This window comes from Girardinichthys multiradiatus, chromosome 10, assembly GCF_021462225.1.
Source record: "Girardinichthys multiradiatus isolate DD_20200921_A chromosome 10, DD_fGirMul_XY1, whole genome shotgun sequence".
Taxonomy (NCBI): Eukaryota; Metazoa; Chordata; class Actinopteri; order Cyprinodontiformes; family Goodeidae; genus Girardinichthys; species Girardinichthys multiradiatus.
In genome coordinates, this window is record NC_061803.1 from 880990 (window position 1) to 940000 (window position 59011).

The 59011-nt window shown below is 42.2% G+C and overlaps 1 protein-coding gene across 1 annotated transcript; it reads left to right on the forward strand.

The window, feature by feature from the left end:
- The first annotated feature begins 15667 nt into the window (after positions 1-15667).
- Positions 15668-45799, forward strand: LOC124874877 (heparan sulfate glucosamine 3-O-sulfotransferase 6-like). The gene is made up of 2 exons (XM_047376481.1): positions 15668-16413; positions 44373-45799. The coding sequence occupies exons 1-2, from the start codon at positions 15959-15961 to the stop codon at positions 44989-44991; spliced, it is 1074 nt and encodes a 357-aa protein (XP_047232437.1). The 5' UTR covers positions 15668-15958; the 3' UTR covers positions 44992-45799.
- The last annotated feature ends 13212 nt before the right edge of the window (positions 45800-59011 follow it).

The following is a 59011-nucleotide window of genomic DNA, read 5'->3' on the forward strand; positions in this document are numbered from 1 at the left end:
GTTCTGTAGGTTCTGACGTCAGCATTAACATGGAAAGTTAAGTGGAGAAAGGTGATATCTTCAGTGAGAGTTTACATACAACCATGTATCTGCATGCATACAGAAAAACTGCAGCAAATTAGGCACCAAGCATGATGATTATTTTCCAGTTTTAACCCACCCTCTAAAAACACACTTACTGCTTTCACCACAGGTTAGTTTTGCAGCCAATTTTCTTGTCAATCATCTGTTGGTGGTTTCAGAGCCAGAAGGATGTCATTTACATGAACAGTGTGAAAATGTTGAAGCGTCACTATCAAATTTCTCTTCTGCAAACCAGCTTCAGGTTTTCAGATGAATGTCTCCTGTCCATGCTGCAGAGAGGCCAGCCTTGCTTTGTGGTTGTTAAGGTTGGGTACATTTTCTCTCGGTGTTGTCTTGGCAGCTCAAACCCTCAACTTCTGAACATTGGTTCAGGTTTCAACCCGAGCAGCCTCACTGTACGGCATTTACTAGTGTAGAAACTGACACTGGAACCTTGGCTGAGCCCAGAACCTTGGCCCAGTTCTGCCTGTCATACTGCAAAGAGCAGCTTTAAGAGATGTGCACAAAGCAAAACCATGTAAGGAGAAGGTTAGCATTAGGTAACACAGCTGAACATTAAAGACTTACATACTAAATGTTTTTGTTAAACTGGGTTTTCCTCATGTTCTGATTCTAGCTGTGTTCCAAACACAGATCTGGTCGCATTAATATGACAGATTATATTTATCTGCTGTAGTTGCTCAAGCCCTCATGCAATTAAGCTAAATGCTACATTCACCATGGTAACCAACATGTAGAGACAATGCTAACAGTTAGCCACTGACATATATCTTTACTTATTAAAGGTTCAACTACATTTGCTGATTGGTAGCTCTACAAAAGTAAAAAGATTATCAATTTTGCCCCATTTTACCTCATATGTTCAGTGGTGGAGGGGTTTGAGTGCTCAAATGATCCTAGAGGCTATGTTGTCTGGGGTCTAAATGCCCCTGGTAGGGTCTCCCAAGGCAAACAGGCTCTAGGTGATGGGTCAGACAAAGAGCGGTTCAAGAACCCCTCATGATGACTACAAAATCGAGGCAGGTGACGTCGCCCGGTACGGCGGAGCCGGGCTCTCACCATGGAGCCAGGCCTGGGGTCGGGACTCGCTGGAGAGCGCCTGGTGGCTGGGTTGCTCCTCGCGGGACCCGGCCGGGCCAAGCCTGAACGAGAGACGCGAGACCATCCCCCAGTAGGCCCACCACCTGCAGGGGGAACCGTGAGGGACCAGTGCAAAGAGGATTGGGCGGCGGACGAAGGTGGAGACCTCAGCGGCCCGATCCCCGGATGCTTAGGCTGGCTCTAGGGACGTGGAATGTCACCTCGCTGGGGGGGAAGGAGCCTGAGTTTGTGCAGGAGGTCGAGAGATATCGACTAGAAATAGTCGGGCTCGCCTCCACGCACAGCGTGGGCTCTGGAACCCATCTCCTCGAGAGGGGCTGGACTCTCTTCTACTCTGGAGTGGCCCACGGGGAGAGGCGGCGGGCTGGGGTAGGTTTGCTTGTTGCCCCCAGCTCAGCCGTCTCGTGTTGGGGTTTACCCCAGTGGATGAGAGGGTCGCACCCCTGCGCCTTCGGGTTGGGGAGAGGTCTCTGACTATCATTTTGGCCTACGGGCCGGGCGGTAGTACGGAGTACCCGGCCTTCTTGGCGTCCCTGTCAGGGTTGCTGGATAGTGCCCCTCCCGGGGACTCCATTATTCTGCTGGGGGACTTCAACGCCCACGTGGGAAACGACAGTGACACCTGGAGAGGCGTGATCGGGAGGAATGGCCTCCCCGATCTGAATCCGAGTGGTGTTTTGTTATTGGACTTCTGTGCTAGTCACGGATTGTCCATAATTAATACCATGTTCAAACATAAGGGTGTCCATCAGTGCACTTGGCACCAGGACACCCTAGGCAGGAGGTCAATGATCGACTTTGTTGTCGTATCATCAGACCTTCGGCTGCATGTTTTGGACACTCGGGTGAAGAGAGGGGCTGAGCTGTCCACTGATAACCACCTGGTGGTTAGTTGGATCCGCTGGAGGAGGAGAAAGCCTGACAGACTTGGCAGGCCCAAGCGTATAGTGAGGGTCTGCTGGGAACGCCTGGCGGAGCCCTTGGCCAGGGATGTATTCAACTCCCACCTCCGGGAGAGCTTTGACCAGATTACGAGGGATGTCTGAGACATAGAGTCCGACTGGACCATGTTCTCCGTATCTATTGTCGATGCTGTCACCCGTAGCTGCGGCCGTAAGGTCTGCGGTGCTTGTCGCGGCGGCAATCCCAGAACCCGGTGGTGGACATCGGCAGTAAGGGATGCTGTCAAGCTGAAGAAGGAGTCCTATTGGCTGTGGTTGGCTTGTGGGACTCCTGAGGTGGCTGACGGGTACCGTGGGGCCAAGCGTGCCGCTGCCCAGGCTGTGGCAGAGGCAAAAACTCGGACCTGGGAGGAGTTCGGTGAGGCCATGGAGAAGGACTACCGGTTGGACCCGAAGCGATTCTTGCAAACCGTCGGGCGCCTCAGGAGGGGGAAGCAGTGCTTCGCCAACACTGTTTATAGTGGGGGTGGAGAGCTGCTTACCTCGACTGAGGACATTATCGGGCGGTGGAAGGAGTACTTTGAGGATCTCCTCAATCCTGTCATCACGCATTCCCTGGTGGAAACAGAGGCTGGTGACTCTTTCATCACCCAGGCTGAAGTCACCGAGGTGGTTAAAAAGCTCCACGGTGGCAGGGCTTCGGGGTTGGATGAGAACCGCCCTGAGTATCTTAAGTCTTTGGATGTTGTGGTGCTGTCATGGTTGACTGGGGTGGTGGTCCCCCTTCATAAGAAACAGAGGCTGGTGACTCGGGGCTGGACTCTTTCATCACCCAGGCTGAAGTCACCGAGGTGGTTAAAAAGCTCCACGGTGGCAAGGCTTCGGGGGTGGATGAGATCCGCCCTGAGTACCTCAAGTCTCTGGATGTTGTGGGGCTGCCATGGTTGACACGCCTCTTCAACATTGCGTGGCGGTCGGGGACAGTGCCTCTGGACTGGCAGACTGGGGTGGTGGTCCCCCTTCATAAGAAGGGTGACTGGAGGGTGTGTTCCAACTACAGGGGGATCACACTCCTCAGCCTCCCTGGTAAGGCCTACGCCAGGGTATTGGAGAGGAGAGTCCGACCGATAGTCAAACCTCGGCTTCAGGAGGAGCAGTGTGGTTTTCGTCCCGGCCGTGGAACACTGGACCAGCTCTATACCCTCTACAGGGTACTCGAGGGTTCATGGGAGTTTGCCCAACCGGTCCACATGTGTTTTGTGGACCTGGAGAAGGCATTCGACTGTGTCCCTCTTGATGCCCTGTGGGGGGTGCTCCAGGAGTATGGAATCGGGAGCCCTTTATTAGGGGCCATCCGGTCTCTGTACAAGCGGAGCAGGAGTTTGGTCCGCATTGCCGGCACTAAGTCGGACCTGTTCCCGGTGCATGTTGGACTCCGGCAGGGCTGCCCTTTGTCACCGGTCCTGTTCATAACGTTTATGGACAGGATTTCTAGACGCAGCCAAGGGCTGGAGGGGGTCTGGTTTGGGGACCAGTGGATTTTGTCTCTTCTCTTTGCGGATGACGTGGTCCTGCTGGCCCCCTCTAGCCAAGACCTACAGCATGCGCTGGGGCGGTTTGCAGCCGAGTGTGAAGTGGCTGGGATGAAGATCAGCTCCTCCAAATCCGAGGCCATGGTTCTCGACCGGAAAAGGGTGGCTTGTCCTCTTCAGGTTGGAGGGGAGTTCCTGCCTCAAGTGGAGGAGTTTAAGTATCTCGGGGTCTTGTTGACGAGTGAGGGAAGAATGGAGCGGGAGATCGACAGACGGATCGGTGCAGCTGCCACAGTAATGGGGGCGCTGTGCCGGTCCGTTGTGGTGAAGAGAGAGCTGAGCCGAAAAGCGAAGCTCTCGATTTACCGGTTGGTCTACGTTCCTACCCTCACCTATGGCCATGAACTTTGGATCATGACCGAACGAACGAGCTTCCTCCATAGGGTGGCCGGGCACTCCTTTAGAGATAGGGTGAGGAGCTCGGCCATCTGGGAGGGGCTCGGCGTAGAGCTGCTGCTTCTCCAAATCGAGAGGAGCCAGTTGAGGTGGCTCGGGCATCTATACCGGATGCCTCCTGGACGCCTTCCTCGGGAGGTGTTCCAGGCACGTCCCACCGGGAGGAGGCCCAGGACACGCTGGAGGGACTATGTCTCTCAGCTGGCCTGGGAACGCCTTGGCCTCCCCCCGGAGGAGCTGGAGGAGGTGTCTGGGGAGAGGGACGTCTGGGTGTCTCTGCTGAGTCTGCTGCCCCCGCAACCCGGTCCCGGATAAGCAAAAGACGACGAAACGAAACGAAATGTTCAGTACTTTAAAGAAATGTGTGCTGAGGAAATGAGTTCGTTAGCATTTGTTTATTTCTGTGATTAAAAGCGTGGGTTCAGATGTTAGCCACTAGCTAGCTAGCTAGCTGTATACAAGGTCGACGTGAGTCGTTATGCATCCGGTGTTTCTCTATAAAATATTCTGTCAGCATACTGACAAAAGGCTTCTGTATAAAATCTTCATTTAAGACTGTATGAAAAGAGTACAGAGAAAGTCCCAGAATTATTCATACCCCTGGCAGATTTGAGTTAATGTGACCACCATGTTTCTTCGGACTGGAAGTAATATTGACCCTACAAAGGCCCACCAGAGTCCAGACTTGGAGATAAAGATTTGGATGATCATCAACATCATCAAAGTGAAATCATCTACAAATACCAGAGGAAACATGCAGAAAGCTGCTCAGTGATTAGGAGGGTTTGACTGCTGTGATAATAGAGACATTTCCACTGATTACTGAGAAGAGTATACATGAGTTTTTACATGCAAAAACTAAGGACTATTACTGTTTTTATTTACTTTAATTGTGTTATTGTGAATATCTTCACATTTTTGCTCATGGTTCTCATTCTTTGAGACTCATACCGGCCCAAGATTGCTTACAACCCCTGGTTATCAACTGGAGGAATGAAATGTGTCATGAAGATTACTGCTTTAGGTTTGCTGTAGATAAACACAACACTTCCTGTCTTGTCTTTTTGATGACCTTCCAGTAAACACAAAGCATCAGTCTGAACCACAAACAGGTTTACTGACCTGTCAGGCTGCTCTGAACTGAGTTTGTGGTTTATTAAAAGCGTCTTCTTGGCAATTTGTCCCGAGCTACCAGATAAGAACATCAGCTGAAAATTATCTCCTGATCACAATTATTGTCCTCTATGTGACTCATATCCATTAGGTGACATTTTGGTTTTGGCTCAGAAAATGAAAGAAGCAGCTGAAAAGAATCATTTTGTAAAGACACAATGCAACCAGGGGACATCGTTTCTCCCCAATAAATCTAAGGTAAAAGGTCAACCTAACAAGGTTGCACAAACACTCCATTAACCCGAGTGCCCCGAGACATTTGGGGGCCGAGTTAAAGCTTGATTCAATACCAGAGGAATGTGAGCACGGCTACAGGCAGGCTCTTTATACAGTAAACGACCTGCATATATTGTTATAAAGGAAAGGTATTCAGAGGGCAGCCACATCATTATTCAGTGTTCCATTTCCTCCCCTGGTTTTACAGGTGAATCTTACATTAAATGCAAACCACAAGAAGACTGAATTAAACCAAACCAGCAAATTTCCTGTAAGTTTGTTTAGGTCTGCAACCAACACTGATTAGACTTTCTTTATGTTATTTTAGAAAAACTCTGGATAAACCTTTGTTCTGCAATTTTCCTAAACCAAACAGTTTGCCTGATTATTTTGGAAAAGAAAACCTTTATTTTTTGTATTTTATGTGGATTTTAGCTCCCAAGCTCCAGATCAGATTAAAGATAATTGTGCAAAATTGTTCCATCTTTCTTCAGGTCTCCCAAGCCAAAACACAGGTGGGTGACATCACAGCCATTAGGGCATATTAGAGATGATTTCTGAGCCAAAACATACACACAGACATGCAGCAACTAGCAGATAATTGCAATGGGAAAGTCAAGTGTTGTTGTGAAGCTGGAGCTTGATTTATATGTTTGCTAATAAGAGAAGCTTCCTAGGACAGCTTTCCAACATCTGGTTCAGGTGTTTTACCTGGTTCAACCTCACCTGGCTTTAAATTGAAAGCTAGGGTTCTCTGCGTCTCAGAGAAATTTGTACGTATAACTGAACTCTTTGGTTCTTCAGTTTTTCTCAAACAAAGTGCTACTAAAGCCATGTTGTACTGTAGCCTGTACCCTTTAGGTCCAATAAAACACTTGGCAACCTCCTTACTGGACCTTTGGGAGGGGCATTTGAGTCACGATTGAATGAACTAAATGTGTTCTGCAATTTTAATGTCCTGTTGCTCCAAACATCATCAGTATCACTGTTTTCTGCTGGTCTGTGTCTCCATGTCCGAGGTAGCCCAGGCTTTATGAAGAAATATCACCTCAAAGCAGATGTGATCATGTGATATCGTCATTGTTATCAACTCCAAAGATTATATCCTTATCATTTTTCCATTTCCTTGGAAACTCGTCTTTAAACTCTATAGAAGAAATGAAGAGTACCTGTTTCCATGGAGGAAATATGCAGGAAGAAAACTGATCTTGAAAGTTAGACCGGTAATTGTCTTTATGTAGACATCTTTTCAACTCCCACTTCTCCAGATGAAAGAAACATTTTTTCTAAGTCTGTTCAAAGAAAATCTACTGGGCTGACAGTCCCCTATAGACTGGAACCAACAGAACCCCTTTTCATTTGTTCTTGGAACATAGAGCTGGATATAAAACACCACCAACATGCACCACCTGTTCATTCAGTGTTCAGGCATTGGTCACCTGAAGCACAAAAAGCTATAAATTTGTCTGAATATGTAAAAACTATTTTAGTGAGTGTTTCATTGCCTGCTCCAGCTGGGCTAATACAGTGCACAGAGAAATTAAGTCATGCAGCGGCTGCAAAAGCCATCAACTCAGCTAACCAGTCCATGAATGGAACCAGAATAACCCAGCATACGGGCTGAATTATGGTCCATCCTCTGGACACAAAGCAAATCTCCACCATCCATCTTGATGTCCTGACACATGCTGTAGCGCTTGACAATTACAGTACCTAATCTACTGGGTCTGTTCTGTGCCCCTGGTGTCAGCAGCATGTCTCAGATTGTTGTAGACCCAACATGTGTTCCTATACATCATATGTAGAGAACCTGAGCACTGAAGAGAGCAAGACCTGACTTTTCAGATGTGAGTCCAGAAAACTGAAGCTGAGGGCAATTTGGATGCAGGTTGACTGTGTTGTTAAATGTACGCAGTCGTGACCAAAGAGAAAGATGTCTGGATCTAAAGGTTTAGACATGAAGTTGACCAACAGAGGGAGAAGCGGTTCAGATAAGAAGTTCTGAAAACCTAGAACACCTGTGGTGGTTTTCTAAATATGGCAATGTTTTTTTACATATATATATATATATATTTTTTTTTTTTTTTGCAGCACTAGAGGCCTTTATTTTTCATTTTTTAATAGCAGGTAGAGGGCAAAGAGAGGGAAAGACATTCGGCAAAGGTTGCAGGGTCCGGGACTCAAACCCGGGACAGCTGCACGGAGGACTATAGCCTCTGCCCATGGTCGCACGCTTAACCCCTACACCACCAGTACCACACCCTAATTATAGCAGTGTTAACAATACTGGGAGACTCAAGTAATATACGTTAAAACCTCAGACACCACAGTTTGGTGCTCCTGGCTATTGAAGTGAGTGTCTGAGGCCTTCAGAGAGAAGACTGGAGCAACATCTGAGTCTGGACAGGGATTTAAAGAGGTCTCAGAAGTATCTGAAATCAGCCGTTCTACTGTGGGAAATAACAACTGTCAACATGTTCAGGTCTGTGCAAGCAAATTCTCCCTGAAAGCAGATCGCAGGATGCTAAAGGAAGCCTCTAAAACCCTAAAATGTCCTTATAGGACCTACAGCAGGTTCTAGTATGTCATTTCTAATGGGATAGATGGATGGCAAAATAAACTCATTAATGCCGTGTCTTCCTAATATTTGTTCATCTCCAAGGGTTACGGATAGCATGGTGTCTGTCAGCTGCAGGTTTCAGCCTTTATCTGCACACCCATCTTCATAGCAACCGTTCTCTTTTTTAAGTCTCTCTGGCTGTAAACATGGAGTCAGAGCGGGCAGAAGTTTATCTTCAGTTTAAGCACAGATAACAGACAATCACACAAGCTTGCTGGCTTCAAAGCAGTGGATCTCGCTGAACCACAGCAGGGTACACTCCAAACTATTTCGTTCAGTGATTTCTTTGGGCTGTAGCGGCAGATTTGTGATGTGCTTTGTGTCTGCGTGGTGGTTGTAGTTAAAGAGGCTATGTTTGATTCTGCTTCATCGGGTCGGGTTCGGGCTTGTAGAGGTGACAGCCTGAACTTTCAGAGGCCCTGATGCTCTTTACCCCACAGATATGAACAGCTTAAAGGCACAAGTATTCATACCCCTGACTCAATATGCTACAGGGACAAACGTCTGGGTGTTTTATTGGGATTTTATGTGACAGACCAACACAGAGTAGGTCATACAGTATCTGTGAAGTGGGAGGAAAATGATTTATAATTTTTAATTGTTTTTACAAATAAAAATCTGAAAATTGTGGTGTGGAGATAAATACAGGCCCGTTTACTCTGACACGTCTAATTAAAATCCAGTACAGATAATTCCCTCAGAAGACATGCAGTCAGTAACCAGAGTCCAGCTGAGTGTAATTACATCTGATTCTAACTGCAGCTGTTCTGTTTCTGGTCTCAGAGGTTTTTTAGAGAACATTAGAAAACAACCAGCATCATGAAGACCAAGGAACACAGCAGACAGGTCAGGGAGAAAGTTCTGGTTCAGTTACAGCAGGGTTAGGTTCAACAACAACATCCCAAGCTTTGAACATCTCCCATAGCTCTGATCAACCCATCAACTGAACATGGAGAGAGGATGGACCAACTGCAGACCTACAAAGACATGGACATCCACCTGAATTGACAGGCTGGGCAAGGAGAGCATTAATCTAAGAAACAGCAAGGGGCCCATGATAACTCTGGAAGAGCTGCAGAGATATGTCCACAGGAAAACCTAAATTTGGACTCCACCAATCAGTTCACTGTGGAAGAGTTGCTAGAAGAAAACCCAAAGACGTTACAGCAAACCTATGGAAGAAGCTGCTCTGCTCAGGTGAGAACAATTTTGAGCTTTTTGGTCCACATCAAACCACTAGCTACCTCTGCACATTAGATGAACACAGCATCCACACAGTGAAACACGGTGGTGGCAGCATCATGTTGTGGAGATGCTTTTTCACATTCCAGCAAAACAACAACCTTAAATATACAGCCAGAGCATCAATGGAATGGTCTAGACCTAAGCAGATACATTTGTTAGAATGGCCTAGTCAAAGTAGAGGACTAACTCCAGCAGAGAATCTGCATCAAAACTAGATGTTCTCTATCTATCCTGACTGAGGTGGAGCTGTTTTGATGGAAGAATGGGCAAAAATGTCAGTTTGTAGATGTTCAAAGCTGGTAGAAACAAACCCCAGAAGACCAGCAGCTGGACCTGGTGCTGGACCTGCACCTTGTAGAACCCATCGGGTTCTACAGGGTTCTGACTCAGAAGGGCTGAATACAAATGCATGCTACAAATCTTAAGATTTTTATTTATAAAAAATATTAAAAACTATCAAACATTTTTCTTCCAGTGCACAGCTGTTGCGATCTGTCACATAAAATCCTTGCAAACACGCTGAAGTCTGTGAAATAATGTGAAAATGTTCCATGGGTGTGAAAACTTGTGCTGGGCTCTGTCTAAACATCAGTATTATAAACCACTGTGGTGTTCATCATGTCAGGCTTCAAACATTTCATTGTCCTCAACAGGATTTTAGCAAAAAAAAGAAGTGACCAGAATGATTACAGAGCAGCTTTCACCACACGGATGAGATCATGGCTGTAGATCACATAGATCTGCAAATCCTCTCCTCACCATGCAGTAAATTGCTCCGTAGCTGCAGCGTGCAATCCAAGCATCCAAGATCTCCAGCTAAACATTTGGGATTCATTTAAAGGACATCTGAAGGTCTGCTGAAACAGCTTGCAGACACACAATAAAAAGGACTCGTGTAACTTGGGAGTTGGGTGGAGATGCTGTCCTGTGGTTGTTGGTACATCTTGGAGGGAGGTCTTCTTATTTTGGATGAAAGGTGTCAGATAAGCTATCAGAGATGCTGACTGTTTACTGCTGCTGGGTGAAAAGACTTCAAACGTCCCATCTTCTGTGTTTATAAAGCTGTTTTTGACAATTTAACAGACATCTACATGAAAATGTCTTCAATCTTTACCTTTTTCAGGTTTAAATGTTGTCCTTCAGCCTCATTTAGGTCATGAAGCAACAGAGCGTCTGATGTCACACCATTAGATTTTATCTCCAAGTTGTTGTTTTTTTTAATCTCAGCACTACATGACACACCTGATGGTTTATCTCATCCTGTTTTGATACTCATCATCTTTTACTCCTCATCATGGTGTCATCAGATCTCAGCAGAATATTCTGGACCCATTTTTTATGCCAACATTGCTTCCTTCAAACAGCAGAACATTCTTTTTAAACTGTAGGCAACGGCCACTGTTTTGTTTTTGGAGTCTGAATATGAAATGGTATCACGTTGAGTTTTATTGCTCCTGTCATTTTTTCCAGCTTGAAGCTGGTAAATAGCTTCTCCTGTTGGCCTTTGGTTTCCTCCGTGTCACACAGTCACACATGTGTAGGCATGTTTGCCACTTAACATGCCTTCTTCTGTGAGCAGGAGCTCATAGCCACACCCATGTGATAATGTACAGTGCTCCGTGGCCTATACTTACCCAGCTCACCGCAGAGCTCTGCCCTGCAGTTAGGCCGAGAATGTGGCCCCGTGACTGGCTTTCTCACAACACGCAGGCTGCCCCCCGTGCACAGATGTGGAGACTCAACAGGCAGCTGGGATCTGCTTGTGTGGAGGGCTTTCTTGGTGACATCTTCAGTAAAAAGGATAAATTCCTGCAGTGTTTTTTGCAGAGAATGCAAGTGGCTACCACTGAAAGAGTTTAGCTTGCTTTAGGACTTTTTCTCGTTGCATGTGTGGTTGCAAGGGAATGGAGTACGAAGAAGCAAAAACCGATGAAGCTACCCCATAAACTGTCCCAGACTAACCATTCTACACAGATATATTATCAGAAATATTATTTTACATGAAACAGTGTGAAACAGCCACCAGACAAATGAATGAATCCATATATGTGCACATGAAAATATACTTAAATAAACCCACATTGTTTTAGTTCACTGTGTCAGGGTAGACAATCGGGCGATGATGGAATATTACCCATGATGCATAGCTGACATTCAATGAAAAGGATGATAAGCTACTTCATGTTAAGGCACCAAACAGGAAAGATTGAAACAGTTATAAATATTAAAAGTTTTGTTATGCCAACAAAAGTTTTTCCCCTTATTATTGAGAAGCGCATAAATAATTTTTTATATGCAAATTTCAAAGAAATCTAAATTAAAAAGATTAAATATTTGTTTTTCAAAACTGATTCTGTTGTTTTAGGGGGCAGCCTGTGAGATGTTTGTCTCATTTCCCAAAATACATTAAAATCTAAATTTACTAGTGGTATGAATACTTTTGATCTTAATTGTACATACCCACAGGTCCAAAATCCAGCGGGCTAAACGGGTCAGCCTCTATCGCTCCCAAACCCAGGACATTCACACAATGCAGTAGAGGATCCCACCTCCACCCAGCAGCTGCCAGACCGCCATCGTCCCAAAATCCCTGCGAAACCAAGGGACACGACTCCATCTGAATGCCTCAACCATCACCTATTAGCAACTCTGCATGGAGCGAATCGGCCGCCCCCCAAAGTCCATGCCCTGCAAGAGCATCCCAAACACCGGCACCACAGAACCAGATGGCCTGTCCCCACCAGTACCTGGGGTGCTTGTTCCTGCTGAACTGTATCTTAGCCTCGCCTGACCAAAGCACCAAGTAGATGTAGATAGTCTTTAATGTTTGTCAAAGAGATAATGGTGACCCAGAGCTGGAGCTCTTTCCTGAATTTCTCTAAATGTGGAGAATATTGTACTTCTCATCCTTCTCAGGGCACGTGGCAGCTAGATGAACACAGGTCCTAGCCCAGCCTTGTTCTCCACATTTCCAGTTATTTTATTTAGTGCTGTAGAAAAGGGTAGTGGGTAGCTGTTTTCTTGTTTGCAGCAGTCATGTTTTTGGACTCTGGGAGGAAGCAAAACACCATGAGAGAACCCAGGAGTCCACTAGGAGAACATGGAAACTCCACAGAGAAAGGCCCCAGGCTAGGTCTCAAACCCAGGACCTGCTGCAGTGGAAGACACTGTTCCATCTTGCAGCTCCTCAGCTCCTTGACATATTTCTGTACATATTTATTTGTCCCAGGCTCAGTGGAGGACACGTTCCATCAAGGTGATTTAGCATGCATGTTCTCCTCGTCAGCTTCTCATGTGTAATATATTCACCCTAAACCGTCACCATACCAGCATAATGCTCGCTATTATTCTGAGGGACAACAGGGACAACGCCCTCCTGGACAGGTTGAGAGGTCTGGTGTATTAAATTTGAGCTGCAGTAGAGAAGGGATTAGCTTTAGTCAAAGGGACAAAAACAGGAAGTCGTTTAGCAGGAAGCTGACTTTGAAGCAAGTGAAAATATTTTTCATATTTTTTTTTAAAAACTCCCTGGTCTTATAACAATAGAGTCTCTGGAACAGAAATGGATCTCATCTTCTCATCACAGATGTCTGCCTTCCCACACCCACAGACTGCCGGGAGTGGGTGGAAATGACGTCCAGGTACAGATGTGTGACAGTACTGAAAAAACTTTAATACTTGAACATAAAATTTGAATCATTTTGTTTTCAGATGCATTCTTGTTTTAACCGTGGTTGAATTTGAACTGATGTGTCTGGATGAAGCCGTAGAAAAACAAACTTACAATCAGAGGCAAAAGAAAATATTTTGTCCCAACTTTTTGGGCAGCAGGTTATACGAACAGTGAAGAACAGTAAATCATGCTTCCATCCATGCTGCTGATGCATGACTTCTGCAAACTAAACATCAGAAAAAAGATGCTCTGGAAATCATTCGTTAGCCTATCTTTTCCTGATCAGTGAATGAAGTACAGACAAAGTCTAACAAGTAGCTCAATCTGTTAGCCATCTTGTTTCTCTCCTCATCCTTCTTCAGTTCTGAACATGGTTGGAAGTAACAGGCTGATAAATTGTAGTCTGAACAATCACACTATTGGGGCCCTTAGGATCACCCAGAAGGCCATTAAGGTCACTAATGGGGCAATTAGGACATGGGAGTCACTGGTCCTACCCTCTATTAGCTCAATGTTTGGGTCATTGTTGCCTGATGATCCAAACATGTCTCTAATGATGCCATGTGAGATGTTTTGGTCCCATGTCCGAAGGTGTGAGTTGCGGATAAACGCCTGTGGAGACGAGTCAGGGCTGCAGAGCAGGTTTTGGGGTTGGTGAGGAAAGAACTCAGTTAAAGCTCATTTCTGTCTGTTTGCTTTGTGCCTCTGCAGTTTCTAACCTCAGCAACAAGCCCAGAGAGTGTGTTGAAACAGGTATAAACCAGGCCAGAGTAAGGAAAGACAGATGTCCGGCTACAAGCATACTGGTGCAGTTGGAAACAAGGAGAAACGAGTCGACACATCAGGAAACACGACGCTGCTTCTTTATAAACGTCCAGATTTATTGGGTCTTCTGACTGTTCTACGGATTTCTCCGCTTTGGACTACACATATAAACAGCATGAAGCAACATTATTGACCGCGTTGACAGCACAGCCGCACGTCTCTGATTGTTTTTCAGCATCACAACAGATCAATGTTGAGGAGAGCAGCTAAATGATGTCTTCTCGGTTTGCAGACTCTTTGAATTGACATACTGCCATGCTTGAGGAGCCATGGGTCGATAGATATGGTTCAGATACATCATCCTTATGGACCTGCTGCCATGTAGAGCTTCAGTAGTATTTCAGCATGAGGTCAAGGTGCCAATACTGTATGAGTTACCCTGTAGAACATAATGGGCTTGAGGAAACTCAGAACCACAGTTCCTGAACCTGGAGGATTTACTGAGGTGCCCATATCCCCTGAATACAGGAAACTAAATACCTACAAAGACCATCATATTAAACAACATCGGTTTTATATAAATGAATAAACATTTAGGAGGCTCCTGGTTCTGGTGCAGTTCTATTGATCCTCACGTTGAAGTCAGAACCCCACTGTTAACAGTACATTAGTGTTGCTGGATAAAGTGCAGTTGAGCTGCAACTTTAAAGCCTAAAGGTCAAAAACGAAGCTACAACCTTATCTTCAACATGTTGATCAGGCATGACCTTTGGCCAGGATCAGGCTTCTTCTGGTGCTGTGTGTTTCTAGGTCCGTATCCGAATCTTCTCCGAGTCAGTTCCCTCGTGTGATGTCATTAGATGCAGGGGAATGTAGGAAAGCCTGCAGAACATTGCTTTAAATAACTGACTCTAACTATAGCTACTATTTACCTCCGGCTGCAGCTGCTTGGTCCATTCAGGTCTGGATGTGTACTGTAATATTTTAAAGGTTAAAACTGATCATGAATTAGTTTTGAAAGCCTTACTGAGTTTAAACTAGCAGGACAGACATACATCTAAATAAATAGAGGCTTCTGGGTCATAAACAACGCCGGGCCACAGTAATCTCAGAAATAATAATCTGCAATATCAAAAAATAATTAAGCTCAATCTAATGTCATGATGAAGGCCTTCTGGAGGCGAGTTTACAGAGTGTCCATATTGCTACACTTTGAAACCGCCCCATGCTTTATGATCGCATCATCGTTAAAGATGAAGGACTCTTTTTAAATTTCTTCATCACTGTCTGTTTATTTCTTCGAGCTTTTCTTTTTCTCCTTTGAGTTGCCGGGGAAACGACCTTAACATGTAAACCTTCATGACAACAGAACCAGCAGATCACAGGACAAGGAGAAAGCAAAGAGAGACGAGTCTTGACACCTGTTTGGCCTGGTGTCAGGAGGGATGGGGGTGGGTTTGGGTCATCACCAGGAGGCTGTGTGGTCAGGCTGGTCAGCAGACAGCAGGTGATGACCTCTAGATGGTCACAGAGGAAACATAAAGCTCAATTCAATAAGCTTTCTAAATATACATAAAGCTGAAGAGTGGAAGTTAGAGCGGAAATGAGAAGAAATTACCTCTCTGGTCTACAATCAAAGACAAATATCCCTCCTCAATCATTTTCCAAACCTTCTCTCCCTTCCAGCGCATTAAAAGCGCATTAAATACAATTAAACTAACTACCGTATTCCTCTGAAATTACTCTAATAATCATTTGACATGAGAGGTTTTCCCTCTCTTTTCACTTGAGACTGGAGTACATTAGCCCGATAATAATTATTTTCTCGGTTATTTCAGTGCGCCGTGGCGTGGGCTGGGGATAAAAGGGGCGTGAGTGTGATAAACAGGGCGTGGATGTGGGTTTCCTATAGAACCGCAGCAAGTGGAGCAGCGGGAACCTGTGGAGGATTTACTGAGATACTAACATGCTGTCTTTTATTTTTGGGACTTGAAGAAAACAAACCAAACCGATGGATGTCTGGAGCTCTGCCACGATGCACAGTGCGCAGCTTTGGCGCAAATTATTCCTCTGGAATATCCCTGTGAAATGTTTCCGGTTCTAACGCGAGGAACTGGTAAACACGGTGATATGAAGTCCCTTTTTGTGCCATGTTTCCTACACCGTGTCCTCCTGCTCCGGATCGCGACCCATGGGATGTAGTAAATGGAGCGCTGCGTTCAACTTTGGACACCTGAAAGCGCAGTCCAAGCTGTCCGTCTTCTTTACCATGGTCCTTCTCTTCACTTACCTCCTCTACTGTCTCAACGGATACTGCGACTCTCTGCCCAGGCCCGTCTACGAACACCAGCCCGTCACCGGCAATGATGGTGCAGAAGGCGAGCAGTTTCTCGGTGCGCACAACGCGTCCCCGGTGTCGCTCGTCCGGAAGCAGCTGTCGGACTCACCAAACGTCCATCCTTCCAACATCTCCATCGCCAATAATTTCGGCAGCAAAAAGTTCCCCCAGGCCATCATCATCGGGGTGAAGAAGGGCGGCACTCGGGCTCTACTGGAGTTCCTGCGCGTCCATCCGGACGTGAGAGCCGTGGGCGCAGAGCCGCACTTCTTCGACCGCTTCTACGACAGGGGGCTGGAATGGTACAGGTAAAACTGGTGCTTTACTGACGTTAACCTGCTCCACATTGTAAGATAGCATTCATCTGGAAACTTTAAGCTTTAACTACACGGAGCCTGGCAAAAGTATTTACACCCCTTGGATTTTTTCACCTGGGTTCATGGAAAACGTTGAGAGAAAAACTAACTGCACGTCATGAAGTTCACTGAAGAGAAAAAGAAACCAGAAATAACTCAGAAAAAGCCCAGTGTCGTATTATAAGAAGTAATTCAATTCAATTCAGTTTTATTTATATAGCGCCAATTCACAACATGTGGTCTCAAGGTTCTTCACAACAGTCAGGTTCATACATTCCTATTAATCCTAATCATTGAACAGTTCAGTCAGATTCAGTTATTTATTCAAACTGGATAAAAAGTTTTTTCTATCTAAGGAAACCCAGCAGATTGCATCCAGTCAGTGACTTGCAGCATTCACTCCTCCTGGATGAGCATGTAGAGACAGTGGACAGTCACTGGTGTTGACTTTGCAGCAATCCCTCATACTGAGCATGCATGTAGCGACAGTGGAGAGGAAAAACTCCCTTTTAACAGTAAGAAACCTCCAGCAGAACCAGAACCAGGCTCAGTGTGAGCGGCCATCTGCCACGACCGACTGGGAGTTTGAGAGAACAGAGCAGAGACACAAAGAGAACAAAGAAGCACTGATCCAGGAGTACTTTCTATGGGAAGGAAAAGTAAATGTTAATGGATGTAGCTCCTTTAGTCGTTTCATCTAGAAAGAAAGAACAGATAAACTCTGATCCAGTTTTCAAGGTTAGAGTCTGAAAGAGAGAACATAGAGTTAGTCACAGTAGAAGCTCAGTCAGTAGCCATGTCTAGGAGAGAGAAAGGGTTAAACACTAAAAGACAGGGCCATGTGGATCATCTGTAGAAGGTGAGCATTAAGTTGTTGCCAGCAGAAGCTCAGACGATTCCCCTCTCCAGAAAGGTGTCACATGGAGACACAGAGTCAGGCCAGGTGTAGCTTCTAGGAAGAGAAAAGAGAGAACAAAGTTAAAAGCTGAAATAACAGCAAATAATGCAAAATTGGAGAGTAGTGTGAGAATGTAGTGAAGAGGGTGAAAGTGGTCATTATGTCCTCCAGCAGCCTAAGCCTATAGCAGCATAACTACACAGATAGTTTCAGTTCAGATTATTTAGTTAAACGGCGCTTATTTACAACAATGGCGTCTCAAGAAACCTCACAAAGGGTCCCACTGATGGTCATTGTTCTACTAAAAACCACAAGGATTGGGATACCTCTCTCTGTCAGACTGATTATAACCATTGGAAAAGAGAAGGGGTCATACAGGTAGCAGAAATGGAGGGTGTGTTTGGACCCCAACCATAACTGAGCCGGTTTAGGCTAAAACTGACTCTCCCTTACTCCATCCAACAGGGAGGAAAGAAGACGGAGGTAAAAAATAAGGAAGATAGCTCAGGATAACCTAAGCAACTCTAACTATAAGCTTTATCAAAAAGGAAAGTTTTAAGCCTAGTCTTAAAAGTAGACAGGGTGTCTGCCTCACGGACTAAAACTGGGAGCTGGTTCCACAGGAGAGGAGCCTGATAACTAAAGGATCTGCCTCCCATTCTACTTCTAGAGACTCTAGGAACCACCAGTAAACCTGCAGTCTGAGAACAAAGTGCTCTGTTAGGAACATATGGACCAATCAGATCTCTGATGTATGATGGAGCTAGATCATTAAGGGCTTTATAAGTGAGGAGGAGAATTTTAAATTCTATTCTGGATTTAACAGGGAGCCAATGAAGGGAAGCTAAAATAGGAGAAATATGATCTCTCTTTTTAATTTTCATCAGAACTCTTGCTGCAGCATTTTTGAATCAGCTGAAGGCTTTTAACTGCATTTTGTGGACATCCTGATAGTAAAGAATTACAATAGTCCAGCCTTGAAGTAACAAATGCATGGACTAGTTTTTCAGCGTCACTCCTGGACAGGATATTTCTAATTTTGGCAATGTTCCGGAGATGAAAGAAGGAAATCCTAGAAACCTGTTTAATATGGGATTTAAATGACATGTCCTGGTCAAAAATAACTTTATTACCAGAGGTCAATTTAATGCCATCCAGGTTAAATGATTGACTAAGCAGTTTCTTTTTTAAAGACTCCGGTCCAAAGATGACAACTTCTGTTTTGTCTGAATTTAGAAGCAGAAAATTTAAAGTCATCCAAGTTTTTATGTCTTCAAGACATGCTTGTAGTCTATCTAACTGGTTGGGTTCATCAGGATTTATGGATAAGTAAAGCTGAGTATCATCAGCGTAACAGTGAAATTTTATCCCATGCTGCCTGATAATTTGACCTATTAGAAGCATATATATAGTAAAGAGAATTGGCCCAAGTACTGAACCTTGTGGTACTCCACAATTAACCCTGGAGTTTAAAGATGATTTATCATTTACATGAACAAACGGGAATCTGTCAGACAGATAAGATTTAAACCAGCCTAGCGCTGTTCCCCTGATCCCTACAGCATATTCCAGCCTTTCTAAGAGAATATTATGGTCGACTGGATCAAATGCAGCACTGAGATCTAACAGAACCAGAACAGACACAAGTCCATTATCTGAGGCCATAAGAATATCATTAGTGACTTTCAGCAGAGCTGTTTCAGTGCTATGATGAGCTCTGAAACCTGACTGAAACTCTTCAAACAGGTCATTGCTGTATGAATGTTCACACATTTGATTAGCAACTATTTTCTCAAGAATTTTAGATAAGAATGGAAGATTGGATATAGGTTTGTAATTTTTCAAGTCATCTCGATCAAGCGAAGGTTTCTTAAGTAAAGGTTTAATTACAGCTACCTTAAAAGCCTGTGGTTCTGATCCATTTACTAAAGATAGATTAATCATATCTAAAATGGGGCTGGTAATCAGAGGGAACACTTCCTTAAATAATTTGGTTGGGATTGGGTCCAACATACAAGTTGAAGGTTTAGATGAAGCTAATATTTCTGATAACTCAGGAAGCTCCACAGGATCAAAACAGTCCAAACACAAATCAGGTTATGCAGTTATTTCCAATGTTGTCTCACTTGCTGAGGATGAAGTAATCATCTTCAGGAGTATGTCAAAGATTTTATTTTTAATAGAATCAATTTTATTTAAGAAGAATCCCATAAAGTCATGACTGCTAAGAGCTAAGGGAATGGATGGCTCAACAGAGCTATGACTCTGTGTAAGTTTAGCAACTGTACTAAAGAGAAACCTAGGATTATTCTTGTTCTCTTCTATTAATGATGAGAAATAAGCTGTTCTAGCTTGGTGAAGTGTCTTTTTATACAACAGTAGGCTATTTTTCCAGATTAAGTAGGAACCCTCTAGGTGTGTAGAGCGCCATTTTCTCTCCAATTTTCTAACATTGTGCTTTAAAGTACGCAGCTCTGAATTAAACCAAGGAGCTAGCCTCCTATGAATGATTACCTTCTTTTTCAAGGGGGCTGCATTGTCTAATGCATCACGCAATGATGAAGAAACACTATGAACAAAAGAATCAATTTGTGAAGGGGCAGAAACAGAATTATTTTTCTGTGATAATGAGGACATTAAAAGTGGAACAAATTCTTTAAAGGTTGTTACAGCATCGTCTGATAATGATCTACTATAATAAAAATTTCTTTAAGGTGTGGAGTACTCGGTTAAATTAAACTCAAAAGTTATTAAGAAATGGTCAGACAGGACAGGGTTATGAGAAAATATTGTTATGTCTTTACACTCAATGCCATATGTCAGCACAAGGTCCAGAGAATGAAGACAAAGGTGGGTAGGTTTGTTAATGTTTTGAGCAAAGCCAATTGAGTCTAATATAGCATTAAAGACTATATTTAGGCTATGACTTTCAGCGTCTACATGAATGTTAAAATCCCCCACTATAATAACTTTATCTGTATTTAACACTAAATCAGATAAAAGGTCTGAAAATTGATCTAAAAATTGAGAGTAAGGACCTGGTGGACGGTACAAAACAACAAACAGAAGTGGTTTTAGTGCTTTGCAATTTGGATGAGGAAAACTAAGGATTAAATATTCAAAAGTGTTGTAGCTATTGATTGGTCTGAGACTAATCAATAAATCAGACTGAAAGATGGTTGTTACTCCTCCTCCTCGCCCGGTATTTCGAGGAATGTGAAAATTTAAATAATTAGTAGGAGTTGACTCATTTATAGTAACATAATCCTCTTGCAGCAGCCAGGTTTCTGTGAGGCAAAATAAATCAATCTGATTGTCACAAATCAAGTCACTAACTAACAATGTCTTTGAAGAGAGAGATCTTATGTTCAGTAAGCCACATTTAATTGTTTTATTTTTCTTTTTAGTCTGAGTTGTGTTTATTTTTATGAGATCTTTTAGATTATTTTTTAATCTATTCAATTTTGGCCGTGGGCGAGACACTGTCTTAATAGGGTAATGGGTGGGTAGCAGTACAGAAGCTGCAGAGAGGAGTGTTAAACTACGACCCTGCTTCCTGGTCTGAACCCTGGGTTGTCAGAGTTTTGGAGAACTAATAAATTCGGCCAGATTCCTAGAAAGAAGACCTGCTCCATCCAAAGTGGGATGGGTGCCGTCTCTCCGGATCAGACCAGGTTTTCCCCAAAATGTTCGCCAGTTATCAATGTAGCCCACATCGTTTTCTAGACACCATCTAGACAGCCAGCGGTTGAATGACAGCATGCGGCTAAACATGTCGTTACTGGTCCGATCAGGGAGGGGACCAGAGAAAATTACCGACATTGTTTTAGCAAACTTACACAGCGAAGCAACACTAACTTTGGTGACTTCCGATTGACGTAACCGGGTGTCATTACCGCCAGCGTGAATAACAATCTTACTGTATTTACGCTTATCCTTAGCCAGCAGTTTCAGGTAGGATTTGATGTCGCCCGTTCTGGCCCCAGGCAGACATTTGACTATGGTCGCTGGTGTCTCTAGTGCCACGTTTCTGACTATGGAGCTGCCAATTGCCAGAGTTGGCTTCTCAGCGGGTGTGTCACTGAGCGGGGAAAATCTGTTAGAAACGCAGACGGGTTGGTGGTGACCTGTGGGCTGGGATCTAGGACTATGCTTTCTATGTACCGTCACCCAGCCAACCTGAGGTCCCGGCTGCACGGGCTCTGCTGGAGGACTGCTACGGGGAGCTACCCTCGGTGGCTCCGCGCTGGCTAAGGGGCCTCGGCTATCTGCTGGTTTTTCAACAGCGTGGAGCCGGGCCTCCAAATCCGACACCCTCGCCTCCAAAGCTACAAAAATGCTACATTTATTACACGTCCCATTATCACTAAATGAGGCAGAGGAGTAACTGAACATCTGACACAGAGAGCAGGAGAGAGGAGGAGACTTAGAGAGAGAAACAGTAGAACAGGTAGCCATGATGGAGCTAACGCTAAGCTAGCGACCCCTTAACACTACTAGAAAATCCGTGTAAAACACGGAGAGTCCCCAAACGTTAAATACAGCAACAGAAAGTAAGTGTTTTAACGTGCTTATGTATTAGAACAAGTAAGAGATATCACAGTAGAGAGAAATCAGATCAAACGAGAGAGCTTCACACACTAAACAATTCACCAACAGCAAAAACAGGAAGTGACGTTACCCAGAGCAACAGAGCATCCAATCAGTCCAGTTGCCAGAGTAATATATCATTTGTTTTTTAAATGAAATATTAACCTGATAAATAAATGTGCTTCAGGTATTAACCAGACAAGTTCAATCAGACAATTATTGACTAAGTTTCAGACTATAAAGGTTTCCCCCAGTATGTGCACACCTCAACTTGGTTTCTTTTGCACAAACTGAACAGATGATCTCCATCTCATCTGATTGAGCTTAAGTTATTCTGCAAAGAAGAGCAGAGAAAAGTCTGTAGATGTTCAAAGCTGGCCCTGCAGCCAGAGGTGGTTCTACTGACCCAGATGGGCTGAATAGAAAATTCATGCAATGCTTTTTCAGATTTCTATTTTTTCATAAATTTAAAGCTATGTATACAGGTCCTTCTCAAAATATTAGCATATTATGATAAAGTTCCTTATTTTCCATAATGTAATGATGAAAATTTAACATTCATATATTTTAGATTCATTGCACACTAACTGAAATATTTCAGGTCTTTTATTGTCTTAATACGGATGATTTTGGCATACAGCTCATGAAAACCCAAAATTCCTATCTCACAAAATTAGCATATTTCATCCGACCAATAAAAGAAAAGTGTTTTTAATACAAAAAACGTCAACCTTCAAATAATAATGTACAGTTATGCACTCAATACTTGGTCGGGAATCCTTTTGCAGAAATGACTGCTTCAATGCGGCGTGGCATGGAGGCAATCAGCCTGTGGCACTGCTGAGGTCTTATGGAGGCCCAGGATGCTTCGATAGCGGCCTTTAGCTCATCCAGAGTGTTGGGTCTTGAGTCTCTCAACGTTCTCTTCACAATATCCCACAGATTCTCTATGGGGTTCAGGTCAGGAGAGTTGGCAGGCCAATTGAGCACAGTGATACCATGGTCAGTAAACCATTTACCAGTGGTTTTGGCACTGTGAGCAGGTGCCAGGTCGTGCTGAAAAATGAAATCTTCATCTCCATAAAGCTTTTCAGCAGATGGAAGCATGAAGTGCTCCAAAATCTCCTGATAGCTAGCTGCATTGACCCTGCCCTTGATAAAACACAGTGGACCAACACCAGCAGCTGACACGGCACCCCAGACCATCACTGACTGTGGGTACTTGACACTGGACTTCTGGCATTTTGGCATTTCCTTCTCCCCAGTCTTCCTCCAGACTCTGGCACCTTGATTTCTGAATGACATGCAGAATTTGCTTTAATCTGAAAAAAGTACTTTGGACCACTGAGCAACAGTCCAGTGCTGCTTCTCTGTAGCCCAGGTCAGGCGCTTCTGCTGCTGTTTCTGGTTCAAAAGTGGCTTGACCTGGGGATTGCGGCACCTGTAGCCCATTTCCTGCACACGCCTGTGCACGGTGGCTCTGGATGTTTCTACTCCAGACTCAGTCCACTGCTTCCGCAGGTCCCCCAAGGTCTGGAATCGGCCCTTCTCCACAATCTTCCTCAGGGTCCGGTCACCTCTTCTCGTTGTGCAGCGTTTTCTGCCACACCTTTTCCTTCCCACAGACTTCCCACTGAGGTGCCTTGATACAGCACTCTGGGAACAGCCTATTCGTTCAGAAATTTCTTTCTGTGTCTTACCCTCTTGCTTGAGGGTGTCAATAGTGGCCTTCTGGACAGCAGTCAGGTCGGCAGTCTTACCCATGATTGGGGTTTTGAGTGATGAACCAGGCTGGGAGTTTTGAAGGTCTCAGGAATCTTTTGCAGGTGTTTAGAGTTAACTCGTTGATTCAGATGATTAGGTTCATAGCTCGTTTAGAGACCCTTTTAATGATATGCTAATTTTGTGAGATAGGAATTTTGGGTTTTCATGAGCTGTATGCCAAAATCATCCGTATTAAGACAATAAAAGACCTGAAATATTTCAGTTAGTGTGCAATGAATCTAAAATATATGAATGTTAAATTTTCATCATGACATTATGGAAAATAATGAACTTTATCACAATATGCTAATATTTTGAGAAGGACCTGTAATTTCCCACTTCAAGCTTATTGGCCACTTCAATGAAAATCAAACTAACCTGGAAAATGTGAAAAAGTTCCAGGTTTAATCCAATTACTCTTTATAGACTACATTTGCCTTAATAAGCTAATATATAATAAACTGAATGTTAAACACACATACACTCCAAACATGTCCAAACAATTTTTTTAACATCATTACTAAAAGTTTAAATTTGAAGTTGTATTTTCTGTCCTTCAGACTGAAATGAATTTAAATGTTTAGTATCCTCTGGTTTATTTCATTATTTCAGCTTGAAACACATCCTCTTCTGATTAGTTCTTATGGAGGTACCACCCTGCTCTGGCTCTATAATCAGAACCTTCTCTTCATTAATGTGGGTCTGAAGCGGTTCGGTGCTCCACTGAGCGCGTCCAAGGATGTCTTCAGTCCCCTACCAATAAACTGCTGCTCATTGAGCTGCACACACGGCCTCCCTAGCAGGCCTACCAAGAGCCATCTTCACTGTTTCACGGAGGGTGGAGGGGTTTCTGGTCTGGATGAGGATGGTGTAATGTGAAGCCGATTGAGATATTGGTCCCAATTGATCAAAATATTGGGGTTTTACATTCAATCTAGAGATTTCAGGCAGATAATATTAATGATGCATCCAAGGGTGTCAGCAGATCAGTGACCTTTACACTCATATTTTCTCTGCTTTCAGTTAATAAACTTTGACCTTTGTTCTTTGTAAATACAACCAAGACACCAACTGTCCTGTTCGTTCTTTGCTGAAGGTATATAATGAAACTAATCTTCTGACGGCTCGGGTCATCTCTGTGTGAATCGGACTTGTAAAACGACATTGCAGCGATAATTGAGGCAGCTCAAGGACACACGGACCTGACCGGGTCTCCTCTTAAACATCAGGCTTAATGTAATGTTGGGTACAGTGGTCGTCTGAAGTCCAAAGAGCGGAGGCTTGTTGTGCTCAGGAGGTCTGATTTATTCAGAAATATTCATTTTATACAACAATGTTAGGGCTTGAGCAACGGATGAACCCAAAATGCAGACTAGCAGGCAGCATGATGGTAAGTGGAAAAAGATTTAATAACAAAAAAACTCACTCACTAGGAGGCAGAAACCAAAACAATAAACCCACAGGCAAAACTGACATGGGCAGGCTGGCAAGACAAGCTTGACGTGAACAGCAGGACAAGAGCATGAATTGAAAATGTTTCCGTGATGAATAACTGAACAGGTGAAGTGTGAACCAGGTGGAGTAAGCAGACAGATTAGCTTGGAGCAGGTGAACCAAATAAAGATAATGACAGACAGAACAAAACGTGGTTGGAGCAAAACAGACTCATGAGTACAAACTAACAGAAACTAGAAAAACATTAAACTAAAGCATAACCAGATCCAAAAACCAAACTTGACAAAACATGAATACAAAAGCTAAAGCATGACCAGGAAAACAAACAGAAACTTGATCAAAATCTAAGAATAATAATAATAATAAACAGAAGTACGATTCAAAAGTTTAACTGTGAAAAACATATAAAGAAAAAACCAAAAACCAAACAACCCCAAATCATAAGTACATTTTCTGTGCACATGGATCTAAAGTTTGTCTCCGTATTGGAAGTGTGTAACGTATGGGAGCCAGATTCAGCTTTTATTTATTATGGTAGCTGCCTAGATCACATTTTTTAAAATTAAATTAAAATTGTCTGCTCTTGCTGGAACCCTTCAGCGGATTCTGGCGCTGCGATCACAGCTCCTCGCTCCGTAGCTCGGTCATGTTCTGGGCCAATAAGCCAACTGTAAAAATCAGTCAACAACTGGCTTTCAGACAGCAGCTAATTAACATCCAGCAGGAATGTCAGTTTATTTTGAACAAATATAAATATACATGCAATGTGTTCAACAGTTTAATTTTAACTGGAAATATGAAAATAGACCATGAAGTCTTGACTTCAGGCTTAGATTGTTCATTTGTGAAAATATTAATTCAAATATTTTTTGTAAAAGTAAGCAAGGCTAACTAATACATGACAAAATGAATGGACAACAGTTGAAAGGTATTAGAGTTTAATTTCTTCATAACTTCCAATAACTTTTAGTTAAGATTTTTGTCAAATTAAAGTAAAAGTCGTGGTTATGTGGAGCTTAATGTAGCTAAATGTATCAGATAAAATAATTTCTTAACTCTGACTCTATAAAGCAATTAAGATCAAACAGAAATTTAAAGCTACATTATTTACAAAACGTTAATGAAAAATATATTTTCAGCAACAATCAGAAGAGGAATTTTGTTTAAAATGATAACAAGCTGAAAAAAAAGGAACAATAAACTTATTTTGACCTGTTTTAACAAAAAGTAATGAGGGGTTAATAGTTCTTAAAAGTATGGCTAAAAATGATTGAAATAAAGACAAATGTATCTATTAATTATTTAAAGCCTTATGATTTTTTCTGATTCTCATAATTAATACATTGAACCTCTGAGTTCATAATCATCATAACCAAACCAGAGCTAAACAACAATTATCACCATGTTTTACTTAATATGAAACATTTCTTCTTGAATTTAATGTTTTTATAGAGAATGTGTGAAATATATTTAGCAGCATTGTTAGTTGATACAGCAGGTTTCTGAGCTTAGTTAAAGAAGTAGAGGCCTCAGAAATAATCCTGTGTTGCAGGGTTCACTTCTTTTGCTTTACATTAACTATTTAACTGTCTTACATCTTATATTTAATGAGGGATATTTCAAATATGATTAGGCCATTAAGAGGAGTATTGGTTTATATTTCTGATCTCCATATTAGTTATGTTTATTTGTAAATATATTGTTTTGTTTTAAACCTTTAAGTTGTATTAACCATTTAAAGCCAGTCTAGAGCAAAAGGATCTGAAACCCAGCCAGTGATCTGAAACTGGACTGGAAGGGATCATCTAAACATCTCTCCTTGGTTTCAAAGTCCTGGAAGTGTCTTTGGGCCTCTGGCCCTCTGCTGGTAACCAAGTAAAACACAGAAACTAAATGCTTGAAGGATGCATTTGGCAGATTGAGAACTTAAGCTAACATGTGGAGGAACCACCTGGTAGAGATCATGCGGTTTCTCACTGACGAATGATGCTTCGGACAACCACAGCGTGCAACCTGAGGATGAGGGAACCTGGGTGTGTTATATTAAAGGTCTCGGCCTTCCACATCCACTCATCATGCTTGTAGTTTTTCAGTATAAGAGCCTATATCCTGCTGTTATCACAGGAACTAATTGACTTTTATTCAGATTTATTGACAAGAAGTGCTTCATCGATGCTGACATTTACAGTTGATAATATACGGCTCACTAAAGAGGAATAATGTGCACACTCAGGTCTCTCCAACTGTCCAATCTAAGCAGCTGATGTACTTTCTTCTCCCTTCATGCCCGTGAGTCAGTCTTTTTATTGATTCAGTTTGGTGTCACAGAGACGTCAGAAAGTTCAGACGAGTCCTGCCAGACAGGAATGTCCAGCTTTTTATTTCCTGTCAGGCTCGTCCTCCAACTACAGAGTTCTCTCCAGCTGCCCTCTCTGAAGCTGAAGGTTGCTGCCACGGCTTCTCAGGTCGCCACCAGTTTTGGACCAAAGGGAACCATTAAGTGATGAATATAGGAAATTAATAGATCTAACTGGATACCAGTGGGCCATGTGTGAAAGACAACAATCATCATTTATATCTATGACCAGCAGTAACACCACCTAGCACACTCCATTGCAAAGGTATTTACACCCATTGAACTTTGAACTTTTGAAATGTTTTCTGCAACTATACAGGTCCTTCTCAAAATATTAGCATATTGCGATAAAGTTCATTATTTTCCATAATGTAATGATGAAAATTTAACATTCATATATTTTAGATTCATTGCACACTAACTGAAATATTTCAGGTCTTTTATTGTCTTAATACGGATGATTTTAGCATACAGCTCATGAAAACCCAAAATTCCTATCTCACAAAATTAGCATATTTCATCCGACCAATAAAAGAAAAGTGTTTTTAATACAAAAAACGTCAACCTTCAAATAATCATGTACAGTTATGCACTCAATACTTGGTCGGGAATCCTTTGGCAGAAATGACTGCTTCAATGCGGCGTGGCATGGAGGCAATCAGCCTGTGGCACTGCTGAGGTCTTATGGAGGCCCAGGATGCTTCGATAGCGACCTTTAACTCATCCAGAGTGTTGGGTCTTGAGTCTCTCAACGTTCTCTTCACAATATCCCACAGATTCTCTATGGGGTTCAGGTCAGGAGAGTTGGCAGGCCAATTGAGCACAGTGATACCATGGTCACTAAACCATTTACCAGTGGTTTTGGCACTGTGAGCAGGTGCCAGGTCGTGCTGAAAAAGGAAATCTTCATCTCCATAAAGCTTTTCAGCAGATGGAAGCATGAAGTGCTCCAAAATCTCCTGATAGCTAGCTGCATTGACCCTGCCCTTGATAAAACACAGTGGACCAACACCAGCAGCTGACACGGCACCCCAGACCATCACTGACTGTGGGTACTTGACACTGGACTTCTGGCATTTTGGCATTTCCTTCTCCCCAGTCTTCCTCCAGACTCTGGCACCTTGACTTCTGAATGACATGCAGAATTTGCTTTCATCCGAAAAAAGTACTTTGGACCACTGAGCAACAGTCCAGTGCTGCTTCTCTGTAGCCCAGGTCAGGCGCTTCTGCCGCTGTTTCTGGTTCAAAAGTGGCTTGACCTGGGGAATGCGGCACCTGTAGCCCATTTCCTGCACACGCCTGTGCACGGTGGCTCTGGATGTTTCTACTCCAGACTCAGTCCACTGCTTCCGCAGGTCCTCCAAGGTCTGGAATCGGCCCTTCTCCAAAATCTTCCTCATGGTCCGGTCACCTCTTCTCGTTGTGCAGCGTTTTCTGCCACACTTTTTCCTTCCCACAGACTTCCCACTGAGGTGCCTTGATACAGCACTCTGGGAACAGCCTATTTGTTCAGAAATTTCTTTCTGTGTCTTACCCTCTTGCTTGAGGGTGTCAATAGTGGCCTTCTGGACAGCAGTCAGGTCGGCAGTCTTACCCATGATTGGGGTTTTGAGTGATGAACCAGGCTGGGAGTTTTAAAGACCTCAGGAATCTTTTACAGGTGTTTAGAGTTAACTCGTTGATTCAGATGATTAGGTTCATAGCTCGTTTAGAGGCCCTTTTAATGATATGCTAATTTTGTGAGATAGGAATTTTGGGTTTTCATGAGCTGTATGCCAAAATCATCCGTATTAAAACAATAAAAGACCTGAAATATTTCAGTTAGTGTGGAATGAATCTAAAATATATGAATGTTAAATTTTCATCATTACATTATGGAAAATAATGAACTTTATCACAATATGCTAATATTTTGAGAAGGACCTGTAGTACAGACCAGAAGTTTGGACACCTTCTCATTCAAAGAGTTTTCTTTATTTTCATGACTATGAATATTGTAGCTTCACACTGAAGGCATCAAAACTGAATTAACACATGTGGAATTATATACTGAACAAAAAAGTGTGAAACAACTGAAAATATGTCTTATATTCTAGGTTCTTCAAAGTATCCACCTTTTGCTTTGATTACTGCTCCACACACTCTTGGCATTCTGTTGATGAGCTTCAAGAGGTAGTCACCTGAAATGGTTTTCCAACAGTCTTGAAGGAGTTCCCAGAGATGCTTAGCACTTGTTGGCCCTTTTGCCTTCACTCTGCGTTCCAGCTCACCCCAAACCATCTCGATTGGATTCAGGTCCAGTGACTGTGGAGGCCAGGTCATCTGGCGCAGCACCCCATCACTCTCCTTCTTGGTCAAATAGACCTTACACAGCCTGGAGGTGTGTTTGGGGTCATTGTCCTGTTGAAAAATAAATGATGGTCCAACTAAACGCAAACCAGATGGAATAGCATGCCGCTGCAAGATGCTGTGGTAGCCATGCTGGTTCAGTATGCCTTCAATTTTGAATAAATCCCCAACAGTGTCACCAACAAAGCACCCCCACACCATCACACCTCCTCCTCCATGCTTCATGGTGGGAACCAAGCATGTAGAGTCCATCCGTTCACCTCTTCTGCGCCGCACAAAGACACGGTGGTTGGAACCAAAGATCTCAAACTTGGACTCATCAGACCAAAGCACAGATTTCCACTGGTCTAATGTCCATTCCTTGTGTTCTTTAGCCCAAACAAGTCTCTTCTGCTTGTTGCCTGTCCTCAGCAGTGGTTTCCCAGCAGCTATTTTACCATGAAGGCCTGATTCACACAGTCTCCTCTTAACAGTTGTTCTAGAGATGTGTCTGCTGCTAGAACTCTGTGTGGCATTGACCTGTTCTCTAATCTGAGCTGCTGTTAACCTGCGATTTCTGAGGCTGGTGACTCGGATGAACTTATCGTCCGCAGCAGAGGTGACTCTTGGTCTTCCTTTCCTGGGGCGGTCCTCATGTGAGCCAGTTTCTTTGTAGCGCTTGATGGTTTTTGCGACTGCACTTGGTGACACTTTCAAAGTTTTCCCAATTGTTCGGACTGACTGACCTTCATTTCTTAAAGTAATGATTGCCACTCGTTTTTCCTTAGTTAGCAGCTTTTTTCTTGCCATAATACAAATTCTAACAGTCTATTCAATAGGACTATCAGCTGTGTACTGTATCCACCTCCTGCACAACACAACTGATGGTCCCAACCCCATTTATAAGGCCTGAAATCCCACTTATTAAACCTGACAGGGCACACCTGTGAAGTGAAAACCATTTCAGGTGACGACCTCTTGAAGCTCATCAACAGGATGCCAAGAGTGTGCGGAGCAGTAATCAAAGCAAAAAGTGGCTACTTTGAAGAACCTAGAATATAAGACATATTTTCAGTTGTTTCACACTTTTTTGTTCAGTATATAATTCCACATGTGTTCATTCATAGTTTTGATGCCTTCATTGTGAAGCTACAATATTCATAGTCATGAAAATAAAGACAACTCTTTGAATGAGAAGGTGTGTCCAAACTTTTGGTCTGTACTGTATATATTTTTTAGATATTTTACTGAGATTTTATTAAACCAACACATAGCAGCACCTTACTGTAAAACTGTGAAATTAAATGAAAAGCCATAGTTTTTTTACAAATTAAAATCTGAAATTTTTGACATGCATATATTCATCCCAATTTACTCAAATACCCCTAAATAAAATTCAGCACAACCATTTAGCCCCAGTTATCACCTAACGTTTCAAATAGACCAGCTGGGTGTGAATCTAACTGCAGATGTTCTGTTTCTGGTGGACAGATCATTTGTGCACGCCACACTTTTCAGATTTGTACTTAAAACATTTTTGTTCCACCTCACAATGATGCATGACATTGTGTTGGTACACCACATAAAATTAGTTATTATAATGCATAAACAATAACATGAAGTGGTGTTTAAATGGATTTTTGACAGTGAAAATATGTAAATAAATATGGAAAAGCAATAAGGAGAAGATCAGGAAGAACTTGATGGATTGCGTTGGAATATGTATGGATTTTCAGGCTTGATGTTATCAGTCATAAGTTCATGACAGCTTCTCATTGGTCGACCTTTGCCCTCATATTTTGCTGTGTCACATTTAAGAGGATGAGATGATTGATGAGAGGTGAAGAGTGAGAAGGGAGGGATGAACCTCACTTTTCAAACAGGAGAGGAAGAAGCTTGTGTTGTGGACTACTTTAATGGATTTAGACTCTCGGGCTGATCTGACTTCTCCTCAGCCACAAACTGAAGTCTTTTTTTTCTTAACCAGACAGAGGAGAGAGTGAGGCTGAGGGAGATATTTGAGATCAGCATGACTGATAAGCTGCCGTGTCTAACGGACAACAATCCCTCTTCATTTCCCACTTTTCCTCCTCATCGCTTTCATTTCCTCTCACCGGTCATGTGTGTTTGATGTGTGTGGCTACAGACAAAGATAAACTAAGCATTTGTCACTGGTGTCCATGTTGGTTTGATGGCTGACTGGTGAGAGGATGTCATCAGAACCCGTAAAGAGAAACGCAGTTCTTCAAAACTCTCACCCACCTGACTTTTACCAGCTTAGAATAACTGGTTTACTGGTAATGATGTCGGAGCTGGCTTCAGGAGGAAATTAGGTTAATGACGCCTCCTGTTCTGGTGTAGAGAGCAGGAGCTCAGATTGTAGTCAAGCAAAACAGGAAAAGACAAGACGAGGTGATGGGTGGAAACCTGGAGCCTGATGCTGCTTCTGGCTTCATGTCAACCAGCCTGATGGATGATGCAGAAAACAAACCACTATTTCCAGGTTAAAAGCTGTGCTTCATTTGTACTCAGCAGAAAGTAACCAGATCAGCAAAACAGTTCAGTTCAGGTATAGAAGTATTTACCCCCTCAGATTTATTCCGTTTCTGCTTTTTGGTCCCACTTACATGTTTCAGATAAAATTTTACTATCAAAGATAACCTGAGTTAAGATAACCTGAGAAAATGCAAAATGCTGTTTTTTAAATCATTATTTCATTTCTTAAGAAAGAAAATCAACCTGGCTCTATGGGAAATAGTAATTACCCCCTAAACTTAATAACTGGTTACTCCACCCTTGGGAACAACAGCTACCAACGAATGTTTCTGATAATTGCTAATGAGTCTTCAGGATCACTGTGGGGGGATTGTGACCCACTCTGCTTTGCAGAATTGATTTAATTCAGACAAATTGGAAGGTTTTCCAGCATGAACGGCCTTCCTTTTAGAGGCCAGAAGTTCTCTCTATAATCCGTCCATCTCCCCACCCAGTCTGTTTGTCCCTCCATCCTGTGTTCGAGAGCTCTGATGAAGGCAGGTTGTGGCCCTTGTGGTCCCTGGCTGCTCGTAGATAAATCCATGTAAGGAGACCACGGTGTGCCATGCAGGAACATAACTTCAGATTTTCCCATCTGATAACTTAGGAGACAAGGGAGCAATTAGTGGCAGTGACACACACACACTCACACACTTATTCATGCAGATACAAACATATAGGCTCACTAAGGTTGTGCCTTATTTCCATAATGTCATCACAGCCTGTTTTGGTGACTAAATGATTGAAGCATTAAGCATGTCTTCATGTTTCTTAATCCTTCTTCCTTCTTCTTCTTCTCCTTTGTAACGAAGCTAGTTTATCACATTCATGTTTCTTTGGGTTTATTTGTTCTGTGTTGGAACCAGAGCCAGTCCAAGATTGTATGAAGTGGCAAGTAGAACTTAATTTGGGGGCCCACTTTGAGCTAGGCCCCTCACCCCCCAGCCTCTAGTTGTTTTGTTGCCATTTAAACATAATATTTATATGTAGGCCAGCTAGTACATTTCTTTTACATCCTAAATAAATCTCAATTTTATATTTAAAATAAATTTTACATCTCTGATATTTTAATTAAATTGATATTCAGAAACCTTCGAAACAACTTAGTGATTAATGATAATGATGTAACTCCAAATTTAAAGTTTTAAAATATTTTTGTGAACTCAACAATTCTTGTGGTCAATTGACAGTTAAATGATCCTAATGATATTCCAATGTCCGTAGAGTAATTACAAGGCTACATCTAGCAGCTAGCTAGCTTAGCATAAACAAAAGAGGTAATTAGCCCTTTCAAAAAATCTCACAACTGCAGAATCATCCAAGTATTTCTGCAGATAACAGGAGTTTGTCTTTTACTGGAAGTCTGAGGTATACGGAGTGAAAAGGAATGGTGAGAGTACAGTTCCTTGCGGTGCTCCTACATGGGACTACATGGGGCTTCAGGAAAGATCTCACCTGCTAGTTTAGCTCAATGGCCATGGCATGCAGCTTCTGTGTTTATACTCTTCCCCCTTTTGCCATATGACTTGAACAGTACGCCCTGAGTAGTTTTACAACATAAACCTGCTTTAAACTCCTGCGTAGTTTTATCCCTGACCTGTCTGGTCTGGTCTGTTCTTTGGCCTTCATGTATACCCAATAATGTTCTCTAACAAACCTCTGTGTTATTTGCAGAACAGTTGTTTTTATACTAAGATTAAGTTATACACATGTTGAGTTTTTTGAGTCTTTCCTTTGAAAGTTCTAACATGTGATGGTGGCGTGTAAAGCAATAATTTTTTGTAAATGTCTTTGAAAGATAAAGTTTCAGCTTCTGTTCTGCAACTTTTACTTTACTCCAACCTGTCCATGAAGCAGCAGCAGTACCAGAGGGAACCACATTAGCTACAGATTAGTGGCCTTATTCAAACTCACACAAACATTCACACATTAAAGCTCAGATCCTCCTCTGTTATTTGGGCTGTTCTGGTTACTGAAATGAAACTCTGACTGACCTCTTCTCACTCACCCACTACTCTCAGGCTTTAAGACGTGTCTATTAACCAATACGCCTCTATTTTTCCTCTCAGCTAGACACATTCTTCAGCTCTTTCCTACCGACCTACCCCAGTGATGCAAACCTCAGTAAAATGCTTGTCACCACCCGAGCGCGTCTGGCAGACGGAAAGCTTCAGAGGGTTTAATAGCTTGCCACACAGTGAGATGAGCTGGAAAGGCCTGAACAATATAGATTTGAGGATTTAAGCCAAACAGGGATACCATTCAGGGCGTGACAGGATACTTTCAGGTTTAAAGCTCTGAATTCAGTTACTAGGAGCCCTTCAGTTATTCTGGCAGAATGGCATGTTTTAAGTTAACTTTAATGATTCTGTTACGTTTTATTAACTAGACCTGTTGCTATAAAACCAATGAGATGACACTTTGTTGAAAAATGCTTGATAAATGAATGTAATTATAAAATAAATTATTAAAACAAATAGTGCAGCCTATTGAAACTGTCAGCTTACATGTATTTGACCTTGTCAGATCATTTGTGTCTAAATGGACCCGTCTGCAATGGGCTGCTTCAAAGTATAAAGCAGGGTTGTCCGAAGTTGGTCTGTGCTGCAGCGGAGAAACATCTAAAACATGCAGGACACCGGACCTCAGGGACCGACTTTGGACACCCTGGTAAAAAGGAACATAAAGGGTTTGAAGAGGTTTGGGTCCATAACTGCGGAGATTTTCCTTTCTGAAAGAAAGCTACTTCACTTTTCCATCACTTGCAGGAAAAACAAAAAATCTGTTTGGAAACATTCCTGTTCGTGAAACACAGAGATGTGTGGAAACTAAAGGAGTAGCAACCATCACCCTTATCAAGTAAATCAGTTTTAAAGCCACACTTGGCAAGCCGGTACCTCTGTTGAGCAGCCGACTGCAGGCTTTCCCCTAAGATATAGAGTGGCTAACTTAAATGTAACGTTTGGTACTCTAATTACAACAGAACTGCAAAAAGGTTTAATGTTATGTGTAATTAGCATATTTAATTAGAATAAAATAGAATATACTTTATTGTTCCTCTAGGGGAAATTTGTCATGGGCTCATGGGTGTATAGTAGTATTAGCTGCCCTTACAGACTAAAAATTAATCTAAAATACATATAACAGCTGGAGACGCACACATAGACTACATACACACTCATGACGCATCCAGTAAAAGATTAAAAACAAACAGAACAAGTTATTGCACACTTCCCTGGTACAGTTCTGAACTGGAGTTTTATAGGTTTTATTATTTATTTTTGCTTATGTCAATGTTTGAAAATAAAAATAAAAACACCAAATAAATTTCATAAATAACAGTATACATGTAATTATCAATAAGTTGTATTATTTTGCATTAGAGTTATATCTTGTTATGTTTTATTATAACTTCTAGTTGTAATATCATGAAACCATGATATACAGGTCCTTCTCAAAATATTAGCATATTATGATAAAGTTCCTTATTTTCCATAATGTAATGATGAAAATTTAATATTCATATATTTTAGATTCATTGCACACTAACTGAAATATTTCAGGTCTTTTATTGTCTTAATACGGATGATTTTGGCATACAGCTCATGAAAACCCAAAATTCCTATCTCACAAAATTAGCATATTTCCTCCGACCAATAAAAGAAAAGTGTTTTTAATACAAAAAACGTCAACCTTCAAATAATCATGTACAGTTATGCACTCAATACTTGGTCGGGAATCCTTTTGCAGAAATGACTGCTTCAATGCGGCGTGGCATGGAGGCAATCAGCCTGTGGCACTGCTGAGGTCTTATGGAGGCCCAGGATGCTTCGATAGCGGCCTTTAGCTCATCCAGAGTGTTGGGTCTTGAGTCTCTCAACGTTCTCTTCACAATATCCCACAGATTCTCTATGGGGTTCAGGTCAGGAGAGTTGGCAGGCCAATTGAGCACAGTGATACCATGGTCAGTAAACCATTTACCAGTGGTTTTGGCACTGTGAGCAGGTGCCAGGTCGTGCTGAAAAATGAAATCTTCATCTCCATAAAGCTTTTCAGCAGATGGAAGCATGAAGTGCTCCAAAATCTCCTGATAGCTAGCTGCATTGACCCTGCCCTTGATAAAACACAGTGGACCAACACCAGCAGCTGACACGGTACCCCAGACCATCACGGACTGTGGGTACTTGACACTGGACTTCTGGCATTTTGGCATTTCCTTCTCCCCAGTCTTCCTCCAGACTCTGGCACCTTGATTTCCGAATGACATGCAGAATTTGCTTTCATCCGAAAAAAGTACTTTGGACCACTGAGCAACAGTCCAGTGCTGCTTCACTGTAGCCCAGGTCAGGCGCTTCTGCCGCTGTTTCTGGTTCAAAAGTGGCTTGACCTGGGGAATGCGGCACCTGTAGCCCATTTCCTGCACACGCCTGTGCACGGTGGCTCTGGATGTTTCTACTCCAGACTCAGTCCACTGCTTCCGCAGGTCCCCCAAGGTCTGGAATCGGCCCTTCTCCACAATCTTCCTCAGGGTCCGGTCACCTCTTCTCGTTGTGCAGCGTTTTCTGCCACACTTTTTCCTTCCAACAGACTTCCCACTGAGGTGCCTTGATACAGCACTCTGGGAACAGCCTATTCGTTCAGAAATGTCTTTCTGTGTCTTACCCTCTTGCTTGAGGGTGTCAATAGTGGCCTTCTGGACAGCAGTCAGGTCGGCAGTCTTACCCATGATTGGGGTTTTGAGTGATGAACCAGGCTGGGAGTTTTAAAGGCCTCAGGAATCTTTTGCAGGTGTTTAGAGTTAACTCGTTGATTCAGATGATTAGGTTCATAGCTCGTTTAGAGACCCTTTTAATGATATGCTAATTTTGTGAGATAGGAATTTTGGGTTTTCATGAGCTGTTTGCCAAAATCATCCGTATTAAGACAATAAAAGACCTGAAATATTTCAGTTAGTGTGCAATGAATCTAAAATATATGAATGTTAAATTTTCATCATGACATTATGGAAAATAATGAACTTTATCACAATATGCTAATATTTTGAGAAGGACCTGTACTTTTACTTGTGGTTATCATGCTGTCATAATGGCTCACGTCTGATCTGATGCTAAATTCAGACAAACTGACAGCAAAGGAACTGAACACATTTTATCATGAATGATTTATTCTTGAATCTAGTTTTGGCCATCTTACACACATATGGCGAGAGGGGAAATGACTCCCATATTTTTAGATAGCAGTAAAGCACATCTTTCTCGCCAGAAACATCACCCACATAATGTAATGGCCCAAAGTCAACAGACACAAAGACAAACATTACCTTAGCTCCCTTTTATTGAGTAGCTTCCACTCCCTGCTGACTTATAATCAGCCCACAGGAGCTCCTCAGGCCTGCACTTACAGACAGTAATAACTAACTTCTCCTTACAGGCAGCAGGTCTTTGAGCACACCACAGACAAACAGCATCTGCCCCTTAAGCTGCTCAGTCACGGTTTGAGGATGTCATTCTCTTTTACATTTTTCTGCATATGTCAGATGCTCTCATAACATTACCACTCTGAAGGAAGCAGCAGATGCCAAGCTGCCATTAAAGTTGCACGAGAAAGATGAGGAAACAGTTGGAAAAGTGATGAGGAGAAGGGAGGAAAAATAGGAGATATGGAGAGGAAAGAAAACATGTTTAGGAGATGAATCAGTCCTTGATGATATGTTGCATTACATGATCCCTGTGATCCCGGTGGTCTCAACCTGAGAGAAATACATATACCTGACCTCCAGTGTGGAAGAGTCCAGCCTGATGGGGATTAGGAGGGTCTGTGGTCTGGCCTCAAGCCCAGCAGAGCCGGTACGGATCACGGCTTTTAGAGCTCTGAAGCCTGAGACCAAAGAGAGAGACTTCATAACCCAGAAACACTTTCCTTAACAGTGCTGTACACACACACACACACATATATATATATATATATATACACACTTATTGCTCACAGATGTGAAATCCATTGTGGAGAGGGAAAGTTTATCTCTGTCCACATATGTGTTTGTGTCATAGGAGAGAGTAAAACGTTTTGTGTACAAACATGCATGAAAATAAATGTTTCTCTATTTTAAACTGGGGAGCAATTACTTCTTGGCTTTAGGATCCTAACTTTAATTCAGAGATTCACAGGGAACTCGTTTATGTCTGCACAAGAGTGTAAAGTTAGGTGTTTGTATTCCTGTTGAACTTTGACCTTCCAAAACAGTTAGTTCTCATGTAAATACCATACAGTTCAAAGTATTTTCTCAAAAGAAAACAAAATAGTTGTACAAAGTGGGAAAAACTACACATACTGAAAACATCATGGCTGGTTCCGGGACCAGTAGACTGAACGCATGTCTGGAACCTGGACACAGATGATCAAATGTTTATTTCCCAAGTTTTACGGAGTTGGCAGACGTAGCTTTGTAGTTTTTCTTTGACTAAAACCAATATGGGGCTGAAGGTATTCATGGAGACCTTAAACATGACATCCGGAAGGCAACGTGAGATGTAGAGACATATACAATAAATTCAGTTCTTTACAGTTTTCTCTTCAAAGAGTTTCAGCCAGTCTCTACGTGTAGACGATTTTCCAGACCTGCTTGATAAGTAAAATGTTGAAGCATTTAGGGGAGATACCTAAACCTCACATCCATTCAGCTGCACAATTATTTGATGGATGGTTAAATGTTACCATTTGGAACCAACAAAGTCTTTTCCTCAGTGAGTCAACTTAGTGAGTTTAATCAAACTATGCTCAGCTCAGCCCTGGAGCTGCCATTAGGGGTTAATGTTGGTTGAAATGTGGAGCTGTGTCTTTTTTACTCAACTTGCTTTGTTTGTGTTAAAAAGTAACATTTACACATAGAAATAACAATATGTTAGCATGTAGAATAATTTTAGTGCAGGTTTGACCAGTCCATACTCTCCAGTTTTTAAGGTGGTCCCTACTGCTAAAACAGCAGAACATGCTCCTTTCTGTTTTCTCCAATTAGAAAAAGAAACTGTCATGAAATTATGCCGTTCAGGTTTTATCAGCCTCAGTATTTTATATCTTATCTGGAGATAATTAAATATACTCAGACCCATTAAAGACTGTGCTAACTGTAGCATTAGCAGCTAACAGTATGATTTAATGCAGGTTAGGGTTAGACTTAGGAAAATGAAACCAAACAAGAGCGCAACTCAAGAACTACTTCCATTCTCATTTCAAAATAAGAGCCTCAGACACACTGTGGTGTCAAGCATAAGGTACTTGCCTTCAAATAATAGCATGAACTTATTTCATCAGATGCTTTCTTAGACGGATATCATTTTATTACAGATCTGTAAGGTTTGTTTCTCAATTAATATATGCAGATTAAGAAGTCCACTTCCAGGCTACATAAGGTGTGCTTCAAAGTCCTGTACTTTAATAGAAAATATAAAGTTTAAATGTTTTTATTTGAATAAACAGGTAGTTGTAGTTGAAAATATACAGTTAACGTAATGGCTGAGGTTGAAATAAATGCATCCAGATTTTATCTCTTCTTTCTGTTGCTCATGACATTTCAGCAATATGATCATATATATTACAGGTCCTTCTCAAAATATTAGCATATTGTGATAAAGTTCATTATTTTCCATAATGTAATGATGAATATTTAACATTCATATATTTTAGATTCATTGCACACTAACTGAAATATTTCAGGTCTTTTATTGTCTTAATACGGATGATTTTGGCATACAGCTCATGAAAACCCAAAATTCCTATCTCACAAAATTAGCATATTTCATCCGACCAATAAAAGAAAAGTGTTTTTAATACAAAAAACGTCAACCTTCAAATAATCATGTACAGTTATGCACTCAGTACTTGGTCGGGAATCCTTTTGCAGAAATGACTGCTTCAATGCGGCGTGGCATGGAGGCAATCAGCCTGTGGCACTGCTGAGGTCTTATGGAGGCCCAGGATGCTTCGATAGCGGCCTTTAGCTCATCCAGAGTGTTGGGTCTTGAGTCTCTCAACGTTCTCTTCACAATATCCCACAGATTCTCTATGGGGTTCAGGTCAGGAGAGTTGGCAGGCCAATTGAGCACAGTGATACCATGGTCAGTAAACCAATTACCAGTGGTTTTGGCACTGTGAGCAGGTGCCAGGTCGTGCTGAAAAATGAAATCTTCATCTCCATAAAGCTTTTCAGCAGATGGAAGCATGAAGTGCTCCAAAATCTCCTGATAGCTAGCTGCATTGACCCTGCCCTTGATAAAACACAGTGGACCAACACCAGCAGCTGACACGGCACCCCAGACCATCACTGACTGTGGGTACTTGACACTGGACTTCTGGCATTTTGGCATTTCCTTCTCCCCAGTCTTCCTCCAGACTCTGGCACCTTGATTTCTGAATGACATGCAGAATTTGCTTTCATCCGAAAAAAGTACTTTGGACCACTGAGCAACAGTCCAGTGCTGCTTCTCTGTAGCCCAGGTCAGGCGCTTCTGCCGCTGTTTCTGGTTCAAAAGTGGCTTGACCTGGGGAATGCGGCACCTGTAGCCCATTTCCTGCACACGCCTGTGCACGGTGGCTCTGGATGTTTCTACTCCAGACTCAGTCCACTGCTTCCGCAGGTCCCCCAAGGTCTGGAATCGGCCCTTCTCCACAATCTTCCTCAGGGTCCGGTCACCTCTTCTTGTTGTGCAGCGTTTTCTGCCACACTTTTTCCTTCCCACAGACTTCCCACTGAGGTGCCTTGATACAGCACTCTGGGAACAGCTTATTCGTTCAGAAATTTCTTTCTGTGTCTTACCCTCTTGCTTGAGGGTGTCAATAGTGGCCTTCTGGACAGCAGTCAGGTCGGCAGTCTTACCCATGATTGGGGTTTTGAGTGATGAACCAGGCTGGGAGTTTTAAAGGCCTCAGGAATCTTTTGCAGGTGTTTAGAGTTAACTCGTTGATTCAGATGATTAGGTTCATAGCTCGTTTAGAGACCCTTTTAATGTTATGCTAATTTTGTGAGATAGGAATTTTGGGTTTTCATGAGCTGTATGCCAAAATCATCTGTATTAAGACAATAAAAGACCTGAAATATTTCAGTTAGTGTGCAATGAATCTAAAATATATGAATGTTAAATTTTCATCATGACATTATGGAAAATAATGAACTTTATCACAATATGCTAACATTTTGAGAAGGACCTGTATATATATATTAATCATTTAAATCATTTTTTCATGTTCTTGTGTTCATAACTCAGTTTTGACAAAATATTTAGTTACATTAATTTGGTTTGTGGAGCTTGAATCCACACAAGTCATCTCCCCTTTTACTTTGTCGTTACCCACAGGTCTCTCTGTGGGTACCCACTGGCATTCCTGCTCGAGGTGTAAAGGTGAAATGGAAACAAACATCAGGTCACCAGGTTTCCTTAAACAAACTGAAGCTATTAGATAAGAGAGAACAAAAACTGGGCTTTTCATCTTCATGAGCCAAAGAGAGATTAAGACCAGAGAAGAGTTGACTTTTTACCTCTTGTTCCCTGAACTCCTGTTAGCAACCCGGTTTCTCACTCTCTCTTTCTTCCATCTTCTGTCGGCCCTGCCTCCCTGCTGGTTTTGCTGCTGTGAGGCCAGAGATTACACACTAGTATACAGACCAAAATGTAAACACGATGTCAATTGAAAGCCCCTCTAAGCCTCGAGTGGGGCACCATGGCTTTCATTAGCCCAACTGATTGGAATTAAACACTGATTTTGTGCAAACACACTCTAGAAACTCCCTGCAGCCACAGAAAACACAGCAGTTCTCAAAAGAAACTTTTTCAATCAATCTTTAACATATTGTTCAGTTTTCCTTGTATTCCTCAAAATAAACAAAAAGACTAATGCAAACTTTCTATAGTAACACTCCATGCTTGTTGAAAGGAAAGATGCTTCCTCCTGGGACACAAATACTAGAGGCTCCAAGTGAAATCTGGCCAAAAATATGTTAATTAACAAATGCAATGTTCCCTATTTTCTTTACTGGAAGCAAATAATTGCTTTTGCATGTTCTCTGATGGATTTTAGAAAAATGTTCTTAGAGATGCAGAAAACACAGATAGACAAGGTGAGCTCAGGAGCTGTAGGTGCATCACTGCAAAAAACCTTTACCATGAAATACCTCAAAGAGTTTTGATCCAAGACTGGAATTTGCTTTTATGGTCATAAATAAGACATGAAGCTTCTTTCTTCCAGGAACCAGAAGCCTTATATGACCCCTTACATCATGTGCCAACCAGAAATAAGCCTATGATCCACAAGTTCAAATCCAGGTTTGAGTGCAGCAGGCTGAGGTATAAGCTTTGGCTCAAAAGTGACATTTTAAAAGATCTCTGAAGAGAATGAAGCCATAGAAACAATGTTGTTTTCCAGAACGTTTCTCTGTTTTCCTCCCGTTTAGTTTTGCTCCAGCCCTCTAATGCAACTCAGATATTTCTTCTGAATACCCCAGGCTATGCGTTTGGCATTGCACACAAGAGGACATGCTGGACTTGGAGCCGAGTGTGTAAAATTGGATCAGAGAGACAGAGAAACAGAGCTTCATAAGGCCTTCACTGACAGACCAACCACGAAGTCTCCGACCCAACCGCCACCACATGCCTGCTGAGAAGGGAAGAGGAAGCAAGGGAATTAGCCGAGGGATCCTTCAAAGTTGCAGTTCTGGCATTCTTCACTGCTTACACATAAACTAAGTCCATGATTGGATTCTTGTCTCGACTCATTGAAAGGAGCTGTATTTTTTTCTTGTTTTATAGAACATGATGGTGGTTGTTACATTCTATCTTTGCATCATGCTTGCTCTGGAATACAGTAAATGACACAAGACAAATAGGTTTTCCTTTCACTATAATTTCCTTCAATTTCATATACAACTTATACAGTTTATACAGCTTTCTCTGGCATTTCTGGCATCTCTGGGTTTGCAGAACCTTATTCTGGTGCTACATCACATCTTCTAAGTCTCTGACTCATCTAAGGAGGGGTGAGGATAAAAGGGAAGAGCGTAATCCGGTTCTCTAAAAGCTACCAGTAGACCCAGATTCCCTCATAGACTGAGGATAATAATAAGCAGAGCAATAAAAGCATAAACCTGGCTTAGATCAGAGCTAATCCTAGTTAGTTAGCATGCTAGTTTGGCTCACAGGTCAGATATACGGGATACGTGTAGGATCCAATTAGAACTCATATCAACTGTTTTTAATTATGCAGAATGAAAATGCAATTTCCATAACTTATTCCTTTGAATTAAATGTGACAAATATTATCAACAATGAAATACAGCGCCCTCTACAGGTATTGGGACCCCTGGAAATAAATGTGCTAAAAAGGCCTAAAGTAAATAGAAGCTTTGGAGACGTGATAACTGAAGGAAGCCAGGGGGTTAAAGTTTTTAATTATTAGGATGACCTTTGACTTGTGAGGATCAAACCACATCTGCCTTACTTGAATGACATGTTCTCTTGCCTTTCCCATTTTGAAGAGTGGCCAAGAGAAATAGGCCTTTTTTTTCATGCCATATTTATAGCCTAGAGTAGTTGGAGACTCTAATCCACTTAAACAGTGATGTAAAAATGATTTTAAGGCTTTTCAAATATTTTTATAAGTGGTTCTAAGTGCAAAGGATGCCATAAATAAATAAATCCTGCTGTAAGGCTGCAAATAACAGAACACTATCTGCAGTCTGAAGGGTCCAGCAGGAATCTGTCCAGGCATTAAGGAACACAGTAAAGAGCAATAATAGGTAGAAATTATATGGCTTTGTGGTTTTTCTAATTGTATAGCCTCTCTCTGACTGCGCTGACATCGTTGCTCCGTCATTGCCAACATTTAAAGTCACATATTTATCTCTCAAAGTATATAGTGAGATTAAGAACACTGTGAAATAATGTGCAGAGAATAGGCCATCTTTCTCAAAGGTATTTATTTTTGTTTTTCATACAGGAGCTTAATGCCTCGTACTCTGGAGGGTCAAATCACCATGGAGAAGACCCCAAGCTACTTCATCACCAAAGAATCACCTCGGCGCGTCCACTCTATGAGCCGCCATACCAAGCTCATTGTGGTGGTGCGAGACCCTGTGACCCGTGCTATTTCTGATTACACCCAGACACTGTCCAAATCGCCCAAGCTTCCATCATTCCAGAGACTGGCCTTCCGCAACACCACCACAGGGCTCATCGACACGTCCTGGAGTGCCATACGCATCGGCATCTATGCCAAGCATCTGGAGAACTGGCTGCGCTACTTTCCTCTGTCACGTTTCCTCTTTGTTAGCGGGGAATGGCTAGTGACGGACCCAGCAGGGGAGATGGGCAGAGTCCAAGACTTTCTAGGCCTCAAACGTGTGGTGACAGACAAGCACTTCTACTTCAACCAAACCAAAGGTTTCCCATGCCTGAAGAAACCTGAGGGCAGCAGCAGGCCCCGCTGCCTGGGAAAGTCAAAGGGCAGACCCCATCCTCTGATACCATCGGAGGTCCTGCTCAAGCTCAGGGACTTCTACACACCCTTTAATCTCAAGTTTTACCAAATGACTGGTCAGGATTTTGGCTGGAACTAAACGGCTACCCACCAAAGGTCTTCAAATCTGTCAATGCCAGGCTTGTTGTGTGAAGCTTTTCCAACGCAACACATTTATCCTTAAGGCCCTTGTTAAAGTCATGCTTAGGAATGTTGTTTAAGCTACAAGTTCTTGAGCCATGTTAGCAAACTGAAAGCGTATAAAACCCATCAGAATTACAGAGACAAGCACAGGCCACAGTGACACATACTGCTTTGTCTGTTGTTGGAACTTCTAGTCCAAATTTCTTAAAAGCACAACCTCAGATTAAAAGCAATGTCGCCACGGTTAATCTGTAGGTCAAAGGGCTAATGAACTGTAATAGCAGAACCACACACACCAAGGAAGGCACTTTGAATAAAGGCAGTATCACAATCAATCCAAACAGGTCTGAGTAAATGATGTACCATGTCTACAGGTATATAGAGCATTGTTTTTCTTCAAATATCCCAATGCTAAACCATAAAATGTTTGCCTTTTCCTTCAATTCTCTTTCTGATTGTAACAAGGATGCACTGCTTGGTTCAAGTAGGTACCAGACACTCAAAATGTACAATACTTATCCATGCTGTAAATTTCCTCTTTATGTCTCCAATGTGATGCTTTTTATAGTTACAGACATGGAAAAATATTTCCAACTGTTTCCAACTGACTTTGACCTCCACAAATGGTACTCATGTATGCAGCTGTATATTTTTGTAAAACCTAATTTATTAGAAAACAAACTGTTGTAGAGATGTTTTTCTCTGGATTTTGTATCTGATTTTTGTTTTTTATTTCAAATCCCGACTAAAACCTTTAATTCTGACATGCTTTGGGGTAATTTATCCATGGGCTTTCTGAGCAGCAGTCACTTTCTTCTGTGTCCACATTGCTGCTGCCAATAACAAGAGGTACATCTGTTGGGCAGATGATTTCGTCCTGCCAGAGAAGAATGAGTACCGAACATTAAACATACGTGTTTACTGAAACGTTCGTGTTAATCTATTAAGAATAATGGGCTCAGCTCAACTATAGGATAGTAACAGAAGCCACAGGCCTTCCTTCCATTAGCTTCTGTAACTTAATGCAGTCTCTTATCCTGCATTAGCTGAATTTTCTAAAAGACATGAGTGTTCCTGGGTTTCAGGCTTATCGTCTTTCACAACTGCATTTGCTGCATAAAACCAAAGCAACAGGAATTTGAATCAAATTAAATAGAAAGTAAGAGAAAAAGAACTTTACTAAACCGCATTTACAGCTGAGAATACATCTCTGTTACTTTCTACCCTCACCTATAACTATAGGTATAGTCACATAGGGAATACTCTCAGTTCATTCTGGGACAGTGGTTGCTCCAGTGGACAGAGAGAGACACACATTGATCAGGGGACACAGAAGACAGAAGGGACAGTTGTATTTACCACGACGGAGGCTACAGAGAGCACACACACACAAGGAAAGGTAATTTAAATAAACTCATGGATGATTTCTGCATCGTTCCCGTTTTAAACATTGTGTAGTTTCAGAACACCCCCAGGGAACAAGTAATAATTTTAAGGAAGAATGTAATTTTTTCAGTCACTGAGGGCTATCTGCTCAGCTTACAGATAGTGAGCTTTAATGCTAGATGATAAACTCTCCACATGATGTTAAAACTGAGCCATCTTCCATGTTTCTGGCATCTAACTGACTATTTAAATTGGTTATTGCTGGATTCTTATCCTCAGCACATTAAAATCTTCCATTTTATCTGACATCAGAGCCTGGATATACCATAGTCCGACACAGTAGTCATGCCCAGCTCCCCTCTGCCACAATGTGACTTCACAGGACCATTTTCTTATGTTGCAGAAAAGAGGAAGATTAACAGCAATTTATAACAATTTATCCTGAGAATCTTTATAACTGTGGGGTACAGTGCAATATTAATGAAAGTTAACTATCCACACTTTCACAGTCAACCATTGTCAAGGTTTTCAGTGTTTTCTCTGCCCTATGAATTTTCCAGGTCTTGTATTTGATTGGAAATTTCCACGATAGACTCAAGATCAGCCTATCTGGCAGATACAGCTGGCAGCATTCAACAATGTAGCTTTTAGTAAAAACATGGATGTTATTCCACTGAGAAGACATTTGTCTCCTGAGAAAGTGTTTTAATGCCCACCGATATAGTTATCCATCCCAGAGATTTGAATTGTCTTAAAATGCTAAAACGATGGTCCCAGTAGATTTTAGGCTTTCATCCCTCTGAGGCTTTATTCACCTTCCTACAAATGTCAAAAAATCCAAACTCCATTTCAGATGTTCAGTAAATGGTTTGTTGTTATTTAGGATTTAAAGAAATACTGCAGAACTTTGTCGTATCTTTCTTGTGTGTGTTGGCATCACTTTCTTTTCTTTAAAGATATCATACCATTGTGTATTGGTGACTGCTAGGATAACATTTCATATTTTCAGCATTCAGCCTATCATTATGGAGGAACCTCTAAACTACCTATTCCAAACAACCCACCTCACCAAGCATTTAAATTTCTGACATAACTTCTCTGACGCTAGCCTGAATCATTTAGTCCCTGCTTACTAACACAGGAAATATATTTTTTATCATGAAACAAAGTTAGCTTTAAGAGGTCTGAATGCAGGGTGGTCAAATTTAAAGTTGACTCAAGATGGTGGCTTTTCTGATGCGTAAGCATTTAATTCAGCGGCGCATCTACGACCTCTAGCCTCCATCCTTTGACCTGTGAACCAGGCTGCCATAAACCGCTGACCGCTCCGGCCAAGCTGGATAATGGAGTCACCCTGGATGAGCTACAAATGTGGACACACAGACACACACACACACACACAAATGATCACACACAGAGACATGCCACAACTCCCTCCTGATCCATTAATATTGCATTCTCCACCACTCGAAGCTCCGCTGAGGGGAGAAGGTAGGAATCAATAAATGTCTGTTTAGTTTATAGGTGGTCGGGATATGTGCTGATAGGTACCGTGTCCCACTGCCATTGTGATTTAAAGCTTAGGTCAAACACGGGTCGCCATCGTATATTTGTAAAATTTTATTTAGCACCTGATATACCTTCCTTCGATCTGAGACCTGAACATGGATGCTCTGTGGAGCACGAGAGGCTGTTGAATCAGATTATGACTTAAATCTTTTAAAATTATACATATTGGTGCTTCTGTGACATTTATATTTCTGCAGTCGTTTAGGCTTTGATTCAATTTCGGTAGAGATGTCAATATCATTGAGTTTCCAGCAAATTGGATCAGGTCTACCAGACAAATTAGAACTGATATTCCTCATGTGGTTGTCTAAAAAAGCAACAGAGAGGTGACGTAAAAGATGTGCTATAAAGAACATTTTTGCATGTAGTTTAGGTTTATTAGTTATTTATATTTAAGGTGGCCACATAAACATTTCTACAGAGAATTCACCCTCGACAAAAATTATTGAAAAGACAGAAAACCTGCTTTGCCTCCTGTCTGAACAAAGTAAATATTGTCAAAATGTGAAAAGGTTACAAGAAATCTGGATGTCCTTAAAGTCCAAATGGGGTTGAAAAGCTGTAAAGCAGCTGTCACACTGTTTCCTATTGTGCCACATGTGCTGGCAAGTTGAAAAATGTGTGCTATCTGGGTGTAAATGTAAGGAAACAAAGAGGATTTTGGCTTTAACCTAACTTTAGGTTCTGTCACACCTTTGAATTAAGTGTTTCACTTCTGATCCACCCTGTTCTGAACAGGGCTTGTGTATTGGGATCAAGAGTGTGGGATTCACAGCGTTCAGTGGCGTTAGGACTGGGCAACTTACTTTTGCAGTGAAACTTACTTTTTTTATTTGTTCATTTTTAGGGATCACCTGACCATCTGGAAATTAAATGTATTGCTCTAGGAGTTGCCCAAATTATTAACCACATCAATCAAAAAACAGGTCATGCTGTCAGTTTCACTTTCAGTTTCAAACATGCTGCATGACAGGCGAGTGAATCTTCATCCATCCAGACACCGTAGCTCACCAGGTAGCACAACATTCAGTAATTTTGCTTTGGGTCTTGCTGCAATATTTGAGTTGCAGTTGCTTTGATTCAGTTGACGCAGCCCACCAATGCTGCATATTTGGCTCGTGAAAGCTGCAGCATGCATGCTTGGAAATGTGAATGGGGAATGAAAAACACATTTATATTTAGGAAAATAAAATAAAAGTAAATATACAAATGGTTATCATTTACACCCTGCACAGTTCTTCAGGCATACATCCTTGTTTTTTATTGACAAGTATTTAATGCAAGCAGCCATGCCATCAGGTTTCCTGAAAAATAGTCTTATGTCTCCTTTTTATCCTTCAACAGTTTTGAGACCTGAGATAACAGCAAATCTCATGTTTATCAGCTGACTGAAGCTTTTTGGCCAAAGGTTCGTAGTGGAGGGTTTTATCCCAACCTGTCCTGCTCGTTGCTGAGATGGTACTGCCTCTGTCACTCACACACTGACCCATCCTGTTAGAGGTCCCTGTGAGCTCTGCTGAGGTGCACCGGACCCAAACATGCATGGGTTACACTAGAATGGTAGCTTAGTGCATCACAACATCGTTACAATCCTCATAGACGACACTGGTGACCCTTATGGAGGAGGTCAAGTGTCTGCTCTGTCAAGCAGATTGAAAATTACTACTTAATTACTTGAGGTCTCCCTGTCAATCTGCAAGCTGATTTGTTTGCAAACAGGTTTAAATCAGGGGCAGAAGAGTACAAGAACAAGAGCATTCTCTTGAATGCGACACAGGAAAGCATATTTCTGTCGGGATCTGGGTTGTGTGTTTGTGTATATTGTGCTTCCAACATTGTGTTCAGTTCCCAGATGGTGCTGGAGTTCTCAGGTGCGCTGGGGGACAAGTGCATCTTATTCTGCTGATTGCATGGAGGAGTACTTAAGCAGGAGGCTGCCAGCACTTCGACGCCAGAGTGTTTGCTTTCAGTGGTAACAAACTCAGCCACCTCTTGTCTAAGCTTTGTTTTTGTGCTCCAAGTAACTTTGTTTATGCTCCCTCGCAGGCTGACCTCTGACTCTTGGATTTACCTCAATGAACCACAGATTTCGGTCTCAGAAATTCTGTTGGTCAAGACTTCCTACGTTTTTGAGGACTTTGTTTCCTAAACTCCTGACTTCAACTGGACTCCGCTCTAGCTGGCAGCTTTCCTGCTTCCTCCGTTTCTTGGATCAAGACATTAAGCGTACCCTGTCCACCCTCCAACGTAAGCATCTGCGTCTTGGATAACTTAATGGTTTTTCCAGTCTTCTTCAAATAGCACCAGAGGAAACATCCGAATGAACTCTGCTACGTAAACTGAGACCCCAAATCCCTCAACCCCTGGCGACCTGACTGGACCTACTTGGTAAGCTGTTCACCTGATTATCTTAATTATTTATTGTTAGTTCTGCCTTATTATAGTTCCTTGTCTCATCAGTTTTCTTCCCCTTCCTTCCATACAGTTGAGGATTCACTCATTCACGTTCCTGATTATTTCTTGTACAATAAAACATCAAGTTACTGAATTTCGTTCTCAAGAGTGTACTTCTGTATGTGGGTCAGATCTATCCTGAAAACAATGACAATTTCTTCCATCACTTAACCATTTTCTGTCCCTGCTTCGTCCTGATCCAGGTCCTTTTGGACTAGAGTCTATTCCAGTCGAGGGGTGGGAGGCAGTCCAACACTGGACAAGCAGCCAGGTCATTGCAGGTCCTCAAAGAGGCAAACAGCAGTACACACTTGACTGAACGTAGTTTGAGAGATGCCAGCTTTCCTGAAATGCATGGTTCTGCGGTGTCAGGTCAGATGTTCAATCTGCTTCCTTTCTGCATCACATTCGCAAAACAGATTTCACAGAAACGCATCAATCACCACTTTTGGAGCAGCTTTGCTTCAGGTCACAGTTGTCCTCATTTCTGCTACAAAGCATGAGGGAACACAGAGAACCTCGTTTCAAGCCTCTTAACCCTCTATGTGCCAGCCGAGCAGGCTCAGTAACTATCTTCTTTATTCAATCTGTGGGCTGCACAGTGACACAGTTGGTAGCACTGTTGCCTTGCAGCAAGAAGGTCCTGGGTTCCAATCCCAGCCTGGGGAGTTTCTGCTTGGAAGTTCTCCTAGTGCATTAGTGGGTTTTCTCCAGGTACTCCAGCTTCCTCCCACTATCCAAAAACATCACTGTAAGATCTGAATTGCCCTTAGGTGTGTGTGTGCATGGTGGTTTGTCCTGTGTTGCCCTGTGAAGGTCTGGTGATCTGTCCAGGGTGTGCCCTGCCTCTCGTCTAATGACCACCTGAGATAGGCACCAGCCACTCTGAGATCCTGTTAGGATAAGTGGGTATAAACAGCGAATGGACGGATTCCATCGGTGAATCCCTATCAGTTTGTATCCTGAGTAAAAACAGAATCAGCACATTCACATCAACTCCAGTACAAATGTTGTCTCCAACTAGAACTGATTTTGACAAAATTTCACCAAATAAACTACAAAAACTTAGAAGAAATCGTACAGCAACTAAGCTCTTCTTCCTGCTGTCTCGATGTTTTACCCACAACTTTCCTTAAAGCTTTGCCTGTAATAACATCTGATTTAACTCAAATAATAAACACGTCCCTTTTATCAGGTGTTTTCCCCCAGGCCCTGAAAACAGCAATTATCAAACCTCTATTGAAAAAGAACAACTTGGACAAGCTGCTACTACAGAACTACAGGCCTATATCAAACCTCCTCTTCATCAGTAAGATTATTGAAAAAACTGTGTTTCAACAGTTAAACAACTTCCTAACAACGACCAACCGCTTCGATGTCTTCCAGTCAGGCTTCCTGCTCACCACAGTACAGAGACTGCTCTTGTCAAGGTGTTCAATGACATCCGTATAAATGCAGACTGTGGAAGAACCACAGTGCTGGTATTATTGGACTTCAGTGCAGCATTCGTCACTGTTGATCATTTTATTAGAGCGCCTGGAAAACTGGGTCGGCCTTTCTGGTACAGCACTCAACTGGTTTAAATCCTACTTGAAGGACAGGGACTTTTTTGTGTCAGTAGGTAACTTTACATCAGAGACACAAAAATCACATGTGGCGTTCCCCAAGGGTCCATCGTAGGGCCCCTCCTATTCAATATCTACATGCTCCCTCTAACTCAGATTTTAATAAACAGCAATGTGAGTTATCATAACTATGCAGACGACACACAGCTATACGTTACGATGTCACCAGGTGACCATGAACCCATTCAAGCGCTGGGTAAATGCTTAGAAGAAATCAATGCATGGATGGGCCTAAATTTTCTTGAGCTGAATCAAAACAAAACTGAAGTAATAATCTTTGGACCAAAGGAAGAGCGTTTAAAAGTTAGCACACAGCTTCAGTTAATACAGCTAGAAACCACCAGTCAGGCTGGAAACCTGGGTGTAGTGATGGACTCAGACCTGAACCTTCAGAGGAACATAAAGACAGTAACAAGGTCGTCCTTCTATCACCTAAAGAACATCTCCAGGATTAAAGGACTAATGTCTCAGCAGGACCTTGAAAAACTAATTCATGCGTTCATCTTTAGTAGAATAGATTACTGCAACGGTGTCTTCACAGGTCTGCCTAAAAAGTGGATCAGACAGCTGCAGTTGATCCAGAACGTTGCTGCCCGCGTCCTCACTAGAACTAAGAAAGTGGAGCACATCGGCCCGGTTCTAAAGTCCCTACACTGGTTCCCTGTAGCTCAGAGAATAGACTTTAAAATACTTCTGTTAGTCTATAAATCACTGAATGGCTTAGCACCAAAATACATTACAGGCTTGTTGTCAGTGGATCAACCACCCAGACCTCTCAGGTCTTCTGGCTCAAATCTACTCATCAGAACCAGAACCAAACATGGAGAAGCAGCTTTTAGTTCTTATGCTTCACTAATCTGGAATAAACTGTCAGAAAACTGTAAAAGCGCCGAAACCCTAAGTTGCATCAAGATTAAAAACATATTTGTTTAGAGTGGCCTTTGACTGGGCCATCTAAACATTATTAGTTAGGTGTTCAGTCCTATTTTCCTTTCATTTTCTTATCCATCATTCTATTCTCTTAATTTAATTGTATTTATTTGTTTATTTTTTTTAATTACCTCTGTTGTTTGATTTTATCATTTGATTTGTTTTTCTGTATCTGTGTTTATCTTCTTTGTGATTGTATGTACAGCGCTTTGAGTGTCTCCTTGCTGAAAAGCGCTATTTAAATAAACTTACCTTACCTTACTGACTGCGTACCTCTTTACATGCATTACCACACTTGACATAAATAAAAGCCATTTATGTGTTGTTCTACAATACCTTTGCTAAAGTATTCATGCTGCTTGTTTTTACATTGTGTCACGTTACAACCATGGAGTGCATGTTTCTATTGGGGGTTTATGTGACAGAAAAACATCAGTAGAACAAACTGTGAAGAGGAAGGACAATGATTCATGGCTTTCATTTTTTACAAATCAAATGCTGAAAGTATGGTATGTATTTGTATTATCACCTTCTGAGTCATTTTTTCATAACCACCTTTGGCTGAAGGTGTTTTAGGTTTGTCTCCACCAGATTTGAACATCTATAGACTAAAGCTCTTTTGTTTCTTTGTGAAACAGCTCAGTCTCAGTCAGATTGGATGGAGAACATCTGTAATCATCAATTTTCATGTCATTTTAACACATGAACATGTATTGATCTAAACCATTCCAGTGTATGCCTGCCTGTATGTTTAGGGTCATTGTTCTGCTCGAAGGGGAACCTTCACCCAAGTCTTTCAATCTAGGTGGACATCCATGTCTTGTTAGGTCAGCAGGTGGTCCATCCTCTCTCCATGTTCAGATGATGGATTGGACCAAGCTCTGTGAGATGTTCAGACCTTGGGATTTTGCTGTAGAACTTAACCCTGCTTTAACCTTCTCCATAACGTTCTCCCTGACCTGTCTGCCATGTTCCTCGGTGCTCATGATGCTGGTTGTTCTCTACATAACGTCTGAGGCCAGAAACAGAACAGCTGCAGTTAGATTAAATCACACACAACTGGACTCTGGTTGCTGATTTGGTGACTTCTGGAGGCAATTGATGCCAATAGATTTTTTTAGATGTATCAGAATAAATATAGTACATGCCACACTTTTCAGATTCTGTGAAAAAAATTTAAAACCATGTATCATTATGGACTTTTTGGTTTTGGTCTGTCACAAAAACTTTTCTATACTCCTTAGTCAACCAAATCCTTTCTTCTGTCACAAAAACTTTTCTATACTCCTTAGTCAACCAAATCCTTTCTTCTGTCACAAAAAATGTAATAACATGCATGAAGCACACATTTGTTTTCAATAACCAAACTGAAAAGATCCTCCTATAACAGAACAACCCTCTGCTCTGAGCATTCTTCATCCACATTCCCCCCTAGTGATCCTAAACATCTCCTCTCTGTCCTGAAGTGACTCGAGCAATGGGTCCCTGCTCTGATCCAAACCACAGTACTCTGTGGATTTCTGTCCAGCTCCGGGGGTCACAGTTCAAAGTGCATTCCCTTCCAGGGGTCACTTCTGGTCATCTGACCCCATGTGGACAGAGGGCCATTATCAGACCAATGAGTGGAATGTGATAAATCAGTTTCAATCTTTATGAAATATAATCTTAATGACAAAACGAAACGATCATTATAGCTGAAGGTGAAACCATTAGATGTAAGAGTGATCATGATAATAAAACCTAAAAAGAAGAGATGTGATTAAACAACTGCTGTCCAGAGGGGGTTCTCTTTGTGGTGTGTGTGTTTCCTGGTGGTCATTCAATAGAGTGATCATCTGTTACCCTTTGACCTTCCCCTTGGACATGCGTGGAGGAGTCAGTCAGACAAACTGAATCTGACACCTTTACCTCATCACACCCAGACAACAAGTTTCTAATAAAGCCAGAATGATGTAAAGTTAGTTTATTTCAAGATCAGGCGGAAATCTGAAGATATTTTAAATGTGCGGTTTTTAAACAGTGCTCCAAAGAGACTGACTCAGTTTCTCCAGAAGAAACCGGGCCACTAACTCTCTAACAAGAACAGGATCATCTTAAAAATAAACTTGAATCAAACTTGTACTCGTCGTCTTCCGCTTATCCGGGACCAGGTCGCGGGGGCAGCAGACTCAGCAGAGACGCCCAGACGTCCCTCTCCCCAAACACCTTCTCCAGCTCCTCCGGGGGGAGCCCAAGGCGTTCCCAGGCCAGCCGAGAGACATAGTCCCTCCAGCGTGTCCTGGGCCTCCACCCGGTGGGACGTGCCTGGAACACCTCCCGAGGAAGGCATCCAGGAGGCATCCGGTATAGATGCCAGAGCCACCTCAACTGGCTCCTCTCGATGTGGAGGAGCAGCGGCTCTACTCCGAGCCCCTCCCGGATGGCCAAGCTCCTCACCCTATCTCTAAGGGAGTGCCCGGCCACCCTACGGAGGAAGCTCATTTCAGCCGCTTGTATCCGGGATCTCGTTCTTTCGGTCACGACCCAAAGTTCATGGCCATAGGTGAGGGTAGGAACATAGACCTCCACTTGAGGCAGGAGCTCCCCTCTAACCTGAAGAAGACAAGCCATCCTTTTCCGGTCGAGAACCACGGCCTCGGACTTGGAGGAGCTGATCCTCATCCGAGCAGCTTCACACTCGGCTGCGAACCGCCCCAGTGCATGCTGTAAGTCTTGGCTAGAGGGGGCCAGCAGGACCACGTCATCTGCAAAAAGAAGAGACGAAATCCGGTCCCCAAACCAGACCCCCTCCGGCCCTTGGCTGCGTCTAGAAATCCTGTCCATAAACGTTATGAACAGGACCGGTGACAAAGGGCAGACCCGGCCGGAGTCCAACATGCACCGGGAACAGGTCCGACTTAGTGTCGGCAATGCGGACCAAACTCCTGCTCTGCTCGTACAGGGACCGGATGGCCCCTAATAAAGGGCCCCCGATTCCATACTCCTGGAGCAACCCCCACAGGGCATCATGAAGGACACAGTCAAATGCCTTCTCCAGGTCCACAAAACACATGTGGACCGGTTGGGCAAACTCCCATGAACCCTCGAGCACCCTGTAGAGGGTACTCGAGGGTAAAGGAATCAAACCTTGAAATATTCAAACTGAGTCCATCAGATCTTTCATTCCTGCAGCTGTTTTAATATCCTAACTCCTTCTACTGATGCCAGACCGTACATCCTGAGATACAGCCAAGCTTCAAAATAACGAGTTTTGGCTGCAATGCGGGACAGATTTGCACCTATGTTTCCTCTTTAACAAGCAGATCAAGGCTAGAACAAGAACATGGGCCAAACCTGATTACAAATAGCTGGAATGAACATCCAGGATCTCATATTACATGCTTGTTTGCGCAATAATTCATCTACACTCCCTAGTGATGTCAGTTTTATAAATAAAAAACGATTCAAACACAAGTTGTCTAGATCCAGCTTGGTGAAGTTTTTCTCTGCTTTCAAACCAAGTTTTTTTTGCTGTGAATAAATGAAGTGAAGGAGACAAAGTCTTGGAGCAACCAGACTGTAAATGTCTGGATATAATTTAATATGTTATGAAGCATAAGAAGCACGTTTGATGAGAATTAAGCAGAAGAAGCTGAGGAGAGCTGAGAAGTGCAGCTGAAAATCTGCCCTCTGAGAGGCTCATTTACACTTATTGAAGGTAACCCAACATCACACATCACATTTACCCACAGAAAACATGCAGTTTTTAATTGAACTTTGAGAAATTAACCACGGCCTACCCCACTGGGTTATAAACCCAGTTTGGGTTATTGTCCTCACCCAGTCAAAGGTCAACCATGGACCGAACCATCTGGGTTCATCTAGCACATGTGTTCAGGTCCAGTCTTCAAGGACCACTGTCCTGCCAGTTTTTGATCTGCTCCAACACAGCTGATTCATATGGTCCAACTACTTCCTCAGCAGGTCATAAAGTTCTGCAGCGGCCTGCTAACACAGCATGATTTGATTCAGGTGTGTTGAACCAGGGAGAGACCTAAAGCATGCAAGAAATAGGCCCTTGAGGACTGTCCTTGGAAACCACTGAGGTAACACTACAGGATTGGGGAACAGGTTTAACCAAGGTTATGAAAAGTTAGTATCTTACCTGCAGTAAAAAAACAAAAACTCTGGTTTCATTTATAATAAATCCAGATTAGTTGGTCCTGGGGGCTGACGCTAACGGTTGATCCAATAGGGACTTAGAACGATGCAATCTCGCACCGTCTTGACTTTGACTCTCCAAATTAGCATTAAGGTTTGCGTAAACGCTATTTTAGAACCTCTAAACCATTGTAACGTTTTTATTTGATGATTATAAACACAGAAATAAATGATTGTTTTAACAGAAAACGGAGGTAGGAGGTTATGAACCAACCATGTAACACAGAACATGTAAAGCATAACTGCCTTATGGAAAATGAAGGCTGTCAAAAATCTCTGGAATGTGTTTCACACAGGAGGATTAATTGGGGCGCATCGTCTCTTACCTCCATTTTCTGTCATCAGAATCTGTGTAAATAACTACCCAAAGCAAACATGGCGATAGCTTAAAGGTTCATAAAATCCCCTTCAGATAAACAACTAGGACATTTTTCAGTTTGGAGCTGCTTTAATACAATACAAGTCCACTTTGGTCTTGTCTCCTTTTAGACAAGCTGGTACTTTCAGTGACTAGGTCCAACTAATCTGGATCCACGCCAGATAAAAACACCAAGACTTATCTGCTGCAATGAAGTTATTAGCAACCTATAATCTTTAAACCTGATATAAAAAAAAACATTGTAAAGCAGCATCTTTGTGGATTATAATACCCAGTACTGGGTCTGAAATTCTGACTCAACAGCATAAAACTAGCATTTGATATGAAGACAGAGGTTCTCTTTCTCTTTGGTTTGGATATATCCATAAACAACCAGTTCTTTACGTGAAATGATTTGTTTCGATTTTATGTAAGAAAAAGAAATGAATCACTCTGATGTTTCTGTGCAGGCTGGGAGGACCATGTTCACTAAAACAGGTAGTTTCAGAAACGTCATGACCAGAGCAGCTAACATAAACAGTCAGGAAACATTTAAATAGAGATGTCCAAGAAAAAGCTAAGATCTCATTCTCATTCCTGGTTCTTTCTGTCTCAGATTCAGAGGAACATCAGTAGAACCAATGAGACAAGCAGCGGCGAAGAGGTTAAACCTAACCTCATGTCATAGGGACAGAAGCTCTCTGGAAATTAGCTGGTTATGGTTGGGACCAAGAACTGAATCTGATGCTTCCTCTGTTGCTTGTGCATTAATCACTGTAAATTTCTACCTTTCTAAAAACATGTCCAAGGGGAGGGCCAAGCAGTCATGCCACTTTTGATATCACAGAAGTCAAAGGTCAATTGATCAGTCTATCTGAGTACATTTATGTGCGAACAAGCATGAAAACCAGTCAAATGGAAACGTTTCATAAGATTTGTACTAATAGTGAAATAGTTCAGACTCCAAAACAAAGTCTGTTTTTTTAACTTCCGTATTTATTCCCTTTTAAAATGATTAAAATCCCACCTGGTGCATCACATCAGGCGGACACGATGAGAACATCTTTACTCAGCACTTAGACGGAGGTTTGCTCTGTTTAAACCTCAGACATTTAGTTTGGTAAAAACTGTAAAGTTGTAAAAACGTTGGTACTTCAGTACGGTTTTGTTAGCAATATAAGAAAAACAGTTTGGTTCCAATAGGACTTACTATATGTAGTCATAGTAATGATCATATCCCTTAAAAGAAGCAATTTGAATTGCTTCAAAAGATCATTATTAAAGGATTAATTCAACCTGAAAAGGTTCTGGTTTTGCTCTTTCAGCTGAGAAGGACTGTAAGAATAAAATGTTTTTTTTTTATTATATTAAAGATGATGCAAGAAAAAATGTAGCAAGCAAACAGTTGGTAAATGTTAGACAAAAAACATTAACAGAGAAATGTCACATTTAGA

Excerpts from the sequence above, each read along its gene's own strand:
- LOC124874877 (XM_047376481.1), top strand. The coding sequence starts at position 15,959 with ATGGGATGTAGTAAATGGAGCGCTGCGTTCAACTTTGGACACCTGAAA. Across the intron at positions 16,414-44,372 it reads AGGGGGCTGGAATGGTACAG|GAGCTTAATGCCTCGTACTC; the intron begins GTAAAACTGGTG and ends TTTTTCATACAG.